Here is a 72,089-nt window from a genome sequence, read left to right as displayed (position 1 = left end):
CAATCCCAAGGTGGCTGAATCTGAACACCCGCTTTTCATTCTCGAGTCAGTCTGATGCCTTTTACCAGTCGTCCAGACCCGCGTTGAGCAGGAGAGCAAAATCGGGACAGGAGAAGACCATTCAGCCCCTCGGAGCTGCTGTCTCATTCAATTAGATCATGAGGTGACCAGTAATTCATCAATGTTTCCGCGCCTTGGACTCATATCCCTTGGTAATCGAACCGGAAAAAGATCTATCAATATCAGATTTGAAAATTTGAATTGAGCCACAATCCACATCCTTTGGGATGAGAGACATCCAGCTTTCGGCCGTATTTTGTTTGCTAAAGTGATTCCTGGTTTCTGGCCTGATTCGTCCAGCTCCAATTTCATTTTGGATTCGGCCAACAGAGAGAGAGAAAAAGGCCGCCTTAACCGGCGATTGATCCTTTAACGATCTCACACAAATCAACTGAAAACTGTCGGAATGTGAATACCATTTCACTTTTCCAAAATAAAGGGAGTGACATTCATTGTGGAAACAGTCTGATGTCGCTCACTGCAGAAATATCCATGTCAGTGTGAAGGAGCTCGCCTGCAATCTTGGAACCTTCTCTGTCAAGAAGTATTCCGACTTCGTTCAAGCCAATCTCGTTTTATTTGGATATTTTTCAGATGCCTGTTATCCAACCGCAGAATAAATGGTGGAAAATCAGACACACTCAGCTGGCAATGTTTACGGTACATTGCCTGACAGATGAGACACACATTCGAACCCAAGAAATGCGAGCATGTGCGACGTCAGTTATATGGAGAGAAAGGAGAAACTGGGGTTGTTCTCCTGACAGCAGAGAAGGTGAGGGAGGGATTTAATTGAGGTATTTAAAACTATGAAGGGTTTTGATGAAGCAAGTGGGGAGAAACAGTTTCCTCTGGCAAATGGGTCGGTAACCAGAGATCAGAGATTTAAAATAATTGGCAAAAGAACTAGAGAGGAATTGAGGAGAATTTTTATCACACGGAGGGTTGTTAATATCAGGAACGCACTTCCTGAAAGGGTGGTGGAAGCAGATTCCATAGGATCATTCAAAAGGCAATTGGACATATCATTGAAGAGGACTAATTTGCAGGGTTATGGGGAAAGAACTGAAATGTGTGTTTAATTTGGACAGGTCTTCGAAAGAGCCGGCACAGGTACGACAGCCGAATGGCCTCCTTCTGTGCTGTAAGATTCAATGAATCTATGATCACCTTCTGAATCATTGCAATTGATAATTTTCAGTGTTGAGGAACCAAGGAAATTCTAACCATGATATTCGGCTTCTCCATTCCCTTATGAATATCGCAGATTATAATGTCCAGGCGGGGGTGGGTCTGAATGGGGGATAGAGTGCGGAGATTGGAATGGAAGCCCAGCAGAATGAACTTGGTCTCATTAGTTTTTGTTATTTTTCCTACCAGTTGCCCGAAGCAGGCGGTGAACCTTCTTCTCGAGAGAGGATCGTCATTTCAGTTCAGAAGGAAAAAGGTATCAAGAAAATCGGGTGACACAGGGAATGATCGGGGACTGACAGCACATCCCTTTTAAACAGACACAGACACGGAATGATCCGTATATAAATCATAATTTCTCTTACGTTGACCGTAAGATTTACTCCATTTATAATGACACCACCATAAACTTTGATACTTCGCGACCTTACAATCTCAACACCTTCGTGGAAGGAACTGTTGCTGATTTCAGCAAACAATGCAAAACCCACCGTCTGCCGTTTCGAGAAGGATGGGACTTCAATGAGACCTTCTGGGTGGACTGAATGAGAGAAACAAGACTGAAGCAAAATAACGACAAGGATGGGATTTGAACCCACGCGTGCAGAGCACAATTGATTAGCAGTCCATCGCCTTAACCTCTCGGCCACCTCGTCGAATAGGCAAACTTGCGAAAGCCGTTTTATTCAAAATGAAAATACTGGCAATGTTGCCAATCTGAAAAACAAAATTGTGGATATCCTCAGCAGGTCAGGCAGAAACTTTAGATAGAGCAACAGAGTTAACGTTTCAGATTGATGACCATCACATGAGTATTCCATCACACTCCTGAATTGCGCCTTGTTGATGGCGGAACGGCTTTGCTGAGTCACTCGGCGCAAAATAACCAGCCCCTGACCTGCTCTTGTCGCCACAGTATTTATGTGACTGGTCCAGTTAAGGTTCTGGTTAACGGTAACCATCAGGATGTTGATGGTGGGGGATTCAGCGATGGTTTACTGGCAAGATTCCAGGGATGAGGAGCTTTAGTTTCATGGATAATCTGGAGAAGCTGGGATTGTTCTCCTTGGAACAGAGATGGTCGAGAGGAGATTTGATAGAGGTATTCAAAATCATGAAGGTTCGAGACACAGCAGATAGAGAGAAACTGTTCCCATTGGCAGAAGGGTCAGGGACCAGAGGACATAGATTTAAGGTGACTGGCAAAAGAACCAAAGGTGACATGAGGAAAAGCTTTTTTACACAGCGAGTGATCAGGATCTGGAATGCACCGCCGGAGGGGGTGGTGGGGGCAGATTCAATCATGGCCTTCAAAAAGAGAACTGGATAAGTATTTGAAACGAAAGAGCGGGGTGGGGGTATAGCTGGATTGCTCTTGCAGAGAGCCGGTACGGACTCGATGTGCCGAATGGCCACTCTCCGTGCTGTAACCTTTCTATGATTCTATTCTATGTGTAGCAGGCGATGTAAAGCGACCGGAGCGTGACGTAAATCGACCTGCTCATGTACATTCCCTGATAATAAATCTTAGTGTGATGCAAAGAAGAAATTTACAATTATGGTCATATCTTTTATCTTATGTTGATTACAAGAAATATTCGGTTTACCAGGGCGCCATTGTGCACTTTGATTGAAACTTCACCTGGATCAGCCCTTACTCTCCCAACACCTCCGTGCAAGGAACAGTTTGGGTGATAATCAAGACTTTGCTGATTTGTGCAAACAGATGTCAGACAGCAATGCGGAAAAACACTTCTTCGGAAAGAAGGTTTTCAGGTGAGGCTGCCAAAATAAGCAACTCGATAAATTGTAACAGAAGTGGGATTCGAACCCACACAATTCAAAAATAGAATCCAGCATCTTAAACAGCGAAGCTACTCTTCCACACACGAGGTTATTGATGTCTGATGAAAAAGGTCATGGAGCTGAAATGTTTCCTCTGGTTCTTTCTCCACAGGCGCTGCCTGACCTGCTGAGTGTTTCCAGCATTTTCTGTTTTCATTTTTGTGATTTCACAATGGCTGTTTTCCTGAAAACACCCAATTTGACCCAAGTACAAAGCTCACACTTCACTTTCCTCACGCGCTTTAAAGTCTGTCGTTTCCGAACAAAATCCCCTCCGCGCCGAACATTCAAAGGACCTTTCGCTCACGGCCAACCTCCTGTAATCGCCATTTTTTTTTACCACTGCCGCTGTTCTCATTTCTCCTCATTCCTTTTCAATTGGACATTTCCACAGACCTGTTAAGGTCAAGCGGAACATTTCTGACCTTACTGCACCGCGCAGATTGCCAAAAGTGCATCTTTCAGCCGTCGTTCGCACCTATGTAGCGCCGTCCGTCTCTCCCGCACATCAATTGCTCGTGGAAAAGCGCCAACGACCATGGAAACAAACCCCAGTTCTTCAGTTAACATCCCCCGTGTCACAAGATACCCCATGGAAATTTCACGGAAAAGTATGCCGCTGTCCTTCCGAATGCCAGCCCTGCTTTCTTAGTGCTTGTCTCTGGAACAGTCACGCAGATCGAAATGTATCGATTGGTTTCAAGGCACAAATGAACATTGGTGTGAACGGGACATGTGCCCCCGAGAAACAGCGGTCGATGTGGAGCAAACTTAAAGGCGTAAGAATGTGAAAGTGAATGTTACAGTTGTCAAGGCCGCAGGAAAGTCTCAATGAAATGGACGATGATTGTGGAAGGAAGAAAATGCTGGAAGAAGCGACAGGTCTGAATTTTGGATCATCCAGCAGAGACACATGAGAGAACAAAAACAGGATACAGACAAAGGTGCTGGAGGCAGAAAGAAAAAGCACGAAATAAGAGGAATGAAAAGAGAGTAACTTAGTGGAGCGCGAAGAGATACAGTAGCATAGTGGTTATGTTAAGTGGCTAATAAGCCAGAGGCCTGGACTCATAATCCGGGGTCACGAGTTCATAATCCCGCCATGACAGCTGGAGAAATTCAATTCATGAAAAATAAAAGTTGGAATTAAAATACCAGTATCAGTAATGGTGGCCATGAAACAACCGGATTGTTGTAAAAACCCATCTGGTTTACTCATGCCCTTCAGGGAAGGAAACCTGCCTTCCTTACCCAGTCTGGCCTCTATGTGACTCCAGACCCACAGCGACCAATGTGGTTCATTCCTAATTGCCCTCTAAAATGGCCTGGCAAACCACTCAGTTGTAAAATCTCGATTAACAAAAAAGTCATAATAAAACCGGACGTGCCACCAGGCACCGGACACGACAAAGGCTCAAACCAAGCCCAGTCGAGTCTGCAAAGTCCTCCTCACGAACATCTGGGGACTTGTGCCAAAATTGGGAGAGCTGTCCCACAGACTTGTCAAGCAACAGCCTGACATAGCCATACTCACAGAATCATACCTTTCAGCCAAAATCCGTAGACTCTTCCATCATCATCCCTGGGTATGTCCTGTCCCACTGGCAGGACAGACGGAGCAGACAGTGGCGGTACAGTGATATGCAGTCAGGATGGGAGTGCTCAACATTGACCGTGGACCTCATGGCATCAGGTCAAACATGGGGAAGTGAAACCACCTACTGACAAGCCCTCAGCAGCTGATATCAGTCCTCCTCCATGTTGAACACCACTTGGAGGAAGCACTGAGGGTAGCTGGAAGACTTCAATGCTCATCACCAAAAGTGGCTCGGTAGCACCACTACTCGCCGAGGCCTGAAGGGCATTGCTGCAAGATTGGGCCGACTGTAGATGGTGAATGAATCAACACGAGGGAAAAACCAAATTGACCTCGGCCTCACCAATCGACGTGTCGCAAATGCATCTGTCCATGACAGTATTGGTTGGAGTGACCACTGCACAGTCCTCGTGGAGACGAAGTCCTGTCTTCGCACTGAGGATACCATCCAACGTGTTGTGTGGCACTACCACCGTGCTAAATGGGATAGATTCAGAACAGATCCAGCAGCTCAAAACTGGGCATTCCATGAGGTGCTGTGTGGCCATCCTGCAGCAGCATAATTGTATTCCAGCATAATCTGTAAATTCTTCGCCCGGCATATTCCTCACTCTGCCAACAAGCCAGGGAATCAATCCGGGTACAATGAGGAGTGTGGAAGAGCACCAGGCGTACCTAAAAATGAGGTGCCAACGTGGTGAAGCTACAACTCAGGACTAAATGCATGCTAAACATGCTATAGATTAGAGCAAAGCGAATCCACAACCAACGGATCAGATCAAAGCTCTGCAGTCCTGCCACAGCCAATCGTGAATGGTGGTGGACAATTAAACAACTAACGGGAGGAGGAGGCTCTGTGAACTCTGTAGACATCCCCATCCTTAAGTGATGGACGAGTCCAGCACGTGAGTGCAAAAGACAAGGCTGTCAGCGTTTGCAGCCAGAAGTGCCGAGTGGACGAATCCATCACGGCCTCCTCCCCATATTCATAGCAGCCAGTCATCAACCAATTCGATTCACTCCACGTGAGATCAAGAAACGGCTAAATGCACTGGATACAGCAAAGGCTGTGGGCCCCGACAACATTCCGGCGGTAGTACTGAGGTCATGTGCTCCAGAACTAGCTGCGCCGCGAGCCAAGCTGTTTCAGTACAGCTACAACACTGGCACCTACCCGACAATGTGGAAAATTGCCCAGGTATGTCCTGTCAACAAAAAGCAGGACAAATCCAATCTGGCCAATTACTGCCCCATCAGTCGACTCTCAATCATCAGCAAAGTGATGGAAGGTGTCGTTGACAGTGCTATCAATCGGCACTTACTCACCAATAACCTGTTCAACGATGCTCAGTTTGATTCCGCCAGGACCACTCGGCCCCAGACCTCATTACAGTCTTGGTCCAAACATGGACAAAAGAGCTGAATTCCAGAGGTGAGGTGAGAGTGACTGCCCTTGACATCAAGGCATCATTTGACCGAGTGTGACACGAAGAAGCCCTAGTAAAATTGAAGTCAATGGGAATCAGGGGAAAACTCTCCAGTGGCTAACACAAAGGAAGATGGTAGTGGTTGTTGGAGGCCAATCATCTCAGCCCCAGGTCATTGCTGCAGGAGTTCCTCAGGGCAGTGTCCTCGGCCCAACCATCTTCAGCTGCTTCACCAATGACCTTCCCACCATCATAAGGTCAGAAATGGGGATGTTCGCTGATGATTGCACAGTGTTCAGTTCCATTCGCAACCCCTCAAATAACGAAGCAGTCCGAGCCCGCATGCAGCAAGACCTGGACAACATGCAGGCTTGGGATGACAAGTGGCAAGTAACATTCGCGCCAGACAAGTGCCTGGCAATGACCATCTCCAACAAGAGAGAGTCCAGCCACCTCCCCTTGACGTTCAACGGCATTACCATCGCCGAATCCCCCACCATTAACATCCTGGCGGTCACAATTGACCAGAAAATTTACTGGACCAGCCATGTAAATGCTGTGGCGACGAGATGCTGGGTATTCTGCGGAGAGTGACTCACCTCCTGACTCCCCAAAGCCTTTCCGCCGTCTACAAGGCTAAGGTCTGGAGTATAATGGAATACTCTCCACTTGCCTGGATGAGTGCAGCTCCAACAACACTCAAGAAGCTCGACACCATCCAGGACAAAGCAGCCCCCTTGAATGGCACCCTAGCAACCACCCTAAACATTCACTCCCTTCACCACCTGCGCAAAGTGGCTGCAGTGTGTACCATCCACGGGATACACTGCAGCAACTCGCCAAGGCTTCTTCGACAGCACCTCCTAAACCGACGACCTCTACCACCTAGAAGGACAAGAGCAGCAGGCACATGGGAACAAAACCACCTGCACGTTCCGCTCCAAGTCACACACCATCCCGACTTGGAAATATATCGCCGTTCCTTTATCGTAGCTTGGTCAAAATCCTGGAATTCCATTCCTAACAGCACTTTGGGAGAACCTTCACCACACGGACTGCAGCGGTTCAAGAAGTCGGCTCACCACCACATTCTCAAGGGGCAATTAGGGATGGGCAATAAATGCCGGCCTCGCCAGCGACGCCCACATCCAGTGAACGAAGAAAACATTAATGTGAAGACATTGGCTGCAGCAGCGGGGTTGCACTTTTTATTTTCCGACTGTCTCAATCTTTCTTTATTAACTGGACAAATCAAATTGCGCAGGGCAGCCTTGAGGAAGAGTTTATTGAGTGTATTAGGGATGGATTTCTTGAGCAGTATGTAACTGATCCAACAAGGGGCCAAGCAACCTTGGACCTGGTCCTGTGTAATGAGCCAGGATTAATTATTAATGTCCTAGTTAAGGATCGCCTTGGAATGAGTGACCATAACATGGTTACATTCCATATCGAATTAGAGGGTGAGAAGATTGGTTCTCAAACAAGCGTACTGAGCTTGAATAAAGGAAACTATGATGGTATGAGAGCGGAACTGATTAAAGTGGACTGGGAAAATAGATTAAAGGGTAAGACGGTACATGAGCAGTGGTGTTCATTCTAGGAGTTATTTTACAACTTTCAAAAAAAAATATTCCACTGAGGAAAAAGGGGTGTGAAAGAAATGACAGCCATCCGTGGCTAAGTAAAGAAATTAAGGACAGTATCCGACTAAAAACAAGGACATATAAGGTAGCCAAACTTACTGGGAGGATAGAAGATTGGGAAGTCTTCAAAAGACAGCAAAAAGTAACTAAAGGATTGATTATGAAAGGGAAGATAGATTATGAAAATAAATTAGCAAAAAATATAAAAGCAGATAGCAAGAGTTTCTACAGTTATATAAAAAGAAAAAAGGGTGGCTAAGGCAAACGTCGGTCCCTTTCGAGGATGAGAACTGGAAATTAATGGTGGGAAACATGGAAACGGCAAAAATGCTGAACAAATATTTTGTTTCAATCTTTACGGTAGAGGACACTAAGAATATCCCAACACTGGACAAACAGGGGGCTCGAGGGGGGAGGAGCTAAATACGATTAAAATCACTAAGGAATTGGTACTCAGTAAAATAATGGGACTGAAGGCGGATAAATCCCCTGGACTTGATGGCTTACATCCGAGGGTCTTGAGGGAAGTGGCAGTAGGGATTGTGGATGCTTTGGTAATAATTTTCCAAAATTCTCTGGACTCGGCAAAGGTCCCGGCAGATTGGAAAACTGCTAATGCAACACCCTTATTTAAAAAGGGTAGTCGGCAGAAGGCTGGAAATTATAGACCAGTTAGCCTAACATCTGTGGTGGGTAAAATTTTGGAATCTATTATTAAGGAGACAGTAGCGGAACATTTGGATAAACATAATTTAATAGGACAAAGTCAGCATGGCTTGACGACGGGGAAGTCATGTCTGACAAATTTGCTTGAGTTCTTTGAGGACATAACGTGCAGGGTGGATAAAGGGGAACCAGTGGACGTAGTGTATTTAGACTTCCAGAAGGCATTCGACAAGGTGCCACATAAAAGATTATTGCTGAAGATAAAGAATCACTGGATTGGGGGTAATATTCTGGCATGGGTGGAGGATTGGTTATCCAACAGGAAGCAGAGAGTTGGGATGAACAGTTCATTCTCGGACTGGCAACCAGTAGCCAGTGGTGTTCCGCAGGGGTCGGTGCTGGGTCCCCAACTCTTTACAATCTATATTAACGATTTGGAGGAGGGGACCAAGTGTAACATATCAAAGTTTGCAGATGATACAAAGATGGGAGGGAAAGTGGAGAGGGAGGAAGACATAAAAAACCGACAGGGGGTTATAGACAGGCTGGGTGAGCGGGCGGAGATTTGGCAGATGCAATGCAATATTGGAAAATGTGAGGTTATGCACTTTGGCAGGAAAAATCAGAGAGCAAGTTATTATCTTCAAGGCGAGAAACTGGAAAGTACTGCAGTGCAAAGGGATCTGGGGGTCCTCGTGCAAGAAAATCAAAAAGTTAGTATGCAGGTGCAGCATGTGATCAAGAAGGCCAACGGAATGTTGGCTTTTATTGATCGGGGGATAGAACATAAAAACAGGGAGGTATTGCTGCAGTTATATAAGGTATTGATGAGACCGCACCTGGAATACTGCATACCGTTTTGGTCTCCATACTTAAGAAAATACATACTTGCTCTCGAGGCGGTACAACGAAGGTTCACTCGGTTAATCCCGGGGATGAGGGGGCGGACATATGAGGAGAGGTTGAGTAGATTGGGACTCTACTCATTGGAGTTCAGAAGAATGAGAGGCGATCTTATTGAAACATATAAGATTGTGAAGGGGCTTGATCGGGTGGATGCGGTAAGGATGTTCCCAAGGATCGGTGAAACTAGAACTAGGGGGCATAATCTTAGAATAAGGGGCTGCTTTTTCAAAACTGATATGAGGAGAAACTTCTTCACTCAGAGGGTAGTAGGTCTGTGGAATTTGCTGCCCCAGGAAGCTGTGGAAGCTACATCATTAAATAAATTTAAAACGGAAATCGACAGTTTACTAGAAGTAAAGGGAATTAGGGGTTACGGGGAGCGGGCAGGAAATTGGACATGAATTTAGATTTGAGGTTAGGATCAGATCAGCCATGATCTTATTGAATGGCGGAGCAGGCTCGAGGTGCCGATTGGCCGACTCCTGCTCCTATTTCTTATTGACCTTCTCTGCTGGTGTTGCAGGTTCGATCAGGCATCGCCGTTTCAGGAAGCCTGAGAAGTCCATCAGGGGACAATACAAGAGACAGAGACAGGGAGAGATAAAGAAATTCATGCAAAGAAAATAAAGAGAATACATAGAATCATACAGTCATAAAATGGTAACAACACAGAAGGAGGCTATTCGGTCCATTGAGCCCGTGCCGGCTCATTGTAAGAGCGATCCAGTTCGTCCCACTCACCCGCTCCTTCACGTGTGTTGCGCCTTGGAAACTTCCACACCCTGTCCTCTGGAGCTCAAATATTCTCTGGAAAAAATCAATTCTCCCAACAGCAACACCGAAATGATGTCGGAAGCTAATTGCTGACTTTTCACGAAAAGCACTGAGATAGGAAAGATCGTGCGGAATTTGAAACTGAGATCTCACGTATACCATTTAACGCAAAAGCTCGAAGCGAGAATCATACCCCGAGACCCACGAACCGCTGACATTGAAATCGTACACCAGTTAAAATGTGCGCTGCCTCCCACTGCCGATCGGCCATCCTTTCAGACCTCTTCTGTCCATCCAATCTCGTTTTCTATTCTGGTGCACAGCAATATCAAGTTGTGCATTAACTACTTCCAGTGACCAGTATTAGTCTCCCTTTACCAAATTGGTTTCGACTGTACGACTTGAATTATGAAGTAAGACGTTTCAGAATTAGTTGCTCTGAAAGTACATTGCTTGGGAGGAGACTGAGAGATGCAGATGAACAGTGGAACCTTGGAGTGCATGTCCACAGATCCCAGAAGGTAGTAGAACAGGTAGATAAGGTGGTTGTGAAGTCACAAAGGATACTCTCCTTTATTTGCGAGGCATAGAATGTAAGAGCATAGAGGTTATGGTAGAAATTTATAAAACAATGGTTCAGCCTCAGCAAGAAAGCAACATATAGTTGTGGTCACCACATTACAGGAAATATGTGATTGCACTAAAGATGGTACAGAGGAGATTTACGACACTGTTGCCAGAACATGATAATTTTAGCTATGAGATTAGATTGGATAGGATGAGGTTGTTTGCTTTGGAGATGAGGAGGCTGTTGGCAGATTTTATTGAGGTGTATAAAATTATGACGGGCCGAGATTGAGTGGATAGCAAGGACCTATTTCCCTTAGCAGGGAGGTCAATAATCAGGGTACATCGATCTAAGGTAATTGGTAGAAGGATTAGAGGGGAGAGGAAGATTTTTTTCCCACCCAGTGGACGGTGGGGGTCGGGAAATTACTGCCCGAAAGGGTGGGAGATGCAGAAACCTTCATCGCATTGAAAAAAAAAACTTCAATATGCATGTTAAGATCCGTTACTAAAAGTATTAGGTATCAAACGCTGGATAGTGAGATAAGGCTCGGTATCGATTTTTTCGGCCGGCACAAGCACGATGTGCAGAATGTTTTCCTTCTGTGGCCTAACTTTCTAGGATTCGATGATATGATTGCCGTCTGTCTCGGCATCGTGATAACATACACTCTCCCATAAGTATACTTTAATCAAATTGGTGCTTTGTTTCACTGTGAGAGCAGAGACATAAGTGTGTAATCATTTGCTGCAGCAGCTGGGTTGCACCTTTATTTTCCTACCGTCTCAGTCCATTTTTTTACCCTCCTCTGCTGGTGTTGCAGGTTCGGTCATCCTTCGCCGTTCAAGGAAGCCTGAGAAGTCCATCAGGGGTCACACAGAGAGACAAGAGACAGAGACAGGGAAAGATAGAGAGATGCATGCAAAGAAAATAAAGAGTATAAATGTCAGGTTTTGAAAACTAGCGGAATTTAAGTTACAGATTGGGAAATATTGCTTCTCGGTCTTGAAATCTTGGAAGAGAAGATTGGACGCCCAATTAAAAGCACCGGCCACGTTGAAGTATCACTCATGCTGGGACAGAGGTAAATGCGGTCAATTAATTCCAATTTATGTATTTGAGCATTGAAGAGATCTTTAAACCGGAGCACTGCGAGCCGAATTCAAACCAAGGCAGGAAAACTCCATTGGGGTTTTGAGACAACAGCTTTAACCACTCGTCCATCGCAGCTGGAAACGGCATGTTCGTTCAGACAGGATTCCATTTAGAAACATGCAAATTCTTCACAACCCAGCATTGGTGGTTCAGGGGTAGAATTCTCGCCTGCCACGCGGGAGACCCGGGTTCGATTCCCGGCCAATGCATGATCGGTTTGCATTCTGCACCAAGGAGGAACTTCGGACTCCACACCTGGAATCTTTGATCCTTCCAGCCTGTTCCGCAACTCAATGAGTTGTGACCGAACTCCCTGGACCCGCTTTCCTCCCATATCTCGAAATACCTTTGGTTAACAAAAATCTATAAATCACGGGTTTGAAATTAACAATTGAGCTCGCATCAACTGCCGTTTGTGGAAGAGATTTCCACACTTCTCCCTCCCTTTGCTTGTGGAAGTGTGTCCTAACTTCACTCCTGAAAGTCCTGACTCTAATGTTCAGGCTGTGCCCCCAAGTCCTCGACACCCCAACGAGCGGAAATAGTTTCTTTGTAACTACCCTATCAGTTCCTAATAATATCTTGATAATTTCGATCACATCAGCCTTTAATCTACTAAATTGCAGTGAATACAACCATAGTTTGTGTAATCTCTCCTCGTAATTTAACGCTTCGGGCCCAGGCATCATTCTGCTAAATCTACACTGCACTCCCTCCAAGGACAGAATATCCTTCCGAAGGTGCGGTGCCCAGAACTGAACACAGTACTCCAGGTGTGGTCCAACCAGAGCTTTTTGTAGCTGTCGAATAATGTCTGTTCCCTTTATTCTCGTCCTCTAAATATATAGGCCACCATTCCATTATCCTTTTTGATTATTTCCTGTACCGGTCCATGACATGTTATTGATCTATGTGCAGGGAAAACCTAAGTTCCTATGGAACGCCACAGTTTCCAATTTTTCACCTTTTGTAAAGTATTCTGATCTATCTTTGTGATGTCCAAAGTGGATGAGGTCACACTTGCCAAAATTGAAATCCATTTGCCACGGTTTTGTCCATTCATTTATTATATTAATGTCTCTCTGGAATGTTATGCTTTCATCTACACTGCTTACATCGCTTCCCATTTTGGGTCCATCGGCAAACTTCGATATGTCGTTCTCTATCCCGTTATCCAATATCAATTAGACCGCCTGACCTTGGGGAAATTCACATTCAGCATCAATCTCTTCATCATCTTGAGACATTTTATTTACTTTACATGTGTTGCCCAGGCATAGAATGTCAGAGCAGTGAGGTTGTTCTTGAAATGAATATAACACTAGTTAGGCCACAGCTGGAGTATTGCCTACAGTTGTGGTCACCACATTACAGGAAAGATGCGACTGCACGAGAAATGGTACAGATGTGATTTACGACGATGTTTAGAGGACTGGAGAATTTTAGCTAAGAGAATAGATTGGATAGGCTGAGGGTGTTTTCTCTGGAACCGAGGAGGCTGAGGGGAGATTTAATTGAGGTGTACAAAATTATGACGGGCCTGGATAGAGTGGAAAGGAAGGACCTGTTTCACTTAGCAGGGAGGTCAATAAAAAGGGCACATAGATTTAGGGTAATTGGTCGAGGATTAGAGTGGAGCAGAGGGGATTTTTTTCCACCCAGCGGGTGGTGGGGGTCTGGAACTCACTGCCTGAGAGGGTGGGAGAAGCAGAAACCCTCATCGGATTTAAAAAGCACTTCAATATGCACTTGAAGAGCCATAACCGACAAGACTACGGACCAAACGCTGGTAAGTCGGGCGATGCTGGATACCTCTTTTCCGGCCGGTACAAACACGATCGGCGGAATGGCCTCCACTGGCGTAAATTTTTCAGATTGTCTGATTCTCTGATATGATTGCCGTCTGTCTCGGCATGGTGATAACATACACTCTACCATAAGAATACTTTAATCAAATTGGTGATTTGATTCACTGTGAGAGCGACGATACATAAATGTGTAGACATTGGCTGCAGCAGCTGGGTTGCACCTTTACTTTTCCGACCGTCTCAGTCTTTCTTTAATCTTCTCTGCTGGTGTTGCAGGTTCGATCAGCCGTCGCCGTTCCATTTCACGCTCAGGCCTACCCGCACTCGGTACTGTCATGGCCTGAACACGTCTTTCGTGTTCTCACAGAAAATGCCACTTTTGCGAGCAGCTTGTCTGGACTGGACTGCACTGAGCTGGGTCACTGGGAGTATTCAATTAATGAAATCAGTACTTCAAACAGAAAAAAATCTTCACTCACTCATCCTGATACATTAGGGTCTCATTAGAAGCCTAAAAAGCCCATCAGGCAACAACACAAGAGACAGAGATAGGGAGAGAAAGAGAAATGCATGCAAAGAAAATAAAGGTTTTCAATAGAATCATACAATCATAAAATGGTTACAGAACAGAAGGAGGCTATTCGGCCCATCGAGTCCGTGCCGGGTCATTTCAAGAGCAATCCAGTTAGTCCCATTCCCCCGCTCCTTCCGGTCGCTCTATATTTTTATGCCTTCAAGTATTTATCGAATTCCTTTTTAAAACCCACGATTCAATCTGCTTCCACCATCCTTTCAGGCAGCGCATTCCAGATTATAACTACTCGCTGGGTAAAAAAGTGTTTCCTCATGTCGCCTTTGGTTCTTTTGCCAATCACCGTCAATCTGTGTCCTCTGGTTCTCGATCCTTCCGCCAATGGGAACAGGTTCTCTTTATTTACTTTATCTGAACCCTTCATGACTTTGAACACTTCTATCAAATCTCCTCTTAACGTTCTCTGCTCGAAGGAGAACAACCCCAGCACGGGGTAAATGCGATCAATCAGCTTCAATTCATTAATTTGAGCATTAAACAGCTCTTTAAACGTTACTGTGACATTATGGTAGCGTGGCCTCGCGGTCTAAAGTGTTCCATCAAATTTCTATGGAGGCGTGGGTTTGAATCCCACTGATGCTAGAATTTCTGGCAATGTTTATTTTGATCTGTTCACAGAAAACCCGATTGTCGTGCGATGGAGCAGAGGATGTGAAAGAAGCTAAAAGTGAAATGCAGATATTATTTTCATCAAGGGGACAGGACACGTTTCCACAGGTAAGCGTCTCTCACCTTAAGATTCTTTCCAGCAGAGTGGGACAGTTGATCAGAGTGACCGGGCTCTTGCGGCGCAATCAGTCAGTGCGTCGTCCTTATATGACTGTACAGAGTCGGGAAATGGCGAGGTTGTTAGTTGAGTCTCACCTAGATAAACGAATCTTTTTCCTTTTGAACATTTCGAACGGAGCAAAAGGAATAATTGAGTGTTCCAAAATGCATCAATTATTTGTCTCGCCACGTGGTTCCTCTTGTTGCAATAGCAGATGTGATATTTAGTGTTATCAGTTTACAGGAGGTAGACTGTGGAATTGGAGCCACGCACTATGATTTTGATCCATCTGTAAATTATGGGATTTAGCTTGAGCTTTAAACCAGCGCGTTAGACCGCCCAGCCACGATAATTTCCATCTTGCGATCTTCAGGAGCTACTTCTACAGCATAGAATTACTGCAAGCAAGAATTCTACCCCTGAAGCACCAATGCTTGCACGGCAGCCGGATGCATTTGTCCAGTTGGAAACCTGTCTGATGGAACATGCAGTCTGATAGAACCGGAAGTCCAGCAGATTGACTTTTGCGGTGAGCAGATGATGAGCCTCCTTCTTGAGAGTGTTTCGCCAATCCAGCTCATAGTGGATTAAGCATTATAAATTCGGGTGGGACTGGAGCCACTTGTATAAGAGGAAGTGTAGGGGATTGTTTCCCTTCCTTGAAGGGCATTAATGATCCTGTTGAGGTTTTGATGCAAAATTTCACTTCCCAGCGCCGAAATCACCGAACCCTGAGCTAAAATTCAACGATGGTGAGATTTGGACACACAACTTTTGCAGTGATTAGAAGAAGTCCCACGTGCTATCCATGGCGCCACAAATCGGCTATCGATTAGGTTATTTCACGTTACCCATATGCTGCTTTGGAACTTTTGCTGCGGTGCAGTAAGTGGTTCAAAAGCTCAGTGGAGATTCAAAGCAGCTCCTGAGAAAGCGACACAGCGACGGTTTGTGCAATGCATAGTCCTCTCTCTCTCTCCCATTTGCTCACTCTCGCTTTCCATCTTGAGCTCTCACTCTCCCCGTTTATCTCATGAGCGCTGGAATACCAAGGGGTGGAAGTTATGTTAAAGCTGCGCAGAGCTCTGGCAAGACCCCATCTGGAGGACAGCATTCAATTCTGGGCACCCCACCTCAGGAAGGATGTATGAACCTGGATGTTCGAGGGGCTGAATGGCCTACTCATGTTCCTATGTTCCAATAAATGAAAGAATAATTCAAGTATGGAGACCCGAATGTATCAGGATGAGTGAGTGAAGAATGTTTTCTGTTTGAAGTGCTGATTTCATTCATTGAATGCTACCAGTGTCCCAGCTCAGTGCAGTCCAGTCCAGACGAGCTGCTCGTAAAAGTGGCATTTTCTGTGAGAACACGAAAGACGTGTTCAGGCCATGAAAATACCGAGTGCGGATAGGCCTGCGCGTGCAATGGAAAATTGAGGTGAAATACTCCCACAAGCAGCGGGTGTCTCTGTTTCCATTTCCACAATGCACGCACGCACGGGCCGAATCGATGCAGCTCCTGGGAAATCAGCGAGGCGACGCAGGGCTGCCGTGGATCATTTGAAGCAACTGGCACACACCAGATTCGGCCCGTTTCACGTGGAATCTCCTGTTTCTGAATCTTCTTTCCTTCCTGCTTCCTCTGCACCTCCAGCTGCCAGTTGAATTAGATGCTTGATGCAAACACAGCGAATACATGAAACCCATCTTGACCTGGTCAGCAGGGAGAGGGAAAGGATGGTGCTGGCCATTGAGAAGGGATGGATTTTGCACATACCGGGAAAAATAGACGCAAATGTCTCATCTCCCTGCTTCTTTGCTTTGCGGAATATCTTAGCATTCAGAGATGATCTCACTGCCCCCCAGGCCCATGATCCCCACTCGCACTCTCCTTCCAATCTCAAACACTTTGCTTAGGTTTGAAATCGTATATGTTTTCACACTGGGATTTAATTTGCAGAAAGCGATGCTGTGATAACCCGGGGCTATTGAGGAGATGCAGTGCAAGAAGATACATAAAAGGCTAATGATAATAATGACTGTTCTCACACTGTGAGCTACAGTTAAAGGCTGACAACATTTAAAGTCTCATGCAGCAGGTCTGGGCCCAAATCTTTCACGTGGCATTTCCTTCTGCTTCTGTCACTCCGTTTCCTCCACGGAGAGTTCATTTGGAATTCCTGTGCGGCTGCATTGCGCATTTTCCAGAACTGCTTCGAGCGCAATTCGCTCCAGTCCATCAATTGCAGATATTAGTTTGATCAAGGGGAGAGGACACCTTTTCACAGGCAAGGGCTGTTCATCCTATTGTTTTTCTGCCAGATTATGGCAGATGATCAAAGTAACCGGATTGGGTGAACTGTCCGTACAGGTGCCTGGTGGGCTCGTGGTTATGATTCGGCGCTTACACTGATATAATTAATTACATGAAACCAAATAAACTCTACGAACAGAGGAATATTTCTGTAAACACCATTAACCAACCGATAACATTTTGTTGCAGACTGAAAGAAACCCTAACATGGTTACCGAATGACACTCACTAGTTTAATAATGATTTGTTTTGTATTTGAAACGCATTTCCGACTGCATTTTAGGAGACTGTTTGGAAATGTTCAGTGTGTATGAGACCAGGAGTTTGGTGCAGCCGTTGTTAAATTGAACAGGAACAGCCAATTGTCGACCTATCAACACAGGAGAAGAAACTCGCCCCTGGAGGTACATCTGGAGCAAGTTCCAATATAATGAAAAAATTCTGCCCGGGATCGAAACGGGGGCTTTTTGCGTGTGAGGCAAACGTAATAATCGCGATACACAGAAACGGCAACACGGTAAGTATTTTTAAAAATGCTCAGTGTTTATCACACCAGTAACCTGGTGCAACCGCTGATCAATTTCACAGGACCGGTGCTTTGTATCAAACAGAAGTTAGCAGCAAAAAGTGTTATTAATGGTAATAGTGGGACTGAGAAATGCTTAAACAACCGGCACTCTGTAAAACAGAACTCCAATTATCGGTTTAAATAAAATCCTGAACTGACAGAGCGGAGGGCAATTAAAGATTGAATCATATCGCAATTCACTGAATCCAAACAACGTTTAAAGAAGTGAATCTCTCAGGAGTAGGATTCCTGCGCTTTTGGTGAGGAAGTGTGGTTGGCTGCTGCTTTCGTCCCCTGCACTCCCAGAAGCGCGGTGGTGGTCAGTACCGATCGCCATCCATATGGATTTCGGATCCACAAGTTTCCTGTGGAGCTGGTGGCAGAACTGCAGCATCTGACTTCAGATCCGAAGACTAAGTGTTTGAATTACGTTGGGTCGCAGCATTTTCACTGCGGCTCAGGGCTCTGCGACTGATTTTATGTCGGGACAGTGTTTGAGGGATTGGCTGTTCAGCATTTGCGCAGTAAAGCAAAATTACATTTCATACATCAATGTTTTTTTTCTGTTACTTTCTGTTTCGACCCTTTCCAGTTTTAGATGGAAACAGATATCAGTATTTAAGGGATGTGCTGAGCAATGTTTGTGGAATCAGTGCAATTAAATTTGATACCTCAATGTTGTTTTTTCTGTAACTTTCTATTTACACCTTCTCCAGTTTTACATAGAAACAGGTATCAATGTTTGGAGGGTGTGGTGTGCAAAGTTTGTGTAATCAGCATAATTCAGTGTAATACAATGAATGGCTTTTTCTGTTACTTTCTATTTAGACCCTCTCCAGTTTTATATAGAAACAGGTCTCAATTTTTAAGGGCTGTGGTGTGCAATGTTTATGGAATCAGCGTAATTAAATTTGCTTATTTAGTCTATTCCGTCTCCAGCCCAAACTCTTGTCGTTAGATTTGTAACTTCACCGAGTTCAAACTGGGATAAATCCACCGTCCAGCCACTCGGCAATCATAAATTTTAATTGAACTTTACTCTGGCCCAGAGTCACCCGCTGTAATCCAGTCTTTCTCGGGCACATTAACATCATAACCACTGGTTTAAAAGAGAAAACTGCCGTCCGTTTCACTGGAGGCGCAAGAGACAACTTTGTAGACACCGGCTCGTTGGACCTTCTCATTTCAACTCATCTCATTTTCAGCAAAGCAGAACGTTACTGAAATAGAGGATGGTGAATAACAGCTCGAAAAATCAATGTTGTCTATCATTGGGTGACTGAGTCTTCCAACATACAGACATACAGACATTTCGGGGCAAGGGGAGTTTGAAGTTCAGAAATAACACAGCACAGATTTTCACTCGTGCAAGCTGCACACCCTTTATTTTGGAAAAGTAAACTGATGGTAAGACCGCTGTTACATTGATCACTACAAGCTGAAGCTTTCGCTCGGTGAATTAATGGTTCAGTGCGCAAGACGTCGTGTTTCTATAGCGCAATTGGTTCCTGTTAATTAATAATGGTTGGTGGTTAAATTCCACTCACAGAGGGTGACTGTTACCTTAGCATTCATTGTCTCGCATTGCCGGGTTTCTAAAGTGCTGCTATCAGCTGAGCACGGCTGATATTCCAACATTTAACCTGCGGTCGCAGAGCAGGCACACGAACAATAAATAAAAAACCGAGATTGGCTTCAAGGTAATCAGAATTCTTCGTGACAGACCAGATCCGAAGAGAATGCTCACGGTTTGCCGGAGAGCTGTCTCGCTGTGACGTGGATATTTCTGCAGTGAGCGAGATGCAAACTGTTTCCCATTTTTCCGTGATGAATGTCACTCCCCTTACTTTGGAAAAATAAAATGGTGTTCACATTCCGACAGGTTTCAGTTGATTTGTGAGGGATCATTAAAGGATCCTGCAGCGCTGCCTCCGTTAACAACAGCAGTTCTGAGCCGCATCTTAGAAGCAGCAACAATCCCATCAGTTTTTTGCTGTTCCCCAGCTCCCGGAGTGAGCGAGACCGTGACAGCAGCACCATTCAGGCCGCCTGTCCGGCCCTGCCCTCTCCAATCACCGGCTGCCGATGGAAAGCAGCGAATGCAGTCTCAGACCGAGCATTATTGCCCTTCCCTGGGAAACTGGATACCACGGCCCGACCAAACGTCCCCATACACCGAGAACAGGCAGAGAAACTCCGGGGAGTTTATATACTGATCACTCGGCCTTCCAGCAGGATTTAGCGAGAATCAGAGAGAGTGAAACTGCCATTGGGCCTCACTGAGAAAATCGGGGTCAGTAAATTAGAGATTCTGGAGTCAGGATGAGCCAGCGGTTGAGGTCGCTGTATTCAGATCGCAGTTTCCCTGGTGTTGTGGTTTTGAATCCTCAATCTTCACATTCAGTCCTTTGCTTGTACGAAATTCTTTCTTGTGCCTTAGGCTGGAGGTGTTTTTTTTTTCTGCACAGTTGATTTGCTACTTCCAGAAAACCAACCCGACATCCGTCCCCGGCAGGTTTGTTTTTATTTGTTGTAAGAATGTGTCGTGTTTGGGGTCAGTAGAACACGGCCCGTGGAATCAATCCATTGTGGCATTGACCAGTTGTTCCAATACCTTTGCCACGAGACTCATCTGGCCAAATGGAAATCCAGATGTGGCTCATTGCAATTGCGATTATTAAATAAAAATGAGTCATGGACACGGTCTTTAGGCCTATGGTCTCAATACTCATATTCGCATGTGGACTTTAAACTTTTTGTGTGTTGTTGATAAAATGGTGAAAAGCAGAGTGCGAATGTTTTTGATCGTTGTGAGTCCTTTACTTCCTCGGTTACTGAATGGTGGGAGATGTTTGTTATGAAACAGACACATATGAAGTACATCTCACTGTATATTGTGCGTGTGCAAGATGTTTTCTGCTAAAATTCGTTCATGTGACTTAAACAATGCCACCATAGCCACACCTGCGGCTAGTCAGCAATTTCTCTTGGACAACACTGACAGAGAGCATGGCCAAGTGCACTGAGTCCGGACATTGATGCTTCAGGACTGTCAGGGTGGGATTCGATTTTCGTCTCTAACAAAATTTCCATAGCAACGGAAAGAATGGCGGCTGCTGTTGCATAAACATCACAGTCAAACAAACACACACTCTTTGTATCTACTCACTTGAGGTTGTACAAGAGTGGGGGGCACTAGTTAATGTACTTTAACTGAGGCGGCACTAGTTAGGGTTGTATGATAGAGTGGAGCAGCCGTTGCCCTTCTGTATTACTAAGGTGGGAATCCAGACTACTTGTATCACAAGCACGGAACATTTTTAACCAAGTCCTAAAATACCGCCTCTAAAATGAGAACGGGTGACAATTCAACACAGGGAAAACACAGCAAACTCATTTAAGTTTAGACTGTCACTTGTTAACCAAGGTGGAAAGCCAATAAAGTGGAGCATTGTTCAGGGATGTCCTGTTCATAATAGGCTGGAAAAAGCCAATCCGGCAAATTATTACCCCATCAGTCTGCACTCAATCATCAGCAAAGTGATGGAAGGTGTCGTCGACAATGCTATCAAGCGGCACTTACTCACCAATAACCTGCTCACCGATGCTCAGTTTGGGTTTCGCCAGGACCACTCGGCGACAGACCTCATTACAGCCTTGGTCCAAACCTGGACAAAAGAGCTAAATTCCGGAGGTGAGGTGAGAGCAACTGCCCTTGACATCAAGGCACCCTTTGACCGATATGTCTTCAAGGAGCCCTAGGAAATTTGAAGTCAACGGGAATCAGGGGGAAAACTCTCCAGTGGCTGGAATCTTACCTGGCGCCAAGTAAGATGGTAGTGGTTGTTGGAGGCAAATCATCTCCGCCCCAGGACATCACTGCAGGAGTTCCTCAGGGCGGTGTCCGACGCCCAACCATCGTCAGCTGCTTTATCAATAGCCTTTCCTCCATCATAAGGTCAGAAATGGGGATGTTCGCTGATGATTGCACAGTGTACATTTCCATTCGCAATCCCTCTACTAATGAAGCAGTACGTGCCCGCGTGCAGCAAAACCTGGACAACATTCAGCCTTGGGCTGATGAGTGGCAAGTAACATTCAAGTGCCAGGCAATGACCAACTCTAACAAGAGAAAACCTAACCAACTCCCCTTGACATTCAACGGCATTACCATCGCCGAATTCCCCGCCATCAACAGCCTGGGGGTCACCATTGACCAGAAACTTAACTGGACCAGCTACATAAATACTGTGGCGACAAGAGCAGGTCAGAGGATGGGTATTGTGCGGCGAGTGACTCATCTCCTGACTCCCCAAAGTCTTTCTACAATGTACAAGTCAGGAGTGTGACGGAATACCCTTCACTTGCCTGGATGTTTGCAGCTCCAGCTTCAATCAAGAAGCTCGACATCATCCAGGACAAAGCAGCCCGCTTGATTGGCACCCCATCCACCACCCTAAACATTCACTCCCTTCACCACCAGCGCACCGTGGCTGCAGTGTGTACCATCTACAGGATGCACTGCAGCAATTCGCCAAGGCTTCATCGACAGCACCACCCAAATCCGCGAACTCTATCACCTAGAAAGTCAAGGGCATATGGCACATAGGAACAACACCACCTGCATGTTCCCCTCCAAGTCACACACCATCCTGCCTAGGAAATATATCGCCGTACCTTCATTGTCGCTGGGTCAAAATCCTGGAACTCCCTTCCTAACAGCACTGTGGGAGAACCTTCACCGCACGGACTTTAGCGATTCAAGGAGCTGGATCACCACCACCTTCTCAAGCACAATTAGCGATGGCCAATAAATGCTGGCCTTGCCAGCGACGCTCAAATCTCATAGAATCGTAGAATGTTTACAGCACGGAAGGAGGCCATTCGGCTCCACGCAATCGTAATCCAGCTAGTCTCACTCTCCCGCCCTTTCCCTGTAGCCCTGCATTTTTTTTCCTTTCAAGCACTTATCCAGTTGCCTTTGAATCTGCCTTCACCACCCCCTCGGGCAGTGCATTCCAGATCCTAACCATTCGCTATTTAAAAACGTTTTTCCTCATGTCACCTTTGGCTCTTTTGCCAATCACCTGAAATCTATGTCCTCTGGTTCTCGACGCTTCTACCATTGGGAACAGTTTCTCTCTATCTATTCTGTCTAGACCCATCATGATTTTGAATTCCTCTATCAAATCTCCCCGCAACCTTCTCTGTTCCAACGAGAACAACCCCAGCTTCTCCAGTCTGTCCAAGTAACTAAATTCCCTCATCCCTGCAATCATTCTAGTAAATCTCTCCTGCACCCTCTGTAAGGCCTTCACATCTTTCCTGAACTGCGGTGCACAGAACCGGACACAATACCATAGTTGTGGCCGAAACAGTGTTTTATAAAGGTTCATCATGACTTCCATACTTTTTTACTCGATACCTCTATTTATGAAGTCCAGGATCCCGTATACCTTTTCAACCGCATTCTCAACCTGCTCTGAAGCCTTCAACGATTTGTGCACATAAACCACCAGATCTCTCTGGGCCTATACCCATTTTGGAGTTGCGCCCTTTAGTTTATATTGCCTCTCCTGGTTCTTCCTACCGAAATGTATCATGTAGCATTTTTTGTGTTAAATTTCATCTGCCACTTGTCCGCCCATGCCACAGGCCAATATATAACCTCTTGAAGTCTGTCACCATCCTTCACACTGTTCACTACCCTTCCAAGTTTTGTGTCATCTGCAAATTTTGAAATTGTGCCCTGTACAAGCAAGTCCAAGTCATTAATATAAATCAAGAAAAGCAGTGGTCCCAGCATTGACACCTGGGGAACACCATTGTACACCTCCCTCCAGTCCAAAAAACAACCAATCACCACTACTCTCTGCTTCCTGTCCCTTAGCCAATTCTGCATCCATGTTTCTACTGCCCCCTTTGACCCATGGACCTCAATCTTACTGATAAGCCTACCGTGCGGCACTTTATCAAACACCTTTTGAAAGTCCATATGCACCGCATCAACTGCGTTGCCTTCATCTACCCTCTCTGTTAACTCAACAAAAAACTCTATCATGTTAGTTAAACACGATTTGCCTTCAACAAACCCATGCCGGCTTTCCCTAATCAATCCACAGTCGTCCAAGCGTCTGTTAATTCTGTCCCGGATTATCGTTTCTAAAAGTTTCCCCACCATTGAGGTTTAACTGACTGGCATATAGATGCTGGCTTTATCCTTACACCCTTTTTTGAACAAGGATATAACGTTTGCAATTCTCCAGTCCTCGAACACCACCCCCGTATCTGTGGCTGTTTGGAAGATTATGGTCAGTACCTCCTGCTATTTCCACCCTTCCTTCCCTCAGCAGCCGACGATGCATCCCATCCGGACCGGGTGACTTATCTACTTTAAGTACAGCTAGCCTTCCGAGTACCTCTTCTTTATCAATGTTTAGCCCATTCAGTATCTCAACTGTATTTACCTTTACTGAGACTCTGGCAGCATCTTCTTCCTTGGTAAAGACGTATACAATGTATTCATATAATATCTCTGCCATCCTCTCTGCCTCCATGAATCGCTCTCCTTTATGGTCCCTTATCAGAGTACGGCTCCTACTGCCCGTTTAATGTTTACATGCCAGTTTATGTTGGCCGCCAGTTTATTCTCACACTCTCTCTTTGCCCGTCATTTCCTTTTTCACTTCCCCTCTGAACTTTCCATATTCAGCCTGGTGAATGAATGAATGAAAAACATGCTGGATTTCCGTCAGTCTGAAACAGAAAGTTATTGGTTGATTAATGGCGATTTGAACAACTATTCGTCTTTTTACTGAGTTTAATGAGTTTTGCGAAATTAATACAACAAACTATTTTGTAAAACTTAATCCCCTGAATGGGACCCGGCCCCGTCTCCCAGCACTGAGAACATTTGAAGACGGCAACTATCTTCCGAGCATTTCGTATAACCGTTTGCACAGCAGAGTTTCCGTAGTGTAGTGGTTATCACGTTCGCCTCACACGCGAAAGGTCCCCGGTTCGAAACCGGGCGGAAACATTTTCAAAACGCCATCCACTCAAAATCAATAAATATGAAAACACGCAAGATTTCACTCTGCAGTGAAATATGAATAAAATACAGAACCGGTATATTTTCCTTTCTCTGTCCAGTTCGACACACACTCAAACATTACACAGATACCGAAAATATCTCTCCCTCACTTCAGTTTCCTGCCCTGCCTGTGCAGAAATCTCCTCTCAAAGCTACTCATTGCGACTGGTTTTAGTTGATTTGTGAGAGATTTTTAAAAGACCCTGAAGAGCTGCCTCGGTTAATAACTATAGTTCTAAACAGCATGGCAGCCGCGGCAACAAACACATCCGTTTTTCGAAGTTCGATGTTCCCCAGCTCCCGGATTGAGTGAGACCACGACAGCAACGACATTCAGGCCGCCTGTCCGGCCCCGCTCCCTCCAATCGCAGGTTGCTGGCGGAAGGCCGCAAATACCGCCTCAGACAGCGCAATACTGCCGATCCCTGGGAAACAATATACCACCGAAGCTTTGACAACACATCGCAGGCATCATTTGTCCCGCAAACATAGATACTTGCCAGCTGTTTCAAAGTTTATTGCCTGAACAAGGATTTGATTTCTGCACACTCAAATCATGAGCCGCTGATAGAAATCTCAGAGTCCACCGACTGAGCGACCCAGGCTCAATATACGAAAAAGATCCATTGTACAAATTTATGGTAGGACTCTGAATTATCCTTCGTGAACGTCGAAATGAGTTGAAGATCCCTTCTATAAAATTCTCAGTAACGTGTTGAGGAGAATCCTTGTTTCTGTTGAACATGATGTAAGAAACATGGACAGTGAACTCGTGAGTTTACAATTCTTCTTGTTTGTGCCAAATGTCTTCTCATTCGTTAGCACCAATTAAAATAACCCTTTATCCAGTGGCTCAAAAGCTAAACTTGTCCCACACGGGAGCTGGAAAAGGCCTCTCGACCTTTCATGTATTAACATCTGTAAGCTGAATAATTTCATCCGTTACACAGTGACACCAGGCAGCAGATTTCCCTTCCAAATTTTCCCCATACGAAACTTCCACCCGATGAATATCCGCTTAACGAAAAGAAGAATTGTGTGTTTGGTTCTTCAGATTTAAAGATTTCGTACCGGCGCCTTTGCCATATCAGCTGACGCTAATCGCCCCCTCTCCCCCTGTAAACAAGTAAACTCGCACCGACTGTTGTAAGACGGTAGGCCAGAGGAACCCAAGTGCCCACATGGGAACACGAAGAAGCAGATGCGTGACGGAACATACCAGTTGTACCTTGAACTCCGGTCAAAATGTTCGGAGTAAAATGTTCGACTGTTCTCGGTGAGGCTGAAACTCACAACCTGGGCATTTCTGAAGCTGATAAAAGTGCCGCACGCTGACCGCTTGCGCTACAAGAGCTTCGAGATCTTTCTCCGATTTCTCCAAAAAGCCTCCAATCAAGATGCACTTCGATAAATATCCGCAGTGGCCTTTAAAAGCCATGGAATCTGAAACAAAACCCCAGAAGATAAGAACTTTTAATTATATTATTATTAACTTAGGGACAACTTTTGATGGTACTTTAAGGAGGATTTGGGGAAAGTGTGAGACGAAACTGGGAAACTCTCCCTGGGATGTCGTTGATTGAAGAGATGGGCGTTATTTCATTTGAAAACCGAGGCTCGGAACTTTCTGATGGAGAAGTGTAACAGAAGATTGTGGTTCGTGACAGTTGCCGGTGAGATCAAGAGGAGACGGAGAAAAGTCAAAGTCACAGCTGTGACAGCTCAAGTGCTCCGCTTATCTGTAATATTTAAAAAGTAATGTACACTACGGGGCAAACCGATTTGGTATCGGTTATCAAAAATATTAAAAGACACGGGGTCAAACGCGGATTTGTGAAGAGGGAATGGTTTTAACCCCCAAAGCGAAATCATTCCACATGAATCTGAAGTGTCTTGGGGAAAACGGCAGTGCGAACCGTTACGTTCGTGTCATGACTTGAAAGACCCACCAATTACCGACAGTATCTTTGAACGAGTTGTGTCAGCAAAACCGTGATTGAAGCCGCTTTGCGTTTGTCAAACGTGTAGGGGACGGTATTGGGATTGATAAAGGTCGATTTCAATTATTTGAAATATCACTATACGTCATGACCCGAAAATCGACTGTAAAATCGAGTTTTTCCTATCAGTCCTGAATTGAAGGGAAAGGCGCACCAATCAGATCAGGGGAACGAAGAGCAGAATAGGTGAATGAAACTTGCACGATTGAAAATCTCTGTTTGTCGGAAGATTCAGTCCCCAGTGGTGGAGAGGATTGGTATTTCGAGCAGTTATTCACCAGCCTCAATTTCAGTAATTTCCCGTTCCTGACAATGAGATGAGTCGAAATGAGCAGGTCCAACGAGCCAGTCTGTAACACAGGCCAATGTCTCAGTGCAGCTCATGACCCAGTCACTGGGCTCCATTATAGCCGCTCCTGTCAGCAACACACAAAGAGAAATTGTAAATCTGAAACAGAAAGAGATAATGTATAAAACTTTATATCTACCACCAGGTTTTCCCTTTTTTCGGCTTTTAAAACAATCTGTTTCACAGTTTGTCAAACCCGAAACAGCCTCTGGGATTTGCCGATTGTAATTTCAATGGAAATTGCGACCGTCACTAATTATCGGAACAAATAAAGCCGCTGAGGTTTCGGGGTTGTTATTGGTTTATTTATATCAGTGAGTGACCGATTTTAAACTAGGTGAGGGTCTAAACCGAAGGTAAAAGCCTGGGATAGACAAGAGATTCTTCAATGTATCAAGTTAAATTACACTGATTCCACCAACACTGCACATCACATCCCTTAAACATTGTTACCTGTTACTATATAAAACTGGTGAGGGTGGAAATGGGAAATAACCGAAAAAAACCTTAATTGTATCAAACTTATTATTATTATTATACAAACAATGTACAGTCTATCCCTTAAAAAAGACTCAATGTAAAACCAGTCGCCAGTCCCAGACCCGCTGTGACCGTGATGTGATTTGCATCCGATTCTGAATGACTTAGTATCAGACGCGCTCCCGTCCACAGTAAACGGATGGGGCCGGATCCATAAGAGAAAAATGAGGACCGACCTCCGCATAACCTGTCCTCATAATTTAACCATTTTAGCCCCGGTATCATTCTGGTGAATCTGCGCTGCACCCTCTGCAAGGCCAATATTTCATTCCTGAGAGGTGGTGCCCAGAACTGAATGCAATACTTTAAATGGGGTCTCAGCAGGGATTTCTATCTGTAACATACTTCCCACCTTTGAATCCCGGTTTCCCTGAAATAAAGGCCAACATGCCATGAGACATGTAAATTCATTTTTCTAACATTCCACTGGCTTTTAGCGATTTCTGTACTTGGACCCCAAAATCTCTCTGCTCATCCACAGTTCCTAGATTCTCACCATTTAGAAAATACTCTGATCTATCTTACTTCAGTCCAAAGTAGATGAGCTCACACTTGCCCATTTTGAAAGTTTGAACAGACTGGGGCTCTTCTGTATAGAAAAGAGAAGGCTGAGGGGTGACCTGATATCGGACTTTAAGATTATGCAAGGGTTTGATAGGTTAGATGTAGATAAGGTGTTTGCACTTGTGAATGCGGGGACTCCAAATCATTGGGGCCATGATTATAAGGTAGTCACTATTTAATTCAATGTGGCATTCAAGAGGAACACATTCACCCAGAGAGTGGTTAGAATGTTCAATTCGCTCCCACAAGGAGTAGTTTAGGCGAATAGCATGGATTCGTTGACGGCGAAGCTAGATAAACACATGGAGGAGAAAGGAATATAAGGGTCTGCACATACGGTTAGATGAGGAGGGGTTGGCGGAGGCTTGTCTGCAGCATAAACACCGGCATAATCCAGTTGGGCCGAATTGCCTGTTTCCGTGATGTACATTCTTTGTAATTCTATGTAACTCCACCTGCCACAATTTTGCCAACTCACTTAATCTTTCAGTTTCCCTATGCTCCCATTTACAATATTCACTGTGACACCTAACTTGGTGTCAGCGACAATGGTGGATATAAGAACATAAGAACATAAGAAATAGGAGCAGGAGTAGGCCAATCGGCCCCTCCAGCCTGCTCCGCCATTCAATAAGATCATGGCTGATCTGATCCTAACCTCACATCTAAATTCATGTCCAATTTCCTGCCCGCTCACCGTAACCCCTAATTCCCTTTACTTCTAGGAAACTGTCTATTTCTGCTTTAAATTTATTTAATGATGCAGCTTCCACAGCTTCCTGGGGCAGCAAATTCCACAGACCTACTACCCTCTGAGTGAAGAAGTTTCTCCTCCTCTCAGTTTTGAAAGAGCAGCCCCTTATTCTAAGATTATGCCACCTAGTTCTAGTTTCACCCATCCTTGGGAACATCCTTACCGCATCCACCCAATCAAGCCCCTTCACAATCTTATATGTTTCAATAAGATCGCCTCTTATTCTTCTGAACTCCAATGAGTAGAGTCCCAATCTACTCAACCTCTCCTCATATGTCCACCCCCTCATCCCCGGGATTAACCGAGTGAACCTTATTTGTACCGCCTCGAGAGCAAGTATGTCTTTTCTTAAGTATGGAGACCAAAACTGAATGCAGTATTCCAGGTGCGGTCTCACCAATACCTTATATAACTGCAGCAATACCTACCTGTTTTTATATTCAATCCCCCTAGCAATTAAAGCCAACATTCCGTTGGCCTTCTTGATCACCTGCTGCACCTGCATACTAACTTTTTGACTTTCTTGCACGAGGACTCCCAGATCTCTTTGTACTGCAGTACTTTCCAGTTTCTCGCCATTAAGATAATAACTTGCTTTCTGATTTTTTTCTGCCAAAGTGCATAACCTCACATTTTCCAATATTGCATTGCATCTGCAAATCTCCGCCCACTCACCCAGCCTGTCGATATCCCCTTGTAGGTTTTTTATGTCCTCCTCACTCTCTACTTTCCCTCCCATCTTTGTATCATCTGCAAACTTTGATACGTTACACTCGGTCCCCTCCTCCAAATCGCCAGAATATGCGGCAGTCTATTCCGTCGTCTACGTCATTTATACACCGGGTCTCTTCCTCCCACCTTCTAACCAACTCCCAACCCGTTTCTATAGGTTGCTTTAAATTCCACGCGCTCCCATTTATGTTAACAGTATCTTCTGTGGTACCTTATCGAATCCTTCTGGAATTCAATATTATATAACATCCATAGACACTCCATTATCTACCACGTTAGATATATCTTCAAAAAGTTCAACTAGCTTTGTTGGACTTGACTTACCCTTTATAAATCCATGCTGGTTCTCTCTGATTACTTCACATTTATCCAAGTGCTCAGGCATTCCTTCCTTAACAACGAATACTGGTAACGTCCCCACCACGGACGTCAGACTAATGGGACTATAATTACCAACTTCATCTCTGCTACCCATCCTAAATAATGGAGTGACATTGACAATGTTTCAATCAAAGGAACAATTCCTGAATCAAGATATTTTGAACGATCATGACGAAATCATGTACAATTTCCTCGCCTATTCCTCTTAGTCCCCTCGGGTGGTAACGATCGGGTCCTGGAGATTTGTCTATCTTTAATCTAATTATTTTCTCCATTGCCATTATTTTACTTGTACTGAATCCCCATGATTTATTTACAGTTGTCCTCGTGTCTCTGGTATGTTATCCTCATCCTTTTCTGTGAAGTAAATATTTAGCAATTCTGCTATTTCCTGATATTCAATTACAATATCACCTCCATCTGTCTTTGAAGGGCCCACATTACTCTTCGTCACCCTTCTTTCTCTTCATGTACTGGTAAAAATCTTGATTGTTGTCCTCATTTTCCCTCACAGGTTTTTCTCCTTTTCCCTAATTGTTCCTCTTCCGGTTTTTAGTTTCAGCACCGCAAGAAATAATACTTTGCAATAAAGTTCGGCTCAATAGTTCTTTACTGTCAGAGAGAGAATTGTCTGATCCCCTAATTTATTTAATGTAACAAACACAAGCACACATAATCATCGGTGTATCAATGCACTGATGGATACACAAAGATAAACACAGCGAAAAAATGCAGGAAGTATCGGGATGCACAGGTGAACGGACAAGCGAAATCGACAAAATCAAACGGTCTGAACCCCGAACAGACAATAACGTGTCGCTGATAGATGTTATTGAGAGGAGGTGTGAACAAGTTGTCACCAATTGGCGCTGTGGCTTAGCTGGTTAAAGCATCTGTCTAGTAAACAGGGGATCCTGGGTTCAACTCCCAGCAGTGCCTTATGCAACTTATTATTTTCACCTAATTTGTGGAATGAAGCGACAAAATAACACTGGATTTGTTCAGGTTTCAGGCGGGAAAAGATATCAAGATGACTGCTCAAAAACGCCCTTTCATTATTCAGACAGACCTCTCATTGAATGTGTCTGTAACACGTTCTTGTTTCTGGTCTCGTTGGGGTCGGGGTCTCATTCACGATTTGAAGTTTAAACCCGGAAGTAGTCCAAATTCTGACCGAGACTTGTGATCTTGACCAGCGGTGCAAACTTTTGAAAACTGGAAAGTGAAAGTTTCCAAATCACTCCACCTGAATCCCCGGGCCCTGACGAAATATATCCCAGGCTGTTAATAGAAGCAAGGAAGGAAATAGCGGAGGCTCTGACCATCGTTTTCCAATCCTCCCTGGTTACAGGTGTGATGCCGAAGGATTGGAGGACTGCAAAAGATGTACCGTTGTTTAAAAGGGAGAAAGGTGTAGATCGAGTAATTACTGGCCAGTCAGAATAACCTCGGTCAGGCTGAAGGTATTCCATTAAATCTACACTGTACTTCCTCCACAGCCAATACTGGGAGGAGGGGACTCTTGACTGACAAGCCTCAGCTACACCAGGAGAGCAAACCCACGCTCTCTCTTATTCCTGGGATGTGCTACTTTTGAAAAAAAAAGGTGAGTATCTCTATACCTTTAAACTCTCTGTCCCTCTGCACAGCATTGAAAGTGTATTGTAGGACGGTGTGAGTGTCTTTATACCTTTAAACACTCTGTCCCTCTGCACAGCATTGACAGTGTATTGTAGGACGGTGTGAGTGTCTTTATACCTTTAAACTCTCTGTTTCACTGCACAGCATTGACAGTGTATTGTAGGACGGTGTGAGTGTCTTTATACCTTTAAACTCTCCGTTTCACTGAACAGCATTGAAAGTGTATTGTAGGACGGTGTGTGTGTCTTTATACCTTTAAACTCTCTGTTTCACTGCACAACATTGACAGTGTATTGACGGATGGTGTGAATGGGATGAGGGTCTGTGGGGCGAAGTGCAGCCGATTGGGAGCAGCGCCCATTTGCGGGCTGAGTATTGCACGCTTGATTTTGTCTCTCCCTTCTATCTTTCTTTCTCTCTTTCTTCCTTTCACCCCCTCTCTCCCATTCTTTCTTTCACTCTCATTTCATTCCTCTTATTTCGTGCTTTTTCTTTCTGCCCCAGCACCTTTGTCTGTATCCTGTTTTTGTTCTCAAATGTGTCTCTGTTGGATGATCCAAAATTCAGACCCGCCGCTGCCTCCAGCTTTTTCTTCCTTCTACAATCATGGTCGATTTCATTGAGACTTTCCTGCGGCCTTGCCTACTCTAACACTCACTTTCACATTCTTACGCCTTGAAGTTTGCTCGACATCAACCGCGGTTTCTCGGGGGCACATGTCCCGTTCGCATCAATGTTCATTTGTGCCTTGAAACCAGTCGATACATTTCGATCTGCTCCAGAGACAAGCTCAAAGAAAGCAGGGCTGGCATTCGGAAGGAGAGCGCAGACTTTTCCGTGAAATTTCCACGGGGTATCTTGTGACACGGGGGATGTTAACTGAAGAACTGGGTTTTGTTTCCATGGTCGTTCGCGCTTTTCCCCGAGCAGTTGATTTGCGGGAGAGACGGGCGGCGCGACATAGCTGCGAAAGACGGATGAAAGCTGCACTTCTAGCAATCTGAGCGGTGCAGGAAAGTCGGAAATGTTCCGCTTGATCTTAATAGGTCTGTGGAAATGTCCGATTGTAAAGGAATGAGGAGAAATGAAATGAGCGGCAATGGTGAAAAAGTGTCGATTACAGGAGATTGGCCGTGAGCGAAAGGTCCTTTGAAAGCTCGGCGCGGAGGGGATTTTGTTCCGAAACGGCAGACTTTAAAGCGCGTGGGGAAAGTAAAGTGCGAGCTGCGTCCTTGGGTCAAATTGGGTGTTTTCAGGAAAACAGCCATTGTGAAATCACAAAAATGAAAACAGAAAATGCTAAAAACGCTGAGCAGGTCAGGCAGCACCTGTGGAGAAAGAACCAGAGGGAACGTTTCAGCTCTGTGACCTGAATCATCAGAACTGAAGGATTTGCCATGTGCGTGAGTAACTTCGCTGTCTAAGATGCTGGCTTCCATCTCTGAATTATGTGGGCTTGAATCTTACTGCTGCCAGAATTTGTGGAGTTTTTCATTTTGGCCGCCTCACCAAAAACCCTTCTTTGACAAGAAGTGCTTTTCCGTATTGCTGGTTTACACCTGTTTGCACAATTCAGCAGAGTCTGGATTGCCACCCAACTGTTTCTTAGACGGAGGAGTTGGGAGTGTAAGTTGTGATCTCGGCGAAGTATCAATCAATGTGCACAATGGCGCCCTGGTGAACCGAGTACCTCTTATAGTCAGTATAATATAAAAGATATGCACCATAATTATGAATTTCTTCTTTGCATCACACTAGGATTTATTATCAGGGAATGGACATGAGCAGGTCGATTTACGTCACGCTCCGGTCGCTTTGCATCGCCTCCCACAAATAGAATAGAATCATAGAAAGGTCACAGCACCAAAAGAGGCCATTCGGCACATCGAGTCCGTGCCGGCTCTCTGCAAGTGCAATCCAGATAGACCCACTCCCCCACCCTATCCCTGCAGCCCTGTATTTTCTTTCGTTTCAAATACTTATCCAGTTCCTTATCGAAGACCATGATTGAATGTGCCTCCACCACCCCCTCGGGCGGTGTATTCCAGATCCTAAACACTCGCTGTGTCGAAAAGTTTTTCCTCATGTCACCTTTGGTTCTTTTGCCAAACACCTTAAATCTATGTTCTCTGGTCCTTGAACCTTCCGCCAATAGGAACAGTTTCTCTCTATCTCCTCTGTCTGGATCCTTCATGATTTTGAATACCTCTATCAAATCTCCTCGTAACCGTCTCTGTTCCAAGCAGAACAACCCCAGCTTCTCCAATCTATCCATGAAACTTATACCCCTCATCCCTGGAATCTTTACAGTAAATCTCTTCTGTGGGTATTCGGTATTAACATCGCCGAATCCCCCACTATCAACATACTCGTGGTCACCATTAACCAGAAATTTAACTGGACCAGCTACATAAATATTGTGGCTTCAAGTGCAGGTCAGAGGCTGGATATTCTGCGCCAATTGACTCACCTTCGAATTCCCTAAAGCCGTTCAACCATCTACAAGGCGCAAGTTGAGTGAGTTGGAATACTCATGTGATGGTCATCGACCTGAAACGTTAACTCTGTTTCTGTGTCTGAAGATTCTGCCTGACCTGCTGAGGAAATGCACATTCACAGTTTCTATTTCAGGTTGGCAACAGAGCCAGTATTTTCATTTTGAATAAAGGGGCTTTCACGCTTTTCTCCATGCGACGAGGTGGCCGAGAGGTTAAGGCGATGGACTGCTAATCTGTTGTGCTGTGCACGCGTAGGTTCGACTCCCATCCTCGTCGTTATTGTGTTTAAGTTTTGTTTCTCTCATTCAGTCAACCCAGAATGTCTGGTCAAAGTCCCATCCTTCTCGAAACGGCAGACGGAGGGTTGTGCATTGTTTGCTGAAATCAGCAACAGTTCCTTCCAGGACGGTGTTGAGATTGTATGGTCGCGAAGTATCAGAGTGTACATTGGTGTCATTGTAAAAAGAGTAAATCTTATGGTCAACGTGAGAGAAACCTATGCACCATAATTATGATTTATGTCCGGATCATTGCGTGTCTGTGTCTGTTTAAAAGGGGTGTGCTGTAAGTCCCGGATCATTCTGTGTGCGTTTTACCCGATTTTCTTGATACCTTTTTCCTTCTGAACTGAAATGACGATCCTCTCTCGAGAAGAAGGTTCACCGCCTGCTTCGGGCAACTGGTAGGAAAAATAACAAAAACTAATGAGACCAAGTTCATTCTGCTGGACTTCCATTCCAATCTCCGCACTCTATCCCCCTTTCAGTCCCACCCCCGCCTGGACATTGTAAGCTGCGATATTCATAAGGGAATGGAGAAGCCGAATATCACGGTTATAATTTTCTTCGTTGCTCAACACTGAATCGCTTCAATTGCAATGATTCAGAAGGTAATCATAGAATCATAGAATCTTACAGCACAGAAGGAGGCCATTCGGCCGTCGTGCCAGTGTCGGCGTTTTCGAAGACCATTCCAAATTAGACCCACACCCCAGACTTTTCCCAATAATCCTGCAAATTACTCCTCTTCAATTATGTCCAATTGCCTTTTGAATGATCCCATGGAATCGGCTTCCACCATCCTTTCAGGAAGTGCGTTCCTGATCTTAACAACCCTCTGTGTGAAAATAATTCTCCTCAATTCCCCTCTAGTTCTTTTGCCAATTATTTTAAATCTGTGATCTCCGGTTCCCGACCCACTTGCCAGAGGAAACAGTTTCTCCCCACTTGCTCTTTCAAAAACCCTCACTATTTTGAATATCTCTATTAGGTCTCCCGTTAACCATCTCTGCTGTAAGGAGAACAATCCCAGCTTCTCCAATCTCTCCACATAACTGAAGTCCCTCATCACTGGTATCATCCAGGTCAACCTGCTCTGAATTCTCTTCAATGCCTTTTCATCCTAAAGTGTGGTGCCCAGATCTGTACAATATACTTCAGCTGAGGCCTAAGAAATGATTTGTCAGGATTAGTATGATTTCCTTTTTTATTATATTCAATGCCCCTATTTACAAAGCGAAGTATCCCATACGCTTTCTTAACCACCTTATCAACTTACCCTGTTTTATGAATATGAACCCCCAGGTCCCTGTGCTCTTGGAATCCCACATAAATTGTTCCATTTAGATTATACTGCCTCTCCATGGAATCTGTCACGTGACTTCCCATTTCACCAGTCTGTCCATGTCCTCCTGAAGTCTGATTTTATCTTGCTCATTACTTACTACGTTGCCAACTTTTATATCATCCGCAAACTTCGAAATTGTACTCTCTATTCCCACATCCAAGTCATTTATATATAACTAGAAAAGCAATAATACTAATACCGACCCCTGGGGGATTCCGCTGCATATTTCTCCCCAGTCAGAAAAAACATCCGTTCACCACTACTCTCTGCCTCCTATCCCTCAGCCAATTACTTGCCCACGTTAACATCTGCCCTTTAACCCCACGTGCTTCTAGTTTTCAAATAAGTCTGTTATGTGTTAATTTCTAAAATGTGTCCTGAAAATAACTGTAATTTTATTGTTAAACAATGAGAATACAGATATTAAGACCGAGTGATAGATCGGGTTCATTCCCATTACCCGAAGGTGACGGGACCCGAGGAGGGGAAATCCCATCTCGGTTTATATTTTCCGAAAACGGAGACGGAAAATAGCAAAACTCATCCCGTCGAAATCCAACAATTGGACGAAGATCCGACAGCCTTTTCCCATCCCGGGTTTCCAGACCTGGCCGTTGAAGGAAGCCGGATAAGTCCATTGGGGAGCAACACCGAAAGTGAAGAAACGCAGACAGAGATAGAGAGATACATGCAAAGAAAAATAGTAGAAATCTCCAATTCTGTGATTGAGCAGAATTTAAGTTGCAGCTTAAAGGAAATTCATCGAATGTCGTGAAATCTTAGAGGTGTATGTAGGGCTGGATTATAACTTTATTTCTGAGAGAAGTAAACACTGCCTGGTAACGACAGCTCTTATTTATTTGAGCATTTCACAGTGGCGGTGTGAAGTGATTTCGAACCCCCAGTGAATTTCAAGACCATGCTTGACCTACTCTTTTGGTCACCCACAGGTAGCACGCGGCTGTCGAGCAGACTGCGCAGGATTATCACAGGAACTTTGTCAAACTGCATGTTCCAGACTTGTATCCAACGCTACACGTGCAGCCTGCAGCCGTGTGTGCATTGGTGGCTCAGTGTGGAATCCTCGCCTGCCGGCGGGAAACCAGGGGGTTGGTTCCAGGCCAATGCAGCTTCCTTTACCTTTTTGTATTCTGTACCCATGAGATCGCCTGAATTGGGATAAATTCATGTTCCGGCTTCAATCTGTACAACTTCTTGAAAAAGTATCTTCATTTCGTCTACGTGTGTTTCGTGAACAAACCCTCTGCATTCTTTCCTCTGGTGTTCAAACAAGCTCTGCTGGAGATTAGTCAAACCTGCCTTTTACATCGCTGAAAAGATGTGAGAAGCCAATTGCTGATTTTTGACCAAAAACGGGGACACAACAGGTGTCATCCGGGATTTGAGCCAGTAAAACTCCCTGAGCGAGAATCAGATCCAAAGATCAACTGGTAACAGAGCCGTGCAGCCACTGTAAAATTTCGCTGCCACGCAGCCGATCCGCCATCCTTTCAGAACACCATGGCCATCCAATCTCGCTTTCTTGTACGATATACGATGTAGAGCAATATCAGGTTCTACACTAATTATTTCATGTCAATAATATTAGTCTCTCTTTATCAAATTAGTTTTGAATGTATGACTTGTATTATCAAGTAACACTTTACAGAATGAATTACTCTGAAACGACATTGTCGTCTGTCTCGTCATCGTCATAGTTTACACTCCACCATAAGTACACTTTACTCAAATTGCTGCTTTCATTCACGATGAGAGTGAAGAGCCATGAATGTGGAAACATTAGCTACGAATTTATCAGCAAGTTTGCACCTCTCCTTTTCCTGCTGTCTCAGTCTTTTTTTTTCTTTACCCTTCTCTGCTATTGTTGCAGGTTAGATCAGCCATCGCCGTTCAAGGAATCCTGAGAAGCCCATTGTGGACAATACAGAGAGACAAGAGACGGAGACATGGAGAGATAGAGAGATGCATGCAAAGAAAATAAAGAGTATAAATGTCAGGTTTTGCAAACTAGCAGAATTTATGTTACAGATTGGGAGAGATTCCTTCTCGGGTCTTGAAATCTTGCAAGAGAAGATTTGACACAAGTTAAAAGCACCGGCCTCGCTGGAGAATCTCTCATTCTGGGAGAGAGATAAATGCGGTCAATTAACTCCAATTAATCTATTTCAGCACTGAAGTGATCTTTAAACAGTAGCTCTGCGAGCAGAATTCAAACCTGGGCAGGAAAACCTCAATTGAATTTTGAGTCCAACGCTTTAAACACTCGGCCACCGCAGCTGTAAACGGCATGTTCATTCAGATCGGATTCCAAATGGACACATGCTGCTGTTACAAACGCGCGCATTGATGGTGCTTGGGGTCGAATTCTTACTTGTTACGCTGGAGACCTTGGTTCGATTCCCGATACAATGCAGGATCATTCTGTAACAATGAGGAACTGAAGAACAAAAGTATACTATTTCGCCCCTCGAGCCTTATGCGCAATTCAGTGAGATCCTGGTTGATATGTAACCTAACTGCATATTATCGCCTTAGCCCCATGTCCCTTAATGCCTTTGGTTGACAAAAATCTATCAATTTCAGTTTTAAAATTAACAATTGAGCTCGCATCAACTGCCGTTTGCGGAAGAGAATTCCAAACTTCTCCCTCCCTTTGCTTGCAGAGGTGTTTCCCAACTTCACTCCTGAAAGTCCTGACCCTAATATTTAGGCTGCTTCCCCGAGTCCTCGACAAGCTAACGGGCGGAAATCTTTTTTTTTCTATTTACCCCATCAGTTCCCCTTAATATTTTGAAATGTTCGATCAAATCAGCACTTAATCTACTGAATTCGAGGCAAACCCGAGTTTATGTAATCTCTCCGCGTAATTTAAACTGTGGAGTCCAGGCAACATTCTAGTAAATCGACGCTGCACTCCCTTCATAGCCAACATATCCTTCCGAAGGTGCGTTGCCCAGAACTGAAGGCAATACTCCAGGTGTGGTCCAACCAGAGCTTTGTATAACTGTATCATAATGCCTATCGCCTTGAATCTAGTCCTCTGGATATAAAGACCAACATTCCATTAACCTTTTTGATTATTTTTTGTACCTGTCCATGACATTTTAATGATGTATGTTCATGGACCCCTAATTCTTTTTGGACCTCCACTGTTTCGAGCTTTTAACCATTTAGAAAGTACTCTGATTTATCCTTTTAGGTCCAAAGTGGATGACCTCACACTTGACGAAATTCATATCGATTTGCCACAATTTTGCACATTCATTTATTATATTAATGCCTCTCTGTAATGTTATACTTTCATCTGCACTGCTGACAATGCTGCCCATCTTGGTGTCATCGGCAAACTTGGATATGTGGCTTTCTATCCCGCCATCTAATGTCCGCCTGAATTGGGAAAAATCCAAATTCAGTTTCAATCTCCTCATCACCTTGAGACATTTTATTTGCTTCATGTGTATTGGGTCGACGAAACTTCGGCATTCAGTCCACTGGAGCTCAAACATCCTCTGGATATAATTCAGTTCCACCAACAGCAAAACTGAAAACATGTGAGAAGCCAATTGGTGACTTTTCATGCGGGCTCATCCGGGATTTGAACCCGGGACCTCTCGCATATCACTCAATGAAACTCCCTAAGCGAGAATCATACCCCTGGACCAACGAGCCGCTGTTACTTTAGTTGTGCAGCCAGTGTAAAAGTTGGTTGCGTCTCACAGCCGATCGGCCATCCTTTCAGACCACTTCGATCCATTCAATCTCGTTTTCTGTTCGGGTGGACAGCAATATCAAGTTGTGCACTAACTATTTCCATTCACCAATATTAGTCTCCCTTTACCAAATTGCTTTCGAGTGCACGACTTGAGTTATCAAGTAAGACGTTTCAGAATTAGTTGCTCTTAAAATACATTGCTTGTGAGGATACTCAGAGTCGTATCGATTTATGGCACGCTCTGTTCCCTTTGCATTGCAACCGACACATAGAATTGAATCATAGAAAGCTGACAGCACGGAAAGAGGCCATTCGCGCCATCGAGTCCGTGCGAGATCTCTGCAAGAGCAATCCAGCTAGAACCACTCCCCCACCTTTCCCCGAAGCCCTGCATTTTTTTCCCCTTTCAAGTACCGATCCAGCTCCCCTTTGAAGGCCATGATTGAATCTGCCTCCATCACACCCTCGGGCAGTGCATTCGAGATCCGAACCTCTCGCTGTGTAAAAAAGTTTTTCCTCATGTCACCTTTGGTTATTTTGCCAATCACTTTAAATCTATGTCCTCTGGTTCTTGACCCTTCCGCCAATGGGAACAGTTTCTCTCCATCTTCCATGCCGAGATCCTTCATGATTTTGAATACCTCTATCAAATCTCGACAAAATCGTCTCTGTTCCAAGGAGAACAACCTCAGATTCTCCGGTCGATCCACGTCAGTAAAGTCCCTTATCCCTGGAATTATGATAGTATTTTTTCCGGAACCCCCTCGAAGGCCTTCACATCTTTCCTGAAGTGCGGTGTCCCGAACCCCACACAAAATTTCAGTTGTGTTCGAACCAGTGTGTTATAAAGTTTCATCCTGACTTCTATACTTTTGTACTTTTGTACTCTATACATCTATTTCTAAAGCCCAGGATCCCGTATGCTTTTTAACCGCTTTCTCAACCTGCCCTGCCACATTCAACGATTTGTACAAATAAACTCCTCTTTGTTCCTCTACCGCTTTTACATTTATGCCCTGGAGTTTATTTTGCCTCTCCTCGTTTTTCCGACCGAAATGTATCACTTCGCATTTTTTTGCGTTAAATGTCATCTGCCCCGTCTCCGCCCATGCCACCAGCCTGTCTATATCCTTTGAAGTCTATTACTATCCGTATCACTGTTTACTACCCTTCCAAGTTTTGTTTCATCTGCAAATTTTGAAATTGTGCTCTGTGCACTCAAGTCCAAGTGATTAATATATATCAAGAAAAGCAGTGGTCCCAGCACTGATCCCTGGGGAACGCCACTGTACACCTCTCGCCTGTTCGAAAAACAACAGTTCACCAGTAATCTGATTCCTGCTGTTCGTCAATTCTGCATTTATGTTGTTTCTGCCCCGTTTATTCCATGGGCCGCAATCTTGATGAGAAGCCCACCATGTGGCACTTTAGCAAACACCTTTTGAAAGTTCACATACACCACATCAACTAAATTGCCCTCATCTATCCTCTCTGTTACCTCATCAAAAAACTCTAACAGTTCAGTTAAACACGATTTGCCTTTAACAAATCCGTGCTGCCTTTCCCTAATCAATCCACCCTCGCCCAAGTGGCTGTTAATTCTGTCCCGGGTTATGATTTCTAAACGTTTCCCCACCACTGAGGTTAAACTGACTGGCCTATAATTGCTGGGTTTAGCCGTACACCCTTTTTTGGACAAGGGTGTAACCTTTGCAATTTTCCAGTCCGCTGGCACCACACACATGTTGATAGATAATGGCCAGTACCTCCGCAATTTCCACCCTTACGTCCCTCAACAACCGAGCATGCATCCAATCCGGACGTGGTGGCTTATCTACTTTAAGTACAGCCAGCCGTTCAAGTGCTTCTTCTTTATCAATGTTTAGACCATCCAGTATCTCAACGATAACTTCCTTTGCTGAGACTCTGTCTTCTTGGTAAAGATAGATGCAAAATACTCATTTGTTACTTCGGCCATCCCCTCTGCCTCCATGAGTAGATCTCCTTTATCGTGCCTAATCGGCCTCACCCCTCCCCTTACTACCCGTTTCCAGTTTGCATGCCTGTCGAAGTCTTTTGGATTCCCTTTTATGTTGGCCGTCAGTCGATAGTCATATTTCTCTTTGCCTCTCATTTCCTTTTTCACTTCCCCTCTGAACGCCCTAAATTCGGCCAGGTGAATTAACGCATAAAAAAGTCAGCATTACTTTCAGCCGGAAACAGAAAGTTACTGGTTGATCAATGGCGATTTGAACAAGTATTCGTCTTTTTTACAGAGTTGAATGAGTTTTGCGAAATTAATACAGTGAACTAATACAGTAAAGTTGAATTCCTGATCGGGAACCGCCTCAGACAGCGCATTACTGCCCATCCCTGGGAAACAAGATACGATCGAAACTTTGACAACACATCGCAGGTCCCGCTGCAAAGATACAGCTTGCCAGCTGTTCCGAAATTTGGAGCCTAGACAGGGAGTTAAACACTGGACCTTCAGCTCACTGCCCACTTTGAAAGTCTGATACTCTACCGACTGAGCTACTCAGGCTCGATACTACATAAGCTCCCATCGTACACATTCATGGGAGATCTCTGAATTATCCCTGCAGCCGTCGAACGAGGGTAAGGTCCGTTTGATAAAATTCTCAGCAACGTGTTGAGGAGAATACTTGTTCCTGTTGAACAAGATGTAAGAAACATGGACAGTGAACTCGTGAGTTTACAATTCTTCTTGTTTGTGCCAAATGTCTTGTCATTCGTTAGCAGCAATTAAAATAACACTTTACCCAGCGGCTCAAAAGCTGAACTTGTCTCACACGGGAGTTGGAAAAGGCCTCTCGACCTTTCAGCGTATTAACATCTGTAAGCTGAATAATTTCACCCGTGACACAGTGACATCAGGCAGCATATTTCTCTTCCAAATTTTCCCAACAAGAAACTTCCAACCGATGAAAATCGGCTTAAAGAAAATAATTGTTTGTTTGGTTCTTCAGATTTAAAGATCTTGTACCGGCCCCTTTGCCATATGAGCTGCCGCAAAAAGCCCCCTCTCCCCCTGTGAACAAGTAAACTGGCACCTGCTATTGAAAGACGGTAGGCCAGAGGAACCCAAATGCCCACATGGGAAAACTACGAAGTCGATTGTTGACCTCCATACGTTTGTCCCACAAGAGCGTATTGTAAAAACGACTGGTTGTTAACAAGATGCGTTATGGAAGATACCATTTGTACCTTGAACTCCGATCAAAATGTTCGGAGTAAAAGGTTTGATTGTTTTAGAAGACGCTCGAACTCACAACCTGGTCATTTCTGGAGCCCATACAGCTATAAATAAGTAACGCACGCTTAACAATTGTGCAACACGAGAGCAGCGAACAACCGACAGCATCAGCGCTCCTGCCAAACAGCTTCATTTTCGGTCTCTCAATTATCACTTCGAGATCTTTCTCAAACAGAAGCCTCCAATCAAGATGCGATTCGTTAAATAACAATTCCTAAATCAAGAGAGTTTTGATCGATCATGACTAAAGTATGTACAATTTCCTCACCTGTTCCTTTTAATCCCCTGGGGTGGAAACCATCAGCTCCTGGAGATTTATCTTTCTTCCGCCTCCTCATTTTCTCCATTGCCATTATTTTACTTGTACTGAATCCCCTTGATTTATTAACAGTTTTCCTCGTGTCTCTGGTATGTTAGCCTCATCCATTTCTGTGACGACCGATGCAAAGTAAAAATTTAGCAACTCTGCCATTTCCTGATTTTCAATTACAATATCACCTCCATCTGTCTTTAAGCGGCCCACATTACTCTAAGCCTCCCTTCTTTCTCTGAATATACTCGTAAAAATCTTGAGAGTTGTCCTCATTTTCCCTCATAAGTTTTTCTCCTTTTCCCTTTTTGCTCCTCTTGCGATTTTTTTAGTTTCAGCACGACAATAAACAACACTTCGCTGTAAAGTTCGGCTCAATAGTTCTCCAATGTCAGAGCGAGAATTGTCTGAAGCCCTGATTTATTTCATGTCACAAATACAATCACACATAATCATCCGTGTATCAACTCACTGAAGGGTACACAAAGATAAACTCAGCGAGAAATGCAGTCAGTGTCGGAATGCACAGGTGAACGGACAAGCGAAATGGACAGAGACAAAACGGCCTGAACCCCCAACAGTGAAGTGTCGCTGATAGATATTAGTGAGGAGGTGGGGGCACCATGTCATCAATTGGCGCTGTGGCTTAGTTGGTTAAAGCATCTGTCTAGTAAACAGAAGATCCTGGGTTCAACTCCCAGTCGTGCCTTGTGCAGTTCATTATTTTACCTAATTTATGGAGTAAAGCGACAAAATAACAATGTGGTGTTCGTTTTTGTTCAGGTTTCAGGAGGAAACGGATAACAGAATGACTGTTCAAAAACGCCCTTTTATTCCACAGACAGACCTCTCAGAGAATGTGTCTGTAACACGTTAATTTGAGGACACGTTCTTGTTTCTGGGCTCGTTGGGATCGGGGTATAATTCACGATTTGAGGTTCAAAGCCGGAAGACATCCTAATTTGGACCAAGACTTGTGATCTTGACCTGCGGGACAAACGTTTGCAAAGAGGAAAAAGAAGTCCTCAAATTGCTCGACCTGAATCTCCAAGCCCAGATGAAATAGATCCCAGGTTGTTAACAGAAGCAATGAAGGAAATAGCGGAGGCTCAAACCATCATTTTCCAATCCACCCTGGCAAAAGGTGTCGTGCAGGAGGATTTGAGGATTGCTAACGTTCTACCATTGCTGAAAAAGGGGTAAAGGGATAGATCGAGTAAATACAGGCCAGTCGGCCTAAACTCGATGGGAAGTATGAATCGTCATTGAGAAAGGCACGGATTAATCAAGGACAGTCAGCGTGGATTTGTTAAGGGATGGTCGTTTGAATTGAATTATTTGAGGAGGAATCAAGGAGGATCGATGAGGGTATCGCGATTGATGTAGTCAACATGGATTTTAACGAGGCTTTTGACAAAGTCCTACAGGGCAGATTTGTCAAAAATGTAAAAGCCCATTGGATCCAAGGGACATTGGCAAGTTGAATCCAAAATTGGCTGAGGAGCAGGAAGCAAGCGGTTGTGGTCGACGGGTGCTTTTGTGACTGGAAGGCTGTTTCGAGTGGGGTTCCATGCGGCTTCGTACTCGGTCCCTGCTTTTCGTGGTACAGATCATTGATTTAGAATAAAATGTAGGTGGCATGATGAAGAAATTTGCAGATGATACAAGAGTTGGTCCTGTGGTTGAGAGTGAGGAGGAAAGCTGTCGACTGCAGGAAGATATCCATAGAGCGGACAGGTGGATAGAAAAGTGGCAAATGCAATTCAATCTGAAGAAGTGTGAGGTAATGCATTTAGTTGAGGGGGGGGGGGGGCAAAAGGCAAGGGAGTGTACAATAAACATTGTAATTAATTTGCCATTGACACGCCCATTCTGCAAATTTACTAATGTCTTCCTTTATTATTCGCATTTTTCCTTTGTATTGACTACAGCTCGCAATTAGGTGTCGTCCCTAAATTTTGAAATTGTACTTCCGATTCCAGTGTACAAATCATAAATGTAAATTTTGAACAGCAGTGGTCCCAGCACCGATAAATTTTGAAAAATAGTGGTCCCAGCACCGATAAATTTTGAAAAACAGTGGTCCCAGCACCGATAAATTGTGAACAACAGTGGTCCCAGCACCGATAAACTTTGTAAAACAGTGGTCCCAGCACCGATAAATTGTGAACAACAGTGGTCCCACCACTGAAGAATTGTGAACAACCGTGGTCCCAGCACCGATAAATTGTGAACAACAGTGGTCCCACCACTGATAAATTGTGAAAAGTGGTCCCAGCACCGATAAATTATGAACAACTGTGATTTTAGGAATTTTGATCTTGAACTGCAGTTGAAACTTTTGCATAAAAGGAAATAACGTCCCCAAATCGCTCGACCTGAATCTCCAGGCCCAGATGAAATATATCCCAGGATGTTAACAGAAGCAAGGAAGGAAATAGCGGAGGCTCTGAACATCATTTTCCAATCCACCCTGGCAAAAGGCGTCGTGCAGGAGGATTTGAGGATTGCTAACGTTGTACCATTGTTGACAAAAAGGGAGAAAGGGAGAGATCGAGTAAATACAGGCCAGTCGGCCTGAACTCGAGCTGAAGTATGAATCGTCATTTAGAAAGGCACGGATTAATCAAGGACAGTCAGCGTGGATTTGTTAAGGGAAGGTCGTTTGAATTGAATTATTTGAGGAGGTATCAAGGAGGATCGATGAGGGTAGCGCGATTGATGGAGTCAACATGGATTTTAACGAGGCTTTTGACAAAGTCCTACAGGGCAGATTTGTCAAAAATGTAAAAGCCCATTGGATCCAAGGGACATTGGCAAGTTGACACCAAAATTGGCTGAGCAGCAGGAAGCAAGCGGTTGTGGTCGACGGGTGCTTTTGTGACTGGAAGGCTGTTTCGAGTGGGGTTCCATGCGGCTTCGTACTAGGTCCCTGCTTTTCATGGTACAGATCATTGATATGGACTGAAATGTAGGGGGCATGATGAAGAAATTTGCAGATGATACAAAAATTGTTCCTGTGGTTGAGTGAGGAGTGAAGCTGTCGACTGCAGGAAGATATCCATAGAGCGGACAGGTGGAAAGAAAAGTGGCAAATGCAATTCAATCTGGAGAAGTGTGAGGTAATGTATTTAGTGGGGGGGGGGGGGGGTCAAAAAGGCAAGGGAGTATATAATAAATATTGCAATTAATTTACCATTTACACGCCCATTCTGCAAATTTACTAATGTCTTCCTTTATTATTCGCATTTTTCTTTGTATTAACTACAGCTCGCAATTAGGTGTCGTCCCTAAATTTTGAAATTGTACTTCTGATTCCCGTGTCCAAATCATGAATGTAAATTTTGAACAAAAGTGGTCCCAGCACCGATAAATTGTGAACAGTGGTCCCAGCACCGATAAATTGTGAACAACAGTTTTCCCACCACTGATAAAGTGTTAACAACAGTGGTCCCATCACTGATATATTGTGAACAACAGTTGTGCCAGCATCGATAAATTGTGAACAACCGTGGTCCCAGCACCGATAAATTGTGAACAGCAGTGGTCCCAGCACCGATAAATTGTGAACAACTGTCGTCCCAGGAATTTTGACCTTGAACTGCAGTAGAAACTTTTGCACAAAAGAAAATAACGTCCCCAAATCGTCCCACGTGAAACTCAAATGTTTTGGGAAGAAGTTCAATAGAAACAATCAGGACTTTAAAGGCACCTCAACGACCTGAACTTTCGTTGAATGAATTGTGTTCGCCATTGCATTCGACCGTGAAATCGCTCTTGACTTTCAGCTCACTGAAGCAGAGTGTGTCCGCTTTGCATCTGTGATCATGTCGGTGGCGTGTTCAGCTTTGATATTGATCGCTTCCAATTTGTAAAATTTCTTCAATCGTCAGGAAAAAGAAACCGAGAATCGAATTGTCCCTGTAAGTGATGAAGTGAAGGGATTGGTGATCCAAGCAGATCTGGAAAATGCGCAGTGCAATCGGTCAGGAGTTCCAAATCCACCCTCCAGCCACTCGGCAATTATATTGAATGAACTTTACTCTGGCCCAGTGTCGCCGCACTGAAATCGAGTATTTCTCCGGGATGTTTTTCTTCATAGTTGCTGGTTTAAGAGTGAAGACTGGCTGGTTGGATTTTCACTCCTACAAGCTTCAGTCATTCATTTTTCACTGACTGCAGACAGTTGTTATATTGGTCGCTGTAATCTCAAAGTTTAGCCCAGTGAATTATTGGTTTAGCAGGTGATCTCTTCACCTGTTCTCGGCGGTGTTATGCGTTAGCGTGAAAGTTTGATGGTTCGAGCCCTTATTTTATTTTTCCTCAGGATTCATCGCCTCAAAGTTCCAGGGTTTCAACGCATGTTTTGGAATCAAGAAAATGTACCGGAATCATTGCCAGCTGAGCAGGGCTGATATTCCACCATTTACCCTGCGGTCGGGAATCAGGCACATGAATCATATAAAGGAATGGAACATTGGCTTCACGGTGATTACAATTCTCCTTGACAGACAAGCCCCCGAAAGGCCCGAAGGGAGGCCGCATTCGCAGCAGGAGAGCTGGTTCGCTGTGACATGGAGATTTCAGTAGTGAGTTCGACCAGACTGTTCCTATGTTCAGAGAATAAATTTCACACCCTTTATTTTGGAAAAGCAAAACGGTGGGGATTTTTGTCATAGCCCGATGCCTTTCGTGTTGTATCAGATGTTCCTCGTTGCGTTACTTTCATCTTGATCGGAGAACCAGTTCGGGCGCTCCTGTGATAAACAGCGACAATTGCCAGTTAATGTTAAATTTAACAACGACTCCACTGCGTTTTTAATCCCACTCTTAAGATGCAGTCTATAAAATGAAAAAAATTCATCACATTCAAAGCATAAAAGTCTTATTAAAGTTTTGACTGTCTCTCGGTAACCACGTCAACATCGCCTTCAGTCTGAAATAGAAAGTTATCGATCGATTCATGGTGATTAAAACAGGGATTCAACTACGAACAGGATTTAATTAGCTTCATGTAATTAATTTAATAAGTTCATAACTCTTTTTCAAGTTAATTCCCAAACTGGGAATCGAACCTCGCGGCGGTGAGAGTACCGAATTCTCACCACCAGGCCATTGGGGAGTTCCCAAGATTGCGCACGAGACAAAGTGGAACTGATGACATTATTTTTTCTTTCGCTCTTTCATGATTCATTCAGCTCTGTGTTGATTCTCAGGCCTCTTATCTCTCCTTCTTTTCAGCTTCTGACCGCGGATATTCCTGTGGCTAAATATCAATAATATAGAACATCTCACAGCCCCGGTATATTTGCTGTTTCTCTGTGCAGTTCTGTGCAAAATCAAACAGTACGCAAATACCGACAGTGCCTCTCTCTCACTCCCCACAGAAGCAGCAGGAGATGTCACTTTAAATTGTCAGTTGCTTCAAACGATTCACGATGGATCTGCGTGGCCTTGCAGTTTTCCCAGGAGCTGCATTCGGTGCGTGAATTTTGGAAACGGAAACATGTCCACCAGCAGCTTGTGGTCGTATTTTACCTCACTTTCCATTTCATGTACATGCCTACTTGCACTTGGTGATGTCATTGCCTGAAAATCACCTCTGTGGCGATATTATTTCGAACAGAAAGTGCCATTTTGTGCGAGCAGTTTGTCTGGCAGGAAAATTACCTGAATTACAAAGGGCCAATTAGGAAAGGCTGCGTTGCTCTGCTTGTTCGCAGCAAAGAATTTTCAGCGTTTCCTTGGGGTTTAGTGTTTAGGATTCGGCACTTTCATCACCACGGCAAAGGTTCGATTGTCGGTCTCAACATCCGCATATTATACACTCTACCATAAGTGTACTGCACTCAAATTGCTGATTTTTTCATTGTGAGGGGAAGAAACATAAATGTGTGGACATTAATTACGAATTCATCAGCTGGGTTGCACCTTTTCTTTTCCTACCGTCTCAGTCTTTCCATCTTTACCCTTCTCTGCTGGTGTTGCAGGTTCCATCATTCTTCGCTGTTCACGATGCCTGAGAAGTCCATCAGGAGAAAACAGGCAAAGTCAAGAGACAGAGACAGGGAGAGATTAAAACATAGAAATAAGTTGTATAAATGTCAAGTTTTGCGAACGAGCAGAACTTAGAATGGAGCTTGGGAGAGATTCCTTCACGTGTCTTGCAATTTTGCAAGAGATCATTGGGCTCCGAGTTAAAAGCGTCGTTGGCGATGGAGCACCTCTCTGAGGGAGCGAACAAGGTCCGTTCGTTCAAGTTCATATTAATTTGAACACTGAACAAACTTTAAAAAATAGCGCTGCGAACAGGATTCGAACCTGTGCAGGAAAACCCCATTGGATTTCAACTACCAACGCCTTAACCACTCGGCCATCGATGATGCAAACATCGATGATGCACAGCTATAAATCAGAATGCGTAGGGTTATCACACGAGATCTGTGACACTTTGTTCTCTCAGACAGGTTTCCAACTGGAAACTTACAGCTTGTTCATGTGCTGACTTTGCTGTCTCGGTGATAGAATTCTCATTTATCACTTGAGAAAGCGGGGTTCGATTTCCGGTTCGGTTCGGATTATTTTCATTCTCCATTCATACGATCGCGTGAATTGTGCGACATTCGCCTTCAGCTTCAATCTGCGCACCATTTCGAGACATTTTCCATTCTCCACGTGTGTTGCGTCGAAGCTGGGTTGGAAAATCACATTGCAAGTCTAACGCCTTAATCATTGGGTCATCGCAGCTGCAAGCGACAAATCCGACACGGCTGCAGAAGAGAATGAAGAAGGTTATGACAGGGGAACTCTGAGACTGTATGTTCTTTTAGACAGGTTTCGAACTGAGCGCATCCCACCGGCTGCTGTGCGGACTTTGTTATTTCAGGAATAAAATTCTTGATTTCTGCGCGGGAGGCCCGGGTTCAATCACCGCCCAATGGAGGAGCATTTTTCAATCTCCATTCATGAGGTCACGTGAATTGGGATACATTTACATTCAGCTTCAATCTGAACACCATCTTGTGATATTTTCCTTTCTCCATGTGTGTTGTCGTCGACAGAACCTCTGCATTCTGTCCTCCATGCACTGGAATTAAGACAATCCTGCCGACTGCACCGCTGACAAGTCGTGAGAAGCCAATTAGTGATTTTGAACTAAAAATGGGAACACCGCAGGGCTCGTCCGGGATCTCTCACATAACAATCAGCAAATCCCCAAAGTGAGAATCAAACCCGAAGACCAACGAGCCACTGATAACAGAGGGGTGCAACCAACGCAGAATTCTGTGCCACCCACAGCCGATCGGCCACCATTCTGTCCATCCTATCACTTTTTCTATTCCGATGTACGGCAATGTGAAGACGCACATTAACTATTTCATATCAACAATATTAGACTCTCTTTACCACATTCGTTTCGAATGTGCGAGTTGTATTATCAAGTGAGACTTTGCAGAATTAATTGCTCGAAAGCTACATTGTTGTCTGTCTTGGCATCCGCAGATTATCCACTCTCCCACAAGTATAACAGTGACTACACTTCAAAAATACTTCATTGGCTGTAAAGCGCTTTGGGAAGTCTTGAGGTCGTGAAAAGCGCTTTATAAATACAAGACTTTGTTTTTATACTGGGCTAAAAGTACTGATGTTTTCACTATGAGGACGAAGAGACATCAATATGTGGACATTGGCTACGAATTCATCATCTGGGTTGGTCCTTTTCTTTTCCGACCGTCTCAGTCTTTCGATCTTTACCGTTCTCTGCTGGTGTCGCAGGTTCGATGAGCTTTGGCCGTTCAACGAAGCCTGAGAAGTCCATCAGGAGAAAACAGAGAGGGACAGAGACAGAGAGAGATAGAGAGATCTAAGTATAGAAAAAAAGCTTGATTATCAAGTTAGCAGAATTTGAAATGAAGCTTGAGAGAGATGGAATCATACATTCATGGAATCGTTACTGCACAGAAGGAGGCCATTCGGCCCATTGAGCCTTCCCCGGCTCTCTTTCAGAGCAATCCAGTTCGTCCCATTCCCCCGTTCTTTCCCTGTCGACCCGCTAATATTTTTCCTTCAAATACTTATCCAATTCCTTTTAGAGAGTCACGATTAAATCTGCTTCCACCACCCTTTCAGGCGATGCATTCCAGATTATAACTACTCGCTGATTTAAAACGTTTTTCCTTCTATCGCCTTTGGTTCTTTTGTCAACCACCATAAATCTGTGCCCTCTCGTTCTCGACCATTCCGCCAACGGGAGCAGTTTCTGTTTATTTACTTTATCTAAACCCGTCATGATTTTGAACACTTCTATCAAATCTCCTCTCAACCTTCCTGCCCGAAGGAGAATAAGCCCAGCTTCTCCAGTCTATACACGTAACTGAAGTCCTTCATCCCTGAAACCATTCCAGTAAATCTTTTCTGCGCCACCCCACAGGCCTTCACATCCTTCCTAAAGTGCGGTGCCCAGAATTGGACACAATTCTCCAGTTGTGGATTATTGTGAAGTTTCCTTCAAGCACCTTGAAATTTTGCAAGAGACCATTGGGCTCCCAATTAAAAGGCTCTGCCGCGGTGGAGGATCTATCTGAGAGAAGGAAATGCGGCCCGTTATCTTCAGTTCATATTTATTTGAGCATTGAACAAAACTGTAAAAAATGGCGCCGTGAGCAGGATTCCAATGTTTCACCGAAAGACCCTGTCGAGTTTTAGATGTAACGGCTTAACCACTCGGCCATCACAAGCAGCGAGTGCCCGTAATGCAGGGCTGTAAATCAGAATGTGCAAGGTACTCAGAGGAGATTTGTGCAATTATATGTTGTTTCAAACAGGTTTCCAACTGGACACAGAGAGCCCGATTCCATGCAAACGTTGCTGTTTCACTGGTAGAATTTGCACTTACCACGCGAGGGAACAGGGTTCATATTCCCGACCAATTAAGGAGCATTTTTGTTCTGCACCTCTGAGATCGCCTGAATTGGGATAAATTCACCTTCAGTTTCAATCTGCAAACCGCCGTGAGACATTTTACTTTCTCCATGTGTGTTGCGTCGATAAACCGGCTGCATTCCGACCCCTTGTCCTCAAACATGCTCGAGAATTAAATCAATCCTGCTTTCTGCAACGCTGAAAAGATGTGAGAAAGAAATGAGTGAATCCTCACTGGAAATAGTGAAACAGGAGGGTTCTGGGATTTGAACTGGGGACCTCTCACATATCAAACATTGAAACGCCCAAAATAAAAACCATAATCCGAGAACAAGGAGCCGTCAGTAACACAACCGGACAACCAGTCGAAAATTTCCCTGCTCCCCACAACCGATCGCCCATTCATTCAGACCGCTTCTGTCCATCGAATCATAGAATGGTTGCAGCACAGAAGGAGGCTATTCGGCTCATCGAGCCCGTGGCGGCTTTTTATAAGAGCAATCCAATTAGTCCCATTCCCCGGCCCTTTCCCGGTGCTCTGTATTTTTCCCCTTCAAATTCCTTTTTAAAGTCACGATTGAATCTGCTTCCACCACCCTTTCAAGCAGCGCATTCCAGATCAGAACTACTCGCTGCGTCATTAAGTTTTTCCTCATATCGCCTTTTGTTCTTTTGCAATCACCTCAAATCTGTGTCCTCTGGTTCCCGACCATTCCGCCAATTAAAACAGCTTCTCTTTGTTTACTTTATCTAAACTCTTCATGACTTTGAACACTTCTATCAAATCTCCTCTGAACCTTCTCTACTCGAAGGCGAACAACCCCAGCACGAGGCAAATGCGGTCAAATGGCTTCAATTAATTTATTCGATCATTAAACAGACCTTTAAAGACAGGCCTTGTTTTGTGGAAGTGTGAGCTTCGTGGTTTAAATCGCTGGTTTCAATGTTTGGTGCGTTACTCGATTCTAATTTTACCACTGACAGAATTTCTGCAAATATCCATTTTGACCTGTTCACAGAAATCCCGATTGCAGTGCAATGGAGCAGAGGATGTGAAAGAAGCTGAAAGTGAAAGTGCAGATATTAGTTTGATCACAGTGACTGGACACGTTTCCACAGGTGAGGAAATCTCACCTTCAGATTCTTTCCAGCAGAGTGTGACAGGTGATCAGAGTGACCGGGCTCCAGCGGCGCAATCAGTCCTTATTTGAGTTACAGGCTCAGGAAATGCCGGGGTTTTTAATTCGAATCTCAGTAAGATCAAACAAACCTTTTGTTTGTGAACATTTCGACCGGAGTTGAAGGTACAATTGATGTGTTCCAAAATTCATTTAATTATCTGAATTGCCATGTGGTTCCTCCGGACTATGCGGTTGCAAGAGCAGATGAGATGTTTAGTATTAGTTGTTTACAGGAGGGAGGCTGCGGTTTTAGAGACACAAACTCTGACTTTGATCCATCTTCAAATCGTGGGATATAACTGGAGCTTTAAACCAGCGCCAGAGGCCGCTCAGCCAGGATACTTTCCATCCGACACTTCAGGAGCTAGTTTTACAGGAATAGAATGACTGCAAGCAAGAATTCTACCCCTGAAGCACCAATGCTGCCACAGCAGCAGGATGCATGTGTCCAGTTGAAAACCGATCTGAAGGAACATGCAGTCTGACAGAGCCGGAAGTCCAGCAGATTGACTTTCGGTCTGAGCAGATGTTGAGTCTCCTTCTTGAGAGAGTTTCGCCAATCCAGCTCAGAGTGGTTTAAGAATCATGAATTCGGGTGTGACTGGAGCCACTTGTGCAAGATGAAGTGTCGGGGGCAGTTTCACATCCTTGACGGACATTAATGATCCTGTTTCGGTTTTGCTGCAAAATTTCACTTCCCAGCTCCCGAACTAAAATCCAACGCCGTTGCAACTCGAATCCACAATCTTTGAATGGCTTATCAAACAAAACAAGTAGAAGTCCAACACACTCGTCATTGCACCACAGGGTCAGTTGCTAAAAAAACCCGAATAAAAAGAAAGACGCGTTTCTCCGGTCCAGGGGCAAAGTGAGAATGGATGTTATTCAAAAAACTGTCCCCTCGAATCTGTCTTTATATATTTTTTTGTAAGCTTCGATTTTAAAAGTTATAAAAAGCCAAAATAAATAAAGTAAATTATAAGAATCGAATCCGTGATTAAGGCGTTATAACACACTCTAAGCAACTGAGTTAACCGGCCGTACTGACGGTCCATTGGACATTTTAATTAATTTCTGGACCTGTACGCTAGTTGGTCGCGCTTTCTGCACTTGGACTCCTAAATCTCTCTGCTCCTCCACAGTTCCTAGTTTCTCACCATTTAGAAAACATTCTGATTTATCTTTCTTAGATTTAAATTGGATGATCTCGCTCACCCCCCATTGAACTATATTTGCCGCAGTTTTGCCCACTCAATGAATCTATCAATTCCCACTTTTCAACTTCCTGCTTCAATCTTCATGACTTATTGCGTCACCAGAAGGCTGCGTGTTCAAATCACGGGGTAACCGTTACTTTTCGAGCTGATCAGATTCTGGATCGTTCCGGGATGAATATTGCATCTGCTTTTTCTCAATAAACAGAACCTTGCTCTAACGTCTGCCTCCCTGGTTCTAAAATTTCAGGAAGACGTCTCATTTCGCCCTCGACTTTTGATTTTGACCTGTGGTTGAAACTTTTGCAAAGATGGAAAAGAAGTCCCCAAATCGCTCCACGTGAATCTTAAACGCTTTGGGAAGAAGTTCAGTGCAAACAGTTAGGAATTTAAAGGCACCTCAATGACCTGCACTTTCTTGGAATGAGTTTTGTTCGCCATTGCATTCGACCGTGAAGAGTGTGACCGCGTTTCATCTGTCAGAGTGGAAGTGACGTGTTTGGGGTTGGCATGGGTCGTTGACAACTTTTGAAATCTCACCAAGCAGCAGAGAAAAAGAATCTTGGAATCAAATTGTCCCTGTCAGTGATGAATTGAAGTGAATATCGCTCCAAGCAGATCTGGACAACTCGCAGTGCAGCCGCACAGGAGTTCCAAATCCACCTTCTCGCCACTCGGCAATCGCATGAACTGAACTTTACTCTGACCCAGTGTCACCGCGCTGAAATCGAGCATTTCTCGGCCACACTTTTTCTTAACATCATGGTTACTGGTTTAAGAGTGAATACTGCCGTCGGCTTCACTGTAAGTGCAAGAGACATCTTTGTAAACACCGAGTCGTGTCATGGACCTGCTCGTCGGACCTGCTCATTTCATCTCATCTCATTTTCAGCAAACCTGAATATTACTGGAATAGAGAATGGCGAATCACAGCTCGAGAAATCAATCCTCTCGACCACGAGGGGACGGAGTCTTCCAACATACAGGTGTTTAATGGCAAGTTGAGTTTAATGTTCAGGAATAATAGAGCACAGAATTTCACTCGTGCAAACTTCACACACTTTATTTTGGAAAAGTAAACTGATCGTGGAGAGAATTTATTTTGATCGCTGCAACCTGAATTTTTAGTTCGTTGAATCAGTAGTTCAACACAAACGTGTGTTGTCTCTGTGGCGCAATCGGTTAGCGCGTTCGGCTGTTAACCGAAAGGTTGGTGGTTCGATCCCACCCAGGGACGGTCGGGAAACTTTTATCTTCATGGTCTCGCATTTCCTGGTTCTGATGTTTGTTTTGGCTGCAAAACAAATGCCCGCTTTCGATGGCCAGCTGAGGACGGCCGATCTTCCATCATTTCACCTGTGATTGGCTAAGCCGAAATCTGAATTCTTCTTGACAGACAAGGTCTGACATCGACATTTCTGCAGTGACCGACACCAGACTGTTTCCACAATGAATGTCACTCCCTTTTATTTTGGAAACGCAAAATTGTATTCACATTCCGAACGGTTTCAGTTGATTTGTGAGAGATCATGAAAGGATCCTGCAGCGCTGCCTTGGATAATAACAATAGTTCTAAGCCGCATTTCAGTCGCGGCAACAAATCCTCACATCCGAGTATCTGCACCCTTAAATCGGAGTATCTGCACCTTTGCAGCAGAGTATCTGCGCCCTTACAACCATTAACTCATCAACTGTCCCCAATCATCTTTATCAGCGTCAGGAGCCCTGAAGAAAACCCAACAGTGAAGAAATTGGCTTTATGATTCTTCAATAATGTACGGACACATTTTTATTAACGGAACTTTGAAGGAGATTTGGGGAAAGTGGCCGCTGATACTCAGAAACTACTGCTTGTTTTTTTTGCTCAGCGGGCTCGTTGGTCGAGTGGTATGATTCTCGCTTCGGGTTTGTTGTTTGAAATATGTGAGAGATCCCGGGTTCAAATCCCGGTCAAGCCCTCATTTTTTCCCCCCCGACTTTTGATCTTGAGCGGCTGTTCAAACTGGCAGGGTGTTTGTCGGTATCTCAATAATCTCACGTCCTCTGAATGCATTCTACTTGCAATTGCAATTGACCTTGAAACCGCTCTCGGATTTCATCTCACTGAAGCAGAATGTGGCCCCTTTTTGTTTCAGCGTGGAGGTGACGAGGTTGTGGTTGATAACCGCGGGCACACCTGTCCGGACATTGGTGTTCAGAATGTACAAAATGCTGTCTCAAATATTCTGTTGTCATCCAGGGAGCTCTAGTTTTGCATGCCCAACCTTTCCCCTGGTAAAAATGTGTCCAGTCTGTACCCGAAGTATCTCCTCACTCAAAGCCTCCCATTGCTCATTTACTGTTTTACCTGCCAATATTTGATTCCAATCCACCTGGACCCGATCACTTTTCAATTCGCTGCAATTCGCTCTTCCCAGTTGAGTATTTTCATACCTGATTTTTCCTTGCATTTTCCATAACTATACTAAACCTGCTGCAAATGCTCCCCCACTGAATCATGCTCCACTTGCCCCACTTCTTTCCCCTAAATAAATCCAGCACTGCTTCCTTCCTCGTTGGGCTGTAAACATACGGATTAAGAAAGTTCTCTTGGACACATTTCAGGAATTGCTCGCCCTCTTTGACTTTTGCACTGCTCTTTCCCAGTCTATATTCGGATAAATGAAGTTCCCTTTTATCAATGCTCTAAAATTATTGCATCTTTCTGCAATTTGCTGCCAATTTGCTCCTCTATCTCCTTCCCACCAGTTGGCCCCCTATAGTTTGCATCCAGCAGCGTAATAGCTCCTCAATTGTTCCTTAATTCTAAACAAATAGATTCTGCCTTTGAACCCTTAAGCATGGCGACCCTTTCTACCGCTGTAACAGTATTTTTGATCAATAGTGCCTGGCCCACCCCCCAACTTTTATCCCCTGCCTTTCCTGAATACGTTGTAGCCAGGAATATGTAAGTGGCCACTCCTCCGCTTGTTTGAGCCAGGTCTCCATTATTGACACTATAACATAATCCCATGTTACCAGTTGTGTCTGCAGCTCACCAACCTTATTTCCCAAGTATGTTAAACACAACATCAGGGCATAAGGGTAGGACAAGTTCTAATGCCCAATGAAATGTTCTATACACTAATGTCCGTAGCATAAGAAATAAAACAAGGGAATTAGAAGCGTAAATTGAGCTTATAGTGCATGACTTAGTGCTCATCACTGAGCCCTGGCTACAAACTGGGCATGACTGGGAGATAAATATTTCAAGTTATAAGCCGTTTAGAAAGGATAGGGACATTGGAAAAGGCGGTGGAGTAGCGATATTGAGGAGGGATACTATTACTGCATGAGAAAGAAGAGATATCAGTAAAGGTGAGCATGCAGTAGAAAGGCTTTGCGTGGAAATGAGTAACAGAATAGAATGCAAGACTTTGGTGGGAGTTGTTCATAGACTTCCGGACAGCAGTGAAAAAGTAACAGGATACACAGAAGCGGACAGGGTGTTAGGGGTCTGGAACTCACTGTCTGAAAGGGTGGTCGAGGCAGGAAACCTCAACTCATTTAGAAAGTACTTAGATGTGCATTTGAAGTGCCGTAACCTACAGGGCTATGACCAAGTGTTGGAAAGTGCGATTAAGTTGGATAGCTCTTTTTCGGCCGTCATAGACACGATAGGCCGAATGGCTTCCTTCTGTTCTGTAACTTTCTATGATTCTATGTGTGTGAAGTGATTCGTTCAGTCATCACACGTGCTGAGACACCAGCGAGTTCACAAGTGACTGCAGAGGTTGGATTCTGCTGTTAATCCCATCCAGGACTGAACCATATTCATTCTGACATTTGGGGTTTGTTTCTGCTGATGTTAATAACCGCTATAACTGGGCTGGAGTTTAAGATTCTGGATATGTTAAATAAATCAGCTATGTTTTAAACACCTTGTTGTAGATTTTGGTCTTTCCCACCTGAGTGTTTAGCATCACCTGACTGGAGCTCAGAAAGCACAGTCTGCGGGGAGGATCGTCCGGTGGGAACAGAACTTCAGCCTGGACACAGTCCTTCACGGCCACAGTGAGAGGGGCAAACGGCACTTTGGTCTTTCCCGTCGCTCTTCACTGACAGCAAAGTCACCGTGCGGCGTCCAGTCTAATAATGACTGTGGTAATTATTCTATGTTTGTTTGACAGTCCTGAGTCTACCATTTAAAGCAGGCGTTAACTGATTTAAAGTTAACCCGCTTAAAAGAAATGGGTTATCAGTTGTGATATCCGTGAAGCCAGTGTTCCATTCCTTTATATGATTGATGTGCCTGATTTCCGACCGCAGGGTAAATGGTGGAATATCAGCCCTGCTCAGCCGGCTATGATCACGGTACATTTTCTTGCAAACCAAACACAGATTGAAACCCTGGAACTTTGAGGCGATGAATCCTTAGAGAAAAAATAAATAAGGGTTCGAACCATCAAACTTTCTCGCTAAATGAGAGCACCACCGAAACATACAAAGAGGTCACCTGCTAAACCAACAATTCACTAAGCGAAACTATGAGATTGCAGCCACCAATATAACAGTTGTCTACTGTCAGTTTACTTCTCCAAAATGACTGGATTTTTACTCCTGCAAGCTTCAACCAACGAGCTGGTCTTCACTCCGGAAACAGCAACTGTGAAGTTCAGAGAAACGTGTTCGATTTCAGCGCGGTGACACAAGACCAGTGTAAAGCTCAGTTAATGAGATCGCCGAGTGGCGAGAGGGTGATTTGGAATGCCTGAGCGCCTGCACTGCGCACTTTTCAGATCTGCATGGAGCACCAATCCCTTCAATTCATCACTTACAGGGACAGTTCGATTCTCTGTTTCTTTTCCTTGAGGCTTGGTGAAATTTTAAAAATTGATAGAGACCAATGTTAAAGCGAACCTCGTCAGTGACATGCTCACAGATACAAAGCGGCCAGACTCTGCTTCAGTGAGATGAAAGCCCAGAGCGGTTTCAAGGTCGAATGCAATTGCAAGCAAAGCTCGTTCAATGAAAGTGGAAGTCATTGAGGTGCCTTTAAGGTCCTGATTGTTTGAAATGAACTTCTTCTGAAAGCGTTTGAGATTGAGGTGGAGTGATTTGGGGATTTCTTTTCCCTCTTTGCAAAAGTCTGAACCGCCACTAAAGATAAAAAGTCAAGGGCTAAATTGGGGATTCTACGGGAGATGGACCTCGAATCGAGAATTATACCCCGACCTCAACGAGCCCAGAAACAAGAACGTGTCCTTACATTAACGTGTTACGCTCACATTCTCTGAGGGGTCTGTCTGCAAAATAAAAGGGCATTTTGAAGAGATATTCTAAGCAGTTCCGTATTGGACCCTGAACAAAGTACAAACACCGCACGATGCTTTTGCTGTTCAAATTCACTAAACATCATAAATTCCACAAAAGCACCACGGGGAGTTGAATCTGTGAACGGAGTTCTTTAAGCAACTAAGCCACGGAGCCAATTCACGGGCACGCTTCTCACTTCCTCATTAATATCTGTGCTACACATTCTGTTGGGGGTTTAGACTGTTTTATCTTTGTCAATTTCATAGAAAATGAAAGCAAGAGTGGATCATTCTGCTCTGCCATTCAAAATGATCATGGCTGATCGTCTAGTTCTGTACCCTGTTCCCGCTTTTTCCCCATATCCCTTGAGCATTAAGAAATATATCTATCTGCTTATTGAATAAGTCTAATGACTTGGCCTCCACTGCCTTCTGTGGTAGTGAATTCCACAGGTTCACCACCCACTGAGTGAATAAATTTCTCCTCATCTCGGTTCTAAATGACATACCCCGTATCCTGAGACTGTGACCCCTGGTTCTGGACTTCCCAGCCACCGGGAACATCCTCCCTGCATCGAGTCTGTCTCGTCCTGTTAGAATTTTATATGTTTCGATGAGATCACCCTTCATTCTTCTAAACTCGAGCGAATATAGGCCTGGTCGACCCAATCTCTCCTCATACGTCAGTCCTGCCATCCTCGGAACAAGTCTGCAAAACGTTCGTTGCACTCCCTCCATGGCAATGACATCTTTCCTCAGATAAGGAGACCAAAACTGCACACAATACTCCAGATGGGGTCTCACCAAGGCCCCGTACAACTGCAGTAAGACATTCCCTGTTCCTGTACTCAAATCCTCTTGCATTGAACGCCAACATACCATTCGCCTTCCTAACTGCTTGCTGCATCTGAATGCTCGCTTTCAGCGACTGGTGTACAAGGACACCCAGGTCTCGTTGCACCTCCCCATTTTCCCAATCGATCACCATTCAGATAATAAACTGCCTTTCTGTTTTGACAAAAAAAGTAGATAACCTCACATTTATCCACGTTATACTGCATCTGCCATGTTCTTGCCCACTCACCCAACTTGTCGAAATTACATTGGACCCTCTTTGCATCCTCCTCACAGCTCGCATTCCACCCCAGCTTTGCGTCGTCTGCAAACTTGGAAATGTTACATTCCGTTCCGTTCCCTCATCCAAATCATTGACATATATTGTGAATAGCTGGGGTCCCAAGGACTGACCCCTGCCGTGCCCCACTAGTCACTGCCTGCCACCCGGGATAAGACCAGTTTATTCCCACTCTTTCCAGTCTGTGAACCAATTCTCAATGCAGGCCAGTCTATTCCCCGAATCCCATGTGCTTTAATTTCGCACACGGTCCTCTTCTGTGGGACCATATCAAAGGCCTTCTGAAAATCCATGTTTCCCACATCCACTGGTTCTCACCTATCTAATCTACTAGTTACATCCTCAAAACACTCCAGTAGATTTGTTAAGCATGATTTCCCTTTCATAAACCTATGCTGACTTTATCAAATCCCATTAATGCCTTCTAATTGTTCTGTTATCACATCTTTTAAAATAGACTCGAGCATTTTCCCCACTACTGATGTGAGGCTAACTGGTCTTTAATTCCCTGTTTTTTCTCCCCCTCCTTTTAAAAAAAAAAAAGTGCGGTTACATTTGCAACCCTCCAATCTGGAGGAATTGTGCCAGAGTATAGAATTCTGGACGATGATCACCAATGCATGCACTCTTTCCAGGGCCACTTCGTTTGGTACTCTGGGATGTCGATTATCAGGCCCTGGGGATTTGTCAGCCTTTAACTCCATTAATTTCCCAAGCATTTTTTCTTTAAAAGTAATACTGGTTTCCTTCAGTAGAAACTTGGTTCCTCACATTTCTGGAAGGTTGTTTGTGTCCTACTTTGAGAACAGAAGCAAAGTATGTTTTTAATTGTCTTCACTAATCTTTTTCTCTTGACATTTAGAGAAACTTTTACAGTCAGTTTTTATGTTCCTGCTTGTTTACTCTCATACTCTAATTTTTCCCTCTTAGTCAATCTCTGTCCTCCTTTGCTGAATTTTAAACTGCTTCCAATCCTCAGGCTTGTCGCTTTTTCTAGCAATTTTATATGTCTCCTCTTTGGATAAACACTATCCCTAATTTCTTTTGTAAGCCACCATTCCTGTTTTATTTTTGTGCCAGACAGGAATCAATAATTGTTGTAATTCCTGCATATGTTCTTTAAATATTAGCCATTGCCTATCCACCGTCATCCCTTTGTGAAGTTCCCCAATCCATCCTAGCCAACTCACACTTTCATAATTTCCTTCATTTAGATTCAGGACCCCAGTTTCGGATTCAACTACTTCACTCTCCATCTGAAATAAGGAATTCTATCATGTTATGGTCGCTCTTCTCTAAGGGAGCCCGCAAAAGATTGTTAATCAATCCATTCTCATCGCACAATACCCAATCTAGGATCGCCTGTTCTCCAGTTGGTTCCTCAAAGTATTGGTCTAGAAATCAATCATGTGCACTCCAGGAATTCCTTCCCCACAATATTATTGCTAATTTGGTTTGACCAAACTACATGTTAAATTAAGTCAGCGTGATTACAGTTGTACCCTACTTGCATGCGTCTCCTATTTCCTGTTTAATGCCCTATCCCACATCACTACTGTTTGGGGGGCAATAGACAACCCCCACCGTTTTCTGCCCCTTGGTATTTTAGCTCCACCCATACAGATTCCACATCGTGATTTGCTGAGCCAATATCCTTCCTCACTATTGCGTTGATTTCCTCCTTTACTAACAAAGCTACCTCACATCATTTCCCTTTTTGCCTGTCCTTCCTAAATATTGACTAGCCCTGGATGTTCAGTTCCGATCCTTGGTCACCCTGCAGCCATATCTCCATAATCGTAACTTTTTCATACCCATTAATCTGTGCTGTTAATTCATCGACCTTATTGCAAATGCTCCACACATGAAGACAATGCCTTCAGACTGGTCTTGAAGATTGCTAGTTATCTAGTATTTTTTTTGCACTATGGCCCTATTTGTTTTTTGCTCTTGTTTTCTCCTCCTGCCACTATTGCTTCCTCCCTTTGTCTTGTTTCTATCCTTGTTTTCCCCTCCTGTCTCCCTGCTCACGTTCCCATCCCCCTGCCATTCCAGTTTAAACCTTCCCCAACAGCACGAGCAAACTCCCCTGCGAGGACATCAGTCCTGGTCCGGCTCCGGTGTAACCCGTCCCACTTGTACAGGTCCCACCTTCTGCAGAACGGTCCCAATGTCCCATGAATTTAAATCCCTCCCTCCGACACCATCCCTGCAGCCACACATTCATCTGGTCTATTCTCCTGTTCCGATAGCCGGAGAGACCAGCAGCCAGTGGTCATGCGAGGAGAGCCCAACACTCGCCAGGCTTGGCAAATTGGTCAATCGTTGCAGTCAGGGAAGAGCCAATTCCGGAGACATGTGCCCAGGACCAGTGTTAGAGGCAAGTGAACCAGTCATTCCTGACCGACACTATTTTGCTACAAACCCACCACAGCTTTGCCCTGGATCTCAATGCGAATCGTTGGGGGCTGGAATTGTTTGCTGCAGCCGTGGGATGCTGCAAAAACAATTCTCAAACCAGGTACCAAATTAACTCACTGCAAACAGTACAATCCAGCGAGCATTTGAAAGATAACGAGACCAGCAATGGTCTATAACAGGAGTTTATTATCCAACAGACACATCTACAGTTCCATGGAGCTGCACTCGGAGCCCACCCTGCGGCCCTGCTCCATTTTCCACAAAGCAACAGTCCCGACCAACAGGGCCACGGAGAGCAGCGCTACCCCAACCGCTAATCCAGGAACACGGGAGGGGGAATCAACAGCAGTATCTGTGGGGAGAAGCCAGGTTTAGATGGGCACCAGTCACTCCATCACGAGACACAGGTGGAAGCTCCCTGTTTACCTTTCTCATCCTGTCGGATCCGAGCAGCCAATCTCTCCTCACCTGCCAGGAAAAGGATGGGTCCATCAGCGGTCACCAAGGCCCCAGACCGGTTATCGGCGCTTCTTCGCCTCTCTGGGGGCGAAGGAGAACAAGAGACAAGAGTTGATGGTGAATAATTAAATCTTCAGTTGTCTGCAAATCCTGAATCAGATGGCCTCATGCAAAAAACCATCAGGGCCCTGGGTACCGGAGAGAGTTTAGAATTCCGGCTATAATTGCATCTGGTTCTCACCAAACCGATTCTCAGAAGGACGCACCAACTGAGCAGAGTTTGCAATTGCTGCCGCTACAATGGCCAGTCTGGTCTCCTGGTGAAGGACACACTGTTTGATGCATTACTTTGACCCGCAATTGGCCAGGTGTCCGGCCCCGGGACATCCTTTCAGTTGCACCCTGAATTCCCAGTGTCAGAAAGAGGACAATTAGATGCTGGTTAAACGTTCTCCAATGCCAAGGGTGGACTGTTCCGAACCGGATGCGGAACACACCCGTGCCAACAATGGGAGGATTCTGCTCTTCAGCGGTCGGCAAGTGGGGCAGCTCAGCATCCGGGCAAGTGGCAAGAGCCAAAAATACTTCATTCATCCCAGCTCAAGGATCAGAGCATCCTTCACAATTACTGACCTGGTGCAAGATGCGCTCAGACCCGCTGCCCTAAATTGACATTCTAAATGGAAACCTGCACCGAATGCAACTGGGCAAGTTCCCAGAACCGCCAGATTCAGGACACTCCTCCTGTTCCCAGTGTTCGGCCTCTTGCTGAGGGAGCCCCGTGTCCAGATGTCCCACACCCACCCCTCCCCATCAGGAATTAATTTCTGGTCAGATCACAGGTACTTACTGGAGCTGCAGGGAGCAGTGCAGTTCTCTCGGGTGGAAGGGTAGCAAACCTCAGCACTGCAATGGAAATAAACCTGCAAAGGGACAGTGCGGTACGGTCAGTCACACAGTTACCAGTCAGGAGATTAATGCTTCTGGTCAACCGACCAACAGGGGGCCTACTCACTTATTAAGAGCCAGGGAACAAGTGATACCAAGTGACCGCGAAAGAAGCACTGAAGGAAACTCACCTCCCCGGTCAGAGCTCGGGCCGAAACTCGGTCCCAGAAAGCGAACGTGCCGACTACAAAACGATTATGGTGAGTTGGGAACAGCAAATGGGAAGCAGCGGTTACCGGGAGGAGGCGGGTTTTGTAGTTATCACCAGCAAAGGGGCACCTGGAACAGAGACAGAGGTGGAGTCACACGGTTACAGGTTTACATCAAACCTATTATACCAGCGTCTGGAACACAATATCAACTTCGAAGGACTATTTCCCCCCGTCATTAACTCGGACTCCAGTAACGATTTCTGTATTAATCCCTGCCGTTGTCGCACCCTCCCCAATCTCCACACTGCCTCAAGCTCCCTCGCTCCCTTACCTGCCCACCAGGAGGTCCCATCGTAGCCCCGAATACGGCTCGGCGGTGTGGGTCGCCCAGCAGTCATTGAGCACCAGCACAAGGGACGGATCGTTCCGGTTCAGAACACGAACCTCCACAAACACGGGGTCCCGGAGCACACTCAGGATCGGGTAGTCACTGGCCACATACCAGCTCCGGTAGCCACCATCTGGAAAGAGAAAGATGAAGGGTGGGCACTATTTGGAGAGAGCCTGAATTTGGACACTAGCCATCAGCGAGCACTCGTTACCTCTCGCTATTCTCAGCTCCAGAAGCAGGATCCCGGCCTCAGTGGTGGAGAAAGGGTGTAAACTCTGGGCTTCACCTGCAGATCAGACTCATGGCTTCCCTTGTAACTGCACTGGACATGGAGCCTGCAAGAGAACGGACACGGCTGGAGAATTCAGCTCCTCATCGTCTCTACCCGCTGAATGTGCTCCTATTCTCACCTGAAAGGGCTGTCCCGGGTCACCGATCCCAAAGCTCCATCCAAGATCTCAAACTCACCCAACACATCCGTTTCATACAGAATGTTCACCCCGTCCAGCTACAAGAGAAAAGACCATCAGTCCCGAACTGAGCAATTGATGGGACTCCCAGCCCGCAATACCTACCCGCTGAGTAGCACCACATTCAGTGACTGCGAACTGAAAGAGCACAATGTCTGCAGAGGCCACGGTCGGATTGCACTCAGCTCCGTCTCCATCATTCAGATGGAGGGTTGTTAGGTTTACAGGAGGCAGCGTCAAATCCTTGGAGATCGCGATCAGGACCCGCCCATCCTTGGTGCAGACTGCAAGAGAGGCAATGAAAGGCGGTTAGTTGCCCCACGGGGAGGGTCAAGGGAACTGTTACCGGGAGGGGGACAATCCCCATCCATATTTCAGTTTCTATCCCGTCCCATTATCTGTCAAATGAAGACCAGTGGACCAACCAGAGCTCATCACCACGACGGTTGGATTTAAATTGCTTGTATCTCCGATAGAAATTAAATATCAAATCCAAATAGTCAGTGGCAGCAGGGGCCGGGGGCTCATTCACTCTGCCCTTCCACAGTGTGATTCCAAAGTCACCGAACAGTAGAATGATTCGAACTGCAGATGCTGGGTGAAAAGGGCGATTAACTATTGCCCTTTCTGTATCTGATTAACAGCACCCCCAATCCCACCATCAAATCTACTCTGCGGGATTGGAAGCTCAATCCCACCAGCGGTTCCACTCTCCGGACTGGAAAAGTTTGAATCTCCAACTGGCGTTGTAGGACAGGAAGGAAAGAGATGAAACTGTCCAGGGAAACTGCGTGCAGCTTGATGGCGGGTGACCCTGGAAAGTCCTAGCCCAGAGTATAGACAGACCAAGAATACACCCACCTGGCAGATTGTCCAGTGAATAGAAACACGGCGGCGCATCCAGCTTCCCCGCATCGAAGCAGCAGCCTCTCTGCACACACTCACTAGCTTCAATTCCCGGAAATCCGCAGTCTTTGCGGTTTTTAGGAGACAACCAACATTTATCGGCGGGGAAAAGAAGAGAGGGCGGCTGAGCTGAACAGATTACAACAAATAACAAAACAAGAATCCCCAACCCCTCCATTATAACAAGCGAACTCTCCTAAGTCAGTGATAAGAGAACGCCGACTTCCCCTTTTTATAGCAGCGCTGTTTAACCCGCAGGAACGGAATGTCCCAATCAGCCTGAGGCAGAGTCCGTGGCCCACGGGCTCCCGAACATCAACCCGCATTCGCACGGCTCACACGGATGGGCCTGTTTTTAATGGCAGAATGAAGGTGAGACAGAATTACTTGGTACACACGTGACATTAACTCTTCCATTGTTGGTGCTGAATTTGATTTACAACTTGTCCCATGTAAATGTCTCACACCGACTGAAATTAATCACAGTAAAATTATGATGTGAACGATATAAAAAAAATAAAGGTGAGACTGGGTCCAACGACACGTTTATTTCTTCATCACAACCAAACTGGAACCAAATCGCATTATTTGTTTTTTTTTTGCTTTTTTAGTCACCTTTATTCTTTAGACCCAACGTCACCTTTAATAGTTTATTAAAAATAGGCCCCATCTCCGTGTGACCGGTGGGAATGCGGGTTTTTTAATACTAATTAATAAACAGAGTGAAATCAATATGTTGTTGTCCAGATACGGTACGGTAGCAGAGTGGTTGTGTTGCTGAAATAGTAATCTCACAGTCCTGGCTGAATAATCTCCAAGTCATAAGTTCAAATCCCGCCACGGCAGCTGAGGAATTTAATTTCAATTAATTAAATAAAATCTGGAATTAAAATACTGGTATCAGTAATGGGTTGCCATGAAACTACCGGATTGTCGTGAAAACACATCTGGTTCACGAATATCCTTCAAAGAAGGAAACCTGCCGTCCTTACCCGGTCTGGCCTAAATGTGACTCCAGACCCACAGCAATGTGATTGATTCTTAATTGCCCTCTGAAATGGCCCAGCAAGCAACTCAGCTGCATAAATCCCGCTGAAAAAAAAGTCATAATAAGAATTAAACCGGACGGACCACTCGGCACGGGACACGACAAAGTTCAAAACAAGCCCAGCTGCCCCGCAAAGCCCTCCTCACAAACATCTGGAGACTTGTGCCAAAATTGGCGGAGCTGTCCCACAGACGAGTCAAGCAAGAGCCTGACACAGCCATGCTCACAGAATCATGCTTTTCAGCCAAAGTCCCAGACTCTTCCATCACCATCCCTGGGGATGTCCTGTCCCACCGGCAGGACAGATCCGACCAGAGGTGGCGGTACAGTGATTTACAGTCAGGAGGGAGTGGCCCTGGGTAGTCCTCAACATTGACTCTGGACCCCATGAAAACTCATGGCATAAGGTCAAACATGGGCAAGGAAACCTCCTGCTGATTACCAGCTACCGCCCTCCCTCAGCTGATGATATCAGTTATCCTCCATGTTGAGCACCACTTGGAGGAAGCAATGAGGGGAGCAAGGGCACAGAATGTACTCTGGGTGGGAGACTTCAATATCCACCACTGACCGAGCTGGTCGAGTCCTGAAGGATATAGCTGCGAGAGTGGGCCTGCGTTGGGTGTTGAGCGAACCAACACGAGGGAAAAACTTACTTGACCTCGTCCTCACCAATCTACCTGTCGCAAATGCATCTGTTCCATGACACCACTGCACAGTCCTCATGGTGACGAAGTCCCGTCTTCGCACTGAGGATACCATCCAACGTGTTGTGTGACACTACCATTGTGCTAAATGGGATCGATGCAGAACAGATCCAGCAGCTCAAAACTGGGCATCCATGAGTTGCTGTGGGCCATCAGCAGCAGCACAATCTGTAATCTCATGGATCGGCATATCCCTCACTCTACCATTACCAACAAGCCAGTGGATCAACCCTGGTTCAATGAGGAGTGTAGAAGAGCATGCCAGGAGCAACACCAGGCGTCCAAATGATGAGGTGTCAACCTGGTGAAGCTACAACTCAGGACTACATGCATGCTAAACAGCGAAAGCAACATGCTATAGACAGAGCTAAGCGATTCCACAACCAACGGATCAGATCAAATCTCTGCAGTTCTGCCACATCCAGTCGTGAATGGTGGTGGATAATTAAACAAGTCATGGGAGGAGGAGGCCCTGTAAACCTCCCCATCCTCAATGATGGCAGAGTCCAGCACGTGAGTGCAAAAGACAAGGCTGAAGCGTTTGCAACCATCTGCGGCCAGAAGTGCCGTGTGGATGATACATCTGGGCCTCCTTCTGATATCCCCAAAATCACAGAAGCCAATCTTCATCCAACTCGATTCACTCCACGTGATATCAAGAAACGGCTGGAGTGCACTGGATACAGCAAAGGCGATGGGCCCGGACAACATCCCGGCTGTCGTGCTGAGGTCTTGTGCTCCAGAACGAGCCGCCCCTCTCGCCCAGCTGTTCCAGTACAGCTACAACACTGGCATCTCCACGACAATGTGGAAAATTGCCCAGGTATGTCCTGTCCAAAAAAGCAGGACAAATCCAATCCGGCCAATTTCCGCCCCATTAGTCTACTCTCGATCATCAGCAAAGTGTTGGAAGGTGTCGTCGATAATGCACTAACTCACCAATAAACTGCTCACCGATGCTCGTTTGGGTTCCGCAAGGACCACTCAGCTGCAGACCTCATTGCAGCCTTGGTCCAACCATGGACAAAAGAGCTGAATTCCAGAGGTGAGGTGAGAGTTACAGACCCTTGATATCAAGGCAGCATTTGACCGAGTGTGGCACCAAGGAACCCTAGTAAAATTGAAGTCAATGGGAATCAGGGGAAAACTCTCGAGTGGCTGGATTTATACCTAGCACAAAGGAAGATGTGAGTGGTTGTTGGAGGTCAATCATCTCACCCCCAAGACATTGTTGCAGGAGTTCTTCAGGACAGTGCATTAGGTCCAACCACCTTCAGCTGCTTCATCAATGACCTTCCCTCCATCATAACGTCAGAAAGGGTGACGTTCGCTGATGATTGCACAGTGTTCAGTTCCATTCGCAATCCCTCAAATAATGAAGCAGTCCGAGCCCGCATTCAGCAAGACCTCGACAACATCCAGACTTGGGCTGATAAGTGCCAAGTAACATTGGCGCCAGACAAGTGCCAGGCAATGACCATCTCCAACAAGAGAGAGTCGAACCACCTCCCCTTGACATTAAACGGCATTACCATCGCCGAATCCCCCATCATCAAAATCCTGGGTTCACCATTGATCAGAAACTTAACTGGACCATCCATATAAATAGTGCGGCGACAAGAGCAGGTCAGAGGCTGAGTATTCTGCGGCGAGTGACTCACCTCCTGACTCCCAAAGCCTTTCCCCATCTACAAGGCACAAGTCAGGAGTGTGATGGAATACTGTCCACTGGCCTGGATGAGTGGAGCTCCAACAACACTCAAGAAGCTCGACACCATCCAGGACAAAGCCGCCCGCTTGATTGGCACCCATCCACCACCCTAAACATTCACTCCCTTCACCACCGACCCACAGTGGCTGCAGTGTGTACAATCTTTGGGATGCACTGCAGCAATTCGCCAAGGATTCTTCGACAGCACCTCCCAAACCTACGACCTTTTCCACCAAGAATGACAATGGCAGCAGGCACATGGGAACAATACCACCTGCACGTTCCTCTCCAAGTCACACACCATCCCGACCTCGAAATATATCGCCGTTCCTTCATCACTGCTGGGTGAAAATACTGGAACTCCCTGCCTAACAGCAGTGTGGGAGAACCTTCACCACACGGACTGCAGCGGTTCAAGAAAGCGGCTCACCACCACCACTCAAGCGTGATTAGGGATGGGCAATAAATGCTGGCCTCGCCAGCGACGCCCATATCCCATGAACGAATATATATTAAAAAACTTAAATACTGTGGCTACAATAGCAGGTCAGAGGCTGGGCATTCTACGGCGAGTGACTCAGCTCATGACTCTCCAAAATCTTTCTACCATCTACAAGGCACAAGTCAGGAGTGTGATGGAATACCCTCCACATGCCTGGACGAATGCATCTTCAACAACAATCAAGAAGCTAGGCACCATCCAGGACAAAGCAGCCCGAATAATTGGCACCCCATCCACCATCTTTAACATTCACTCCCTCCAGCGCACCGTGGCTGCAGTGTGTACCATCTACAAGATGCACTGTAGCAATGCAATTCGCCAAGGCTTCTTCGACAGCACCACCCAAACCCGCGACCTCGACCAGCGAGAAGGACAAGAGCAGTAGGCGCATGGGAACAACACCACCTGCACGTTCCCCTCCAAGTCACACACCATGCTCAGGTGACGCTGGGTCAAAATCCTAGAACTACCTGCCTAACTGCACTGTGTGAGAACCTTCAGCACGCGGACTTCAGCGGTTCATGAAGACGGCTCACCGCCACCTTCTCAAGGCCAATTAGGGATATACAATAAATGCTGGCATTGTCAGCGACGGTCAAATCCCATGAAATCATAGATTTCGGAGAAAGGTTGCAGCACGGAAGGAGGCCATTCGGCTCTATATAACAGCAATCCAGCTCGTCCCACTCCCCCACCGTTTCCCCGAAGCCGTGCAATTCTTTTCCTTTCAAGTAATTATCTCGTTCCTCTTTGAAGGCCATGATTGAATCTGCCTCCACCACCCCCTCGGGCAGTGCATTCCAGGTCCTAACCATTCGCTGTGTAAAGAACTTTTTCCTCATTTCACCTTTGGTTCTTTTGCCAGTCACCTGAAATCCATGTCCTCTGTTTCTTGTCCCTTCTGCCAATGAGAACAGTTTCTCTCCATCTATTCTGTCTAGACCCATCATCATTTTGAATACCTTGATTAATTCTCCTCGCAACCGTCTCTGTTCCAAGGAGAACAACGCAACTTCTCCAGTCTATCCAAGTAACTAAAGTCTCTCATCCCTGGAATCATTCCAGTAAATCTCTTCTGCACCCTCTCGAAGGCCTTCACATTTTTCCTAACGTGCGGTGCACAGAACTGGACACAATACTCCAGTTGTGGCCAAACCAGTGTTTGATAAAGGTTCATCATAACGTCCATGCTTTTTTACTCTATGCCTCTATTTATAAAGCCCAGGATCCCGTATGATTTTTAAC

At 45.1% G+C, this 72,089-nt stretch overlaps 1 long non-coding RNA gene and 8 other non-coding genes across 9 annotated transcripts; 6 read left to right on the top strand and 3 right to left on the bottom strand.

The window, feature by feature from the left end:
* Positions 1-1,825: 1,825 nt before the first annotated feature.
* Positions 1,826-1,907, bottom strand: trnas-gcu (transfer RNA serine (anticodon GCU)). Its single transcript has one exon. It is a non-coding gene; the product is annotated as a tRNA-Ser (tRNA).
* Positions 1,908-11,970: 10,063 nt separating this feature from the next.
* Positions 11,971-12,041, top strand: trnag-gcc (transfer RNA glycine (anticodon GCC)). Its single transcript has one exon. It is a non-coding gene; the product is annotated as a tRNA-Gly (tRNA).
* Positions 12,042-24,851: 12,810 nt separating this feature from the next.
* trnav-cac (transfer RNA valine (anticodon CAC)) lies at positions 24,852-24,924 on the top strand. The gene has a single exon. It is a non-coding gene; the product is annotated as a tRNA-Val (tRNA).
* Positions 24,925-31,163: 6,239 nt separating this feature from the next.
* Positions 31,164-31,237, top strand: trnat-agu (transfer RNA threonine (anticodon AGU)). The gene has a single exon. It is a non-coding gene; the product is annotated as a tRNA-Thr (tRNA).
* Positions 31,238-34,631: 3,394 nt separating this feature from the next.
* On the top strand, positions 34,632-34,713 carry trnas-gcu (transfer RNA serine (anticodon GCU)). The gene has a single exon. It is a non-coding gene; the product is annotated as a tRNA-Ser (tRNA).
* Positions 34,714-39,664: 4,951 nt separating this feature from the next.
* trnap-agg (transfer RNA proline (anticodon AGG)) lies at positions 39,665-39,753 on the bottom strand. The gene is given in 2 exon segments: positions 39,665-39,700; positions 39,718-39,753. It is a non-coding gene; the product is annotated as a tRNA-Pro (tRNA).
* Positions 39,754-44,018: 4,265 nt separating this feature from the next.
* trnat-agu (transfer RNA threonine (anticodon AGU)) lies at positions 44,019-44,092 on the top strand. The gene has a single exon. It is a non-coding gene; the product is annotated as a tRNA-Thr (tRNA).
* Positions 44,093-55,863: 11,771 nt separating this feature from the next.
* On the top strand, positions 55,864-55,937 carry trnan-guu (transfer RNA asparagine (anticodon GUU)). Its single transcript has one exon. It is a non-coding gene; the product is annotated as a tRNA-Asn (tRNA).
* Positions 55,938-63,709: 7,772 nt separating this feature from the next.
* Positions 63,710-64,934, bottom strand: LOC137335618 (uncharacterized). Its single transcript, XR_010966459.1, has 3 exons — positions 64,860-64,934; positions 63,977-64,090; positions 63,710-63,902 (listed from the first exon to the last, which is right to left on the bottom strand). It is a non-coding gene; the product is annotated as an uncharacterized lncRNA (long non-coding RNA).
* Positions 64,935-72,089: the final 7,155 nt, after the last annotated feature.

The sequence above is a fragment of the Heptranchias perlo genome, chromosome 20 (genome assembly GCF_035084215.1).
Source record: "Heptranchias perlo isolate sHepPer1 chromosome 20, sHepPer1.hap1, whole genome shotgun sequence".
Classification (NCBI taxonomy): Eukaryota; Metazoa; Chordata; class Chondrichthyes; order Hexanchiformes; family Hexanchidae; genus Heptranchias; species Heptranchias perlo.
The sequence above is the reverse complement of the archived record's forward strand: the minus strand, read 5'-3'. Positions and strand labels throughout refer to the sequence as shown.